At 30.4% G+C, this 59,599-nt stretch overlaps 3 protein-coding genes across 4 annotated transcripts; all 3 read right to left on the reverse strand.

Moving 5' to 3' along the window:
• Nucleotides 1-9,564: 9,564 nt before the first annotated feature.
• On the reverse strand, nt 9,565-10,715 carry LOC111307209 (peroxidase RIP1-like). Its single transcript, XM_022905223.1, has 3 exons — nt 10,516-10,715; nt 10,225-10,419; nt 9,565-10,116 (listed from the first exon to the last, which is right to left on the reverse strand). The coding sequence occupies exons 1-3, from the start codon at nt 10,561-10,563 to the stop codon at nt 9,565-9,567; spliced, it is 795 nt and encodes a 264-aa protein (XP_022760958.1). The 5' UTR covers nt 10,564-10,715.
• A 10,012-nt stretch (nt 10,716-20,727) lies between these two features.
• LOC111291551 (peroxidase RIP1-like) lies at nt 20,728-24,657 on the reverse strand. Of its 2 annotated transcripts, none has more exons than XM_089751695.1 (3): nt 24,386-24,657; nt 21,647-21,841; nt 20,728-21,537 (listed from the first exon to the last, which is right to left on the reverse strand). In XM_089751695.1, exons 1-3 carry the CDS (start codon nt 24,590-24,592, stop codon nt 20,986-20,988), a joined length of 954 nt encoding a protein of 317 aa, XP_089607821.1. In that variant the 5' UTR covers nt 24,593-24,657; the 3' UTR covers nt 20,728-20,985. The 2 variants fall into 2 exon arrangements, with proteins under 2 accessions (XP_089607821.1, XP_022760959.1); XM_022905224.2 differs by lacking the exon at nt 24,386-24,657 and adding an exon at nt 21,940-22,256.
• A 16,179-nt stretch (nt 24,658-40,836) lies between these two features.
• LOC111307212 (peroxidase RIP1-like) lies at nt 40,837-42,287 on the reverse strand. Its single transcript, XM_022905226.2, has 3 exons — nt 41,980-42,287; nt 41,687-41,881; nt 40,837-41,577 (listed from the first exon to the last, which is right to left on the reverse strand). Exons 1-3 carry the CDS (start codon nt 42,184-42,186, stop codon nt 41,026-41,028), a joined length of 954 nt encoding a protein of 317 aa, XP_022760961.1. The 5' UTR covers nt 42,187-42,287; the 3' UTR covers nt 40,837-41,025.
• Between the last annotated feature and the right edge of the window lie 17,312 nt (nt 42,288-59,599).

Below are 59,599 nucleotides of genomic sequence, written 5' to 3' on the forward strand. Positions count from 1 at the left end.
TATTCATCCATATATCGATCAATTTTTAGCCTTCAAGATCTTACATATAGCCTTAACATTCAAGCTCCTGCAAGAGCCCAAATTTGCCCTACCAACCCAGTAAGTGGTTCACGAGAGCAACAGATTACTCGAGAGAAACCTGTATTTGATCCAATTCCCATGACTTATATGGAGTTATATCGAGAAGTCTATAATAGCCATTTGATTGCTCCCAACCATGTGGAGTCGCTTAAGCCATCCAATCCTAAGTGATATGATTTTACAGCCCACTACGACTACCACTATGGAATTACTGGCCATTCTACTGAAAATTGCCCTGCTTTAAAGCATAGGGTGCAATGATTGATCAATGATGGAATGGTAAGTTTTGATCAAGAAAAAGCAACAACACCTAATGTTAGCGCTCTAAGTGAAAGTCAAGAACACATTGATCAAAAAGGGTTCAAGAAGTCATAATGAATTGAGGGGCAAGATGTCAATATAGATTCTTCACTTGATCATATAGGGGGATAATTTTGAAGAATGGAGATAAGGCTGGTTGAAGGTTTTTTTTTTTTTGTCATTTTAAGATTTCTTTTTGAGTAATGTTAGATTTCTTTTTGCAATATGTCTTCACTTGTTGCATTTCATTACATTTTTCTCTTTTACTTGATCATTACTCCATGCTTTGTTACCTTTCATAACTTTATACTCCCATTCTTAAATTTCAAATGATGAATATTTAGACAATGATAACAATAATTCTGAGATTTAATTTTAAGAACTCATCCACATTAATATGAAAAGATGATTTGAGCAAAAAAAAAAAAAAGGTAAGCCATTACCAGAGGTGAAAGAGATATGTCTTGAAGATATGTAATCTTTTATACAGGTTCATGAGCTATGTTCAATAGATGATATTCAAGAAAAGTATTTACAATTGAGATGAAAAATGACCATCTTTCTTTTACCATTCGAAAAACCATTTATTGCTACCCCTTTAAGCCTATCATGATTTTTTTTTTCTGAAGAACCCTAACCAATGATCACCCTCTACACTGGGGTAATTTTTGAAAAAATATCACAAAGGGTCTCAAAGATGGAAAGAGAAAGAAAAGCAAAAGAAAAAAATAAATGCCACACATGATTTGGGACAAAATAATGAAAATCTTTTGTGTGAGGAAAGAAAAAGTAGTGAAATGATATGAGGGCAAAATGCCAAGTTGCATCAAATTATCCTTTGGTCTTGAACCTTTTTAATACATGTTTTGAGCCTATTATATCCATTTTTTTTTGACCTCTCACCTTGACCTACATTACAACCCTGAAAAATTTATTTGGATCAAGTGTAAATGCTCAAATTGAATGATCATATATTGGGCAAAGACATGGTCATGATGAAACAATAGAATCATGCCACATTGCTCTAAAGTTTGATGTATGGAAGATATCAACAATGCATGAAAAATGAAAAAAAAAGAAGATGATGAAAAAAAATAAAAAATGAAAAAAATGAAAAAAAATGAAAAAATGAAAAAAAAAAGATATTCAAATTGAAAACCTGAAAGGGTGATTTTGATAGAAAAAGATCCAGGTCAAATGGTTCATATGGATGGAAGATCAAAGACATCTGAAGACTCCTCAAAGATTGGGGCAAAGTTCGCCAAGTTCAAAATGACTCCAACAATAAATGGAATGAGTTTTTGAAAAAGAATACTAGATTAATGTTGAGAATTATCTGAATATTCATCATTTGGACATACCATTCATCCCTATGACATGTATCCAATTTATTTCCTTTCCCATTTGTTTTGTACCCAAATAGTTCTTCATTGATTATCTTTATCGTAATTCACCTTGTGTTCTCTTATTGTTACACCCCTAGAATGAATTGAGAAAATGCTTGATTGCATTGTATTTGTCAAGATTTGAAATGATAATGAATGAATGAATATGTGCTTAAAAAAGTCTTGCATTCATTTGAAAAGAAATCTAAGATGATGGTGGTGACAAAATGAAGAAATGGTAGAAACCTAAAAGAGATGATTTGGAAAGACATATGATGTGACCAAATGAAGAATATGATGATGGATTAGACAATAAAATGAAGATGGGATAATTCTTGAAAAGTGGTATAATCAAGTGATGAACATGGAGATGTATTGGTTATGGTTAAGTGATGAAAATGATATGGAACAATAGATGAAACTGGTGCTAAGAAGCTTATGAATGATGACCAAGTGATGAGTTTACAAGGATGAATTGGTCGACATGACTTGCAAGTTATGATTGAATGATAAAAATAATCAGTGGACAAAGTTTGTTTTGGAATGGTTAGGGTTAAGAAACCTATAAGTGTGACCTAGTTCGGAATGGTTAATGCTGAGACGCCTATAAGTAATGACTCAGTGATGGTGGATGAAACTTGTTTTGAAATTTTTTTTAGTGCTGAGAAGTCCATGAATGGTGGTCAAGTGATGATTGATTGATGAAACTTGTTTCGAAGTATTGAGAAACTAAACAAGGAAGACATGCGAAATGGTGAAGTTTTGAGAGCCATATCACCATAATTATTTAGAATTTTGTTACATAGACATCTGCATTACATGCATCATGGTGACATCGTCACTTGAATAGTACATGCACATAATTTGATGAATTAAACTTTGTTTAAACATGCAAGGCACTATGAGAATATAGGTTGTCACATTTGCATCATTAAGAAGCCATTTGCATATTTGGTCATAACATTCATTCATGCAAAATTTTGAGTTGAAAAAGAAATTGTGAATATTTTGATGAGAATTTTTGAGAACTCAAATGAGAATCTTTGAATTTCAAAATGAAAATCTTTTAGGAGTGAAATCCTAAAGTTTGTCGAATGTGAATCTTCGAACAAATGAAAAGTTTTAAACTTTTGGATGTGAATCTCCCAAATACAAAGCTTCAACCTTTTGGATATGAATTTCTAATGTTTTAAATGAGAACCTTTGAACTTAGACATGAAACTCTAAGTTTTATTGCATGTGAGCCTTTGAACTCAAATGAAAAGCTTTGAATTTTTGGATGTGAATTTCCAAAATTCAAATGAAAAGCTTTAGATTTTTGGATATGAATTCCAAGTTTGCCAAATAAGAACCTTTGAAAAGCCTTGAACTTTTGGATGTGAGCCTCTAAAATTCCAATAAGGATCTTTGATACCAATCTTGCAAGTTGCAAATGAAAATCTTGAGATCTTGTAAATTTGAACAAAATTGAAATTTTAAGAATCAAATTTCAATAAATTCTTACGAAGTTGAAAGGTTCTTGCGAATCTGAACCTATGAATGTTGAACTCAAATTGTGAATCTTTGAGTTTCCATTACAAAATTTCTTCAATCACGATCTATAACTCATTTGGACATGATTGCCAAAGAGCAATTTATTTTTTAAAGTTGTGGTGCCTCTATTTATAGGAGCAATTTACTTTCCAAAAGTTGAGGTGCCTCTGTTTAGAGGAGCAATTTACTTTACAAAGTTTCGTTGCCTCTGTTTAGAGGAGCAATTTACTTTTCAAAGTCGTGGTACCTCTGTTTAGAGGAGCAATTTACTTTCCAAAGTTGTGGTGCCTCTGTTTAGAGGAGATATTTACTTTACAAAGTTTCGTTGCCTCTGTTTAGAGGAGCAATTTACTTTTCAAAGTCGTGGTGCCTCTGTTTAGAGGAGCAATTTACTTTCCAAAGTCATGGTGCCTCTGTTTAGAGGAGCAATTTACTTTTCAAAAGTCGTGGTGCCTCTGTTTAGACGAGCAATTTACTTTTCAAAGTCGTGGTGCCTCTGTTTAGAGGAGTAATTTACTTTTCAAAAGTTGAGGTGCCTCTGATTAGAGGAGCCATTTATTTTTTCAAAGTCGTTGAGCCTCTGCTTAGAGGAATTTTGATCAAATCTTAAAAAAAAAATGTTGAGTTGAGTCTTGATTGAGTGTCTACGTCTTTGCGCAATTTTTGTTTCACAGAAAATGTGCAAAGAGGGACAGTTGTAAACACCCAATTTGGTCCAGGCCCGGATCAATTGGGCCTAGTCCAAATAGGTAAGTCTATTTTCTTTATTTTTTTATTTTACATTTTTATTTTATTTTTATTTTTATTATTGTTTTTATATATATTCTTCTTTTATTTTTATCTTATGTATTTATTAATATATATATATATCCTTATTATTATTTTTTTCTGTTAATATTTATATGTATATTTATTAGATTATATGTTATAATTTATCTGTTATTTAATTTTAATTTATCTGTTAATTTTTTGATTTATCTGATTTATTTTTATTAATATTTTTATTTTATTTATTTTATTTTTTGATTTATTCAGCTGAAGATTGGATTGGGATTCAATCAGAAGAGTCCATGTTGGATTCAATGATTGAATCCCGATCCAAAGAGGAGTTAGGATTGATCATAAACTCTTCTGATTAATCTCTATAAAAGGACCATCAGGATCAAAGGAAAAATAGATAGAAAAATAGAAGGAACAAGCTACTGGCTAAAAGAAAAAGACAGACAGAAGAGATTTGAAAGCTAGAAAAGGGTTTAGAGGCGTTAGAATAGCTTTAAGAATCGTTGGAAAATTTTTGAAGATTTTTCTGCGAATTTTTTCTGAAAATTTCTGAAAAATTTTCAGATTTCGATTGAATTTTTTGGTGAAAGTTGAATTTTTCAGCAATAATTTTCGGTCAAGATTGAAGTTTTCGGCCAACTGCCCAATTTTCGATGAAGATTCCTAGAAATCGACTAATTTTTCGATGAACTTCCAGTGAAAAACCTAGATTCCGATGAATTTTTCAGAATCTGGTGAATATTCAACCGGAGTTCTTCAAAAATTTTAGAGAGAAAGAGGAGAAGAGAAAGGAAGAGAGAGAGGGAGGAGGCTTGGTCTGCTAAAAAAAATGAAAGAATTAGCCTTATATACCCTCCCAAAACGATATCGTTTTTGCGTTAAGTAACTAAGAGGATCCGCGTGTTTTGTCAAAATTCGAACCGATTCGAATGTCGACCTGCTTTCGACCCACGCGTGTCTCGCTTCTTCGAGCCGTTAGCCGAGCTGAGCCGACACCCCTGAGCCGCTTCTCCGATCCAAAGAAGAGTTAAGATTGATAAAAAAACTCTTCTGATTAACCTCTATAAAAGGACCCTTAGGATCAAAGAAAAAATAGACAGAAAAACAGAAGGAAAAAGCTACTGGTTGAAAGAAAAAGACAGACAGAAGAGATTTGAAAGCTGAAAAAGGGTTTAGAGGCGTTAGAATAACTTTAGGAATCATTGGGAAAATTTTGAAGATTTTTTTGTGAATTTTTTCTGAAAATTTTTGGAAAATTTCCAGATTTCGGTTGAATTTTTTCGTAAAAGTTAAATTTTTCGACGACAATTCCGGTCAAGATTAAAGTTTTCGGCCAGCTGCACAGTTTTCGATGAAGATTCCCAGAAACCAACTAACTTTTCGGTGAACTTTCGGTGAAAAACTCAGATTTCGGTGAATATTCAACCAGATTTTTTCAAAAATTTTAGAGAGAAAGAAGAGAAGAGAAAGGAAGAGGGAGAGGGAGGAGGCTTAGTCTGCTGAAAAAACGAAGAAATCAGCCTTATATACCCTCCCAAAACGACGCTGTTTTTACGTTAAGTAACCTAGAGGATCTGCGCGTTTTGCCGAGATTCGATCCGACCCGAGCGTCGACCTGTTTTCGACCCGCGCATGTCTTGCTTCTCCGAGTCGTTAGCCGAGCGGAGCCGACACCCCTGACCGCTTCTCCGAGCTATTTTTCTTCCTTAAGTCGAGCCGTTCCAGTTTCTTTTATATATTTTATATATTTTATATATTTTTTTTATTATTAGATTATGTTTATTTAATATTCTTTTATTTTTATCTTTATTTTTATTTTTATTTTTTTTATTTTTACTTTTCTTTATTTTTTTATTTTTTATTTTCACTTTTATTTTGTTTTATTATTTTATTTTCTTTAAATAAAATCCAAAAAAAATATTTTTGAGGAAAAGTTGAAAGTATCGATTTTTCTTAAAAATAAATTTTCAAAAAAAAAATTTTGAGAAAAAATTGAAAGTATCAATTTTCCTTAAAAATAAATTTTCAAAAAAAAAGTTTTTGAAGAAAAATTTAAAGTATTAATTTTTCTTAAAAATAAATTTTCAAAAAAAGTTTTTGGGAAAAAATTGAAAGTATCAATTTTCCTTAAAAATAAATTTTTAAAACGGTTTTTGAGGAAAAGTTGAAAGTATAAATTTTCCTCGAAATTAAGGTTTTCAAAAAATATTTTTGGAGAAAAGTTGAAAGTATCGATTTTTTCTGCACAAAAAAAATCATTCTTTTCTTTTTTTTATTTTTTAATGTTAAATAATCCGATGATGGAGCCTCTGTAAGTGAAACAATAGTTTTCTTGCATACTCTTGAGGTGAGAGAATTTTCTCAATTTTTTGCTAAAAGTATTAGAGTCAATTGAGAATAATTTCCAATAATTAATTACTTGATAAAATTTTAAGGCTCATTAGATAATACAAATTTAAGCTGGTACCATCTTTTGATGGGTGTTGTGAGGGTGCTATAACCTTCCTCACACGTAATCGAACTCCCGAACCTTGTTTTGGTTAGTAGACCCGAACCTATTTTTTTAGGAACCCTTAAATTTAGGTGTTCCTTGAAAGGATAGATTCCTTAGGTGGCCAATTGCACCTAGATAAAAAAGATTGGTGGTGACTCCTTTAAGTCAATATCTAGCGATGGATCCCCGGATCTAGAGTTATGACAATCATTGATTTGTCTTTGCTTCAAATTCTTTTTAGCAATTATGGTATAAAGCAGATGAAAGACCATGCAACTTAGTTTAACAAAATAATTTAGATCTATGATAATTATCATCACTAAAATTAAAAGACTAAAGGTATAAAAAACTCTTAAATTATAATTAAAAGTCATCTAAGTTTTTTTTTTTTATTTATTTCAATCAATTAATCCTTTCAATATTTACTTATATTCAATTAAACCTTTATTTAAATAAAAAAATTAATACTATTAATTTTTTTCCAACAAGATAAAATTTAATGTGACATTAATAAAATAAATAAAAGTTTACCACGTTACACAATTAATATATGTAAAAGTTAAATAAAATAATTTTTTAATTTTCTTTTATCTTCTCTATTTTTTTTGTTCTCTCTCTAAAATTCCTTTAAAATTCAATTAACTGTAATCCAAGATTGATTTATTAAATTGTGTTATGTGACTAGATTTTGTCCATTTAATTGAGTTGAAATAGAAGATTAAAAGCTTAATTGATTGTAATAAAATATTAAAAATTTAAATGATTATTAAATTATAATTCAAAAATATTCTTGATATTTTAGTTAATTAAAAATTAACAGTCATATGATATGTTAATAGAAAATCGAACTTTTAGTTCCCAATAATTAAAGTTCAATTTCTAATAATCTCAATAACTTAAAAAACAACTAAAATTAAAGATGTATAGCAAAGGTTTTTTTTATTCTCTTACATTTTTCCCACCTTCGTTTCAACTTAATATCTTCAGTTTCAACTGCCTTGAAATTTTGAGAGTTCAAAAACAAAGTAACGGTGGAATAAGGGGATACAAAAATTTTTTTTTGAATAAGTATTTATTTATTATCTAAGAAGTAATAATCACTGCTACAAGTACCAAGTACAACAATGTCTTACTTTCTGTAAAACTATATCTCTACTTAATTTCTTATTATTTCTTTACTGTACAACCATATCTCAACTTAATTCCCATCTCTTTCTCATACTTTGGTTTATTCAATTATTAGCAATATTGATTATTCCTACTAATCTTAGCTCTACTACATCTCTTATCTGTTTCACTATTTGCTCTCTTACCATTTCCTTGAAATTGTTGAGCCTCCTACTCCTTTCCATCCAGATCATATGTATGTAAAGCTCCCCAAGCCAGCCTCAATAGTACTAAATCAATGGTCTTTCCTTTCAGCTGTCGAATTGCTCGCTGAAACTCGTCCCAACCTGTCACCTCCCTTTGCAACTTACAAAGCTGCAGAATTTGTTTCCGAATTTCCTTTGAATATGTGCGACTAAAGAAAATATGATTCATACTCTCCCTTTTCCGTTTACAAGGCACACAGCCTTCGTTCATAGATATCCCTGATACAAAAAGTTTTCGTGATAGTTATATACTATATATATATATGAGGGATCAACTTATATAGTGTTTGTGCCGAGCTACGATATGAAGATATTCCAAAAAAGATAAAAAAAAAAAGGATAGTTAGAGGCAAATACAAGGAATGTTTCCTGGGTTTGCACTCCAATGCTTAAATTAGAATGAGTGAGGTTAGTAGTAGAATAACAAAAAGAATTAATAGTAGATTGGACTTACTTTAATAATGCCTGGACATTCGTATTTATAGGTAAGAGATAGAGGATCATCGGGGGGACAATAAGAACATGACCGAGTTGATGTGACATTGAATATGTTAGGTCGACTTAATACATCAGGTCAACACAAATATCAAAATTATCCCTGATTATTTATTGAAAGCTTCTAGTGAGGAAAAAAACTACTATATCATTTTGACTATCAAATGTCTCCAATAGATAATGTAAAATTTTTTTAATTTTACACGTTTTTTATTCATTCATTTCAATATATACATAAAATGAGATTAAACCATGTTTTTTTATTTTTAATCGTCTTTTTCATGTTTTAGATTTATTCAAATCAAAAGCAAAAAAAAGTATAAAACTTTTTTAATTCTATATTGTATAAATGGATCCATATATATTAGGAGTAAAGGAGTTGGAGAGAGCAGCAGTACTCATGTTAAATGGAATTCGAGGATATTGAGATGCTTTGGCTTTTTCTGTTGTCAATCTCATTCCCAAACAATATTTTGGATGTGTTTGACAATTTTCATGTCTATTTAGTGGGTTTTTGAATAAATAGTTTGTTTATTTTCAAGGTCATATAATTGAGAAGTGTACAAGAAATCCATTTAGACAACTAGATTAATTAGGAGTTTATATTAAAATATTATCAGTATATATAAATATATATATATATATATATATGCTATGTATATACAAGTAATGAATCACATAATTATATTTTATAAAAAAAATAATTTAAAAATTTAAAAATACTAAAAACAAATGCACTTAATTTTAAAAATATATTTAAAATTAATTTTTTTAAGAGCTGACATTTTAAAGTTTTCTAACAGTTTATAACCATATATAGACATATGTCATGCGGCACTCTTGTTGATGCCTTGGAAGATTTACCACATTTATTCAAGGCCTCTAATTGCAAAAGGTAAATATATAAATAAATAATCAAGAATGTGAGATTATTTGGTGAAAACAAAGTTTCTATACACTTGAAACAAACAAATCTTAATTGACTACAACGAATCAAACAATATTAATATGATGATCTTCCATGTGGCTTTTCTTATGGAAAACTTAATTATGAAAATGATTTCTTGAAGTAATAAAAAATATTTCTGAAAAAAGAAATTGTCCCTAAAAGGTTCAATTTGTTTTACCAGTTCACCTTCCTACAGTTGACACGAATTTGTCCTTGTTTGCCAGTCAAAGGCTTAATATTTCCCATCTTAATCATTGACTTAGAAAAATCATTCCAGAAAACTTCAGGGTTGGAGCTGTAAGTCATTACAAGATCATCAGTTGAGCCACCATTGAAAAGTGCTTGATCTGAGATGAGCAGTCCTCTCTTCTTCACCAAGTTTTTGAAGTATGAAGTGTCAAAACGTGCAGCCGTGGGATCTAGAGGAGCGAAGTTAGTGTTGCCCCCATCACGTGGGCAAGTTGCGCTACGCTCTTTTGCAAAGGCAGGTTCGATATTTGTTGCATTATAAGTTCTGTTCCTAAAGCTAAAACATTGTGCTAACCCAATGGTGTGGCTACCGGAGAGAGCTACAAGATCTCTCTGGTTGAGACCTTGGTTCTTGAAGTTGTTGATTAATGCAGGAAGGTCCATGAATGGAGATGGAAGGATACTGTTTGCAAGAGTCTTGCTAGCTGTGGTTGAATCTCTCCTCCCTAGCCTCACCTTCCACGATGGTCCTCCTTGCTGCAGCAACAATGACAGTTATCATTAGAAAATGATTGTTCACAAAATTTCTGACAATGGAAATGACAGATTGAGTTTTCAATTCAATCGGATAACTTATGTCAATACCGCCACTACGGAGTCTCGAGCAGCTACAGCCAAGATATCGGCACAAGACACTACGGGGCGTCCACAAACTTTGTCCACTTCAGCCTTAATTTGGTCGATCACGTCAAATCCTTTGGTAGAATTTACATTGGCACATGCATTCTTTTCACAATCAATGGTAGCTGTGGAATCCAGCAGAAGTGAACCATCACAACCCTGCATTGCAATGGCAAACAATTCAAGCTTGCAACTTAAAAAAAGGCTAAATATCAATGATAATAATGAAGAAATGTTGTGAAGTAAATGTAGTACATTAACGAAGCAGTCATGGAAGTGCAGTCGAAGTAGAGAAGCTCCCATGAGCCGCTCTTGGAGGACAGCAGCCTGGACTATTTTCTTGATGGCAGGCAAAGCTTGGGGACAAACTTGGTCATAAAATTTGGGAGATAAGGAAAATGCTGTGGCTGCAAGAGCTAGCCAGACAAAGGTATGAAGAAGAAAATTGGTGGGTGAAGCCGTCGATTAGAAAGTTGAATTTGCTCTGAATTAATTTCTTGCTTTTCAAGTTTGCTAGTTTTCGGAATGGTTGGGGTGCAGATGGGTATTTATAGCGAGCAATTTGTATTAGGACTTAGCCAATCGTAAGACTGGTTGTCGATGCTTTTATTTTGATGGCCAATCATTGGACTGGTTCTTAAGGCTTTTATGTTACTTTTAATTCAGACCTATCACCGTAGGTCCGTTCCTAATAGATTTTTTAGCCTCGAAATTGAAATGGTCAAGTTCAAAAAGGATTATTTTTAAATTGTAGAAATAAAAAATCTGATCAAAATAAGGAAAGAAATAAAAGAACTTAAAATGAAATGGATAAGGAAAATAATATAGATTGAATTGAAGGTTAGATTTGAGTTCTCTTCATAAAATACAAGATAAAAGACTAACCAAGTTTATCAAATATTCAAAACTATTGGGGAAAATTATATTGATCAAGATATATTAAAGAAAGGATGTCGTCGTTTAATAAGAATAAAAACTTTTTTAAGTAATGGAATTTAAAATTTAAAGTTACTGAATCGATTAATATCATTTTTTATAATCAATTATATCAATTAGCAGAACTAAAATTTAGGTTTTATATTAAAGAATTTAAGAGAAATTATATATATATATATACCTGTTCCACTTTGACACACTCAAAGAATGGGTTATTAATTAAGAAAAGAAAAACCACCGTCAAAAATTAACTTAATTGTGCTGCCCAGCTAAATAATAATACAAAAGTAAACCTTTGGTTTTTTGGTTTCAGCCAAGAAGTAAAAGTTAACTGTGAAGTCAGCTTATTACAAAGCAAGGGAAGAGTTAGACGAGTTTTTTCTTAAACTAGTATATTTCTAAATCTTAATTCCTTAACAAGAGTAGTTTTAAATTTTATTACAAAATAAAGATATTTTCACTCTAATAAAATTCTACATCAGCTTTTTATTCCACGTCATTATTTTCTTCCTTCGATATTCCTCCTTCATAACCAGAGGAATGGTTAGATGTCGATGCCGGAATATAGCTTGCGTCATCTTACTATTCCTCGTATGGGTCAGGGCAACTCCAGCAACCAGTTCCCTTAGAGATAAAATGAAATGGAAGGTCCATGGAGTCCTGCTTACTATTTTCTTAGGCACCATGGACATCATGATCCCAAAATAATATCACTACCAGAGTTTCCACCTTTCACCGTCTTCTGCTCGTCACCGAATACTGTTTCTAGAATTACCAAACAAATGCTTGGATAAAATGCATGAAGAATATTTGTTGCAGTAATTAAATCATCATCCCCAATATGAACACCAGCCACGGTTTTGAGATAATGTAGTATGGATGCCAATTGGAGCTATTTCTGGTGATAAGGTTGGTGTTCCTTAGGTTAATAATCCATGTGCTAAATGCCCCCAAAACCAGGAAGCTTTCATACTGAATGCGGATGGAAAATTGTATTTTGGGTTTTATTCCAAAGATCAAACTGATCCCTCTTCTACTTACGGTGAAACACACGGTCATGGAAGAGGATGGATTTTACCGCACCAATTGAACCGTCGTGTTGAGGAGGCGAGAAATCATACATGAGCTGGAAGATTGAATGGCCGGTATGTTCTAGATGACGCTGGCATGAATTTTCCTCGTGGGCATGCTAGTTTAGCTGATGGCCATCATCTTCCTCAAATTATGCTTATCACCGAACTGGATATGAATTGGGGAATGAAGTGTTTCATTATCAAATTGTGGTTGCTTCACACCACATCCACATTCCTCATAAAGAACATGAAGTCCGTTATGGGAATTATTCTTACACTTATGGAGGAGATAATGTTTACCAAGTGTCACATGGACATGTATATGTGCAATCTTTATGGAGAAACGTTCAGAATCCAACTTATGGTACAGTCGTACAGATAATCAACTCAACACTCTGTCATTATGGAACCAGTTCGATCCCCTCGAGACATACTAAATTTTGCCATTTCCATAGAACTTGTTTGGTTGCCCGATCAACCTTCAACTTTAATTTGTGATAAATCTGTTTGCAGTAACAATCCCAAATCACGAGATGATTGTAATGCCACCAGAGCATTGAGGACAAAATTGTTCCCATGGAATATAACGAAGCAAATCATGTAGTGAAGATGGAAAAGTCTGATGTTTCAAGTATTTGCTGTCCAAAACAACAAAAAAAGAAAGAAAGAAAGATGGCTGATGGGTTGCACAGGAGAAAGAGAATGCAGAGGATAGAAGAAAAGAGGCGCTGACGTGAAAATAAAATCTGATACGGAAGTCCACTGAGTCAAAGTATATCTATTTTAGAATAAAGTTTAACACTATTCTAATTAGGGAATTAAGATTATTAGAAAAATGGAGTCCTTCAATTTCATATAATTGGTTTTGGATCAATCAAAGGGCATGAGCCTTGGTTTTTTTTTTTTTTTTTTTTTTTACAGTGTCCTAGCTATTTAATAAAAAGAGATGGAGTTGTTTTAAAGTGATGTTACAAACCAAGAAGAGAAAGAAGAAAAGCCAGGAAAATAGAGTGAAAAGGGAAAAGGGAGAGTTAGTTTAAGGAAAGTTAATTCGTGATCCGGTTGAGCTAAAATTTCATCAACAGTGTTATAATTCAGAGTTCTACATTTTGAACGGTGAAGATTAGGTTTGAAGCTTTCTAGGAACAAATCCAAGATGTATTTGGTGAGATTTCTCTAATTGTCTCATCTAGTTGTTGATTAGCTTTAATTTTAGCTAGAAAAAAACTTTGTATATCCATTATTTGATAGTGAAGATTTTTCTGGTGGTTTGTAGTTTTTTCCTCTACACTAGAGGGTTTTTTATGTAAATCTTGGTGTACTTTATTTTATTTTATTTTTTGTTATTGATTGTTATCAATTGCTATGGGTTTATTACGATATATTGCTTATGCATTATTATGTTTATTGCTTCAAGCCCAACAAGTGGTATCAGAATAAGGGTTATTTTGAGACAACGATACAAAAGCAGCTCAAGATAAAAGTAAATTCTATTTAAAATCATGCAGGGTGATACAGGTTCTATGATAAAATTAACAGCATCAAATTATTCAATTTGGAAGCCTGTAATGAAATATCATTTATATTGTAAAGATTTGTATGAGCCGATATTGAGTGATTTGGCTAAGCTAACAATATAAAAGATGAAAGCTAGAAGAAATTAGGCAGAAAGACGCTGGCTACAATAAAAAAATGAGTTGATATCAGCGTATTCCATCATATAGTGCAAGAGGCAGATGCCTACATTGTTTGAGAAAAATTAACAACATTGTATGAAAAAAAAAACAGGTATGAATAAAGTTATGCTTGTTAAAAAGCTTGTAACTTTATAGTATAGGGATAAACAATCTATTACAAAGCACTTGAGTGATTTTCAAGATATATTTAATCGGATGACTACTATGGAGCTTAAGATAGATGATGAAATGAATGCATTATTTCTTTTAGGTTTATTGTCAAACAGTTGAAATACTCTAGTTGTGATTGTTCTTAATTTAGCTCCTGATTATAAGATAACATTGGAGATGGTAAAAGCTAGTATGCTTAATGAAGAAATAAGGTAAAAAGATGTAGACCCTGGGAATCAAGCTCTGATCACAAAGAATAAGGGTAGAAACATCGACAGAGGTCAAAACTCAAAAGGCTATAGTAAGTCTAAATATAGATCCAAGTCCAGAGATAAAGTAAAGTGTTTCCATTATGGTAAAGCAGGTCATATAAAATGACACTATAAAATCTTGAAGTAATAGAGAAAAGATGAGAAAGGCAAGAGTTTAGCTAATGACAAATTTACAGTAGTGAATTTAGATAGTGATTTTGATTTATACACATGGTGATTGTAATCACGTTGGTGATCCCGGCATTGAATGGATAGTTGACACATGAGCGACATATCATTGTGTTCTTAAGAGAGAGTTGTTTATAACTTACAAAATATGAGACTTTGGTTACACCAAGATGAGAAGTAAAAGTGTGTCACAGATTATTGGGATTGGTGATATTGTTGTATAAACTAGTACAAGCTACATGTTGACTTTGAGGGATATTAGACACATTTCGGATATGAGAATGAACTTGCTTGCTATTAATGCCCTTGATAAGGAAGGATATGATAGTCGACAAAAGAATGGGCAGTGAAGTTCTCAAAGGATATATGGTAGTTACAAGTGAAAAACTATGCTGCATAATGTATAAGACATGGATGCAATTGAATGACAACCAGGTAAATACTGTTGAGGATAATGTTTCAGCAAACTTGTGGCACAAGAAGCTAGCACATATGAGTGAGAAGGGATTACAGATTTTGGCAAGACAGTTTCTCATTCCCTTGACCAAAGGTATGTCTCTCAATTCATGTGATTATTGTTTGTTTGGTAAGCATCGTAAGTTTTTTTTTGTAAGAGTTCTTAGAGAAAAAATAGATTGAAATTGATTTATTTTAACATAAGTGATCTCATTGAGGTTGAGTCATCAGGTGGTAGCAGGTATTTTGTTACTTTTATTGATGATGCTTCATGTAAGATTTGAGTGTATATGTTGAAAAACAAAAGTCAAGTATTGCAGTATTTTTAAAAATTTCATGCCATGGTGGAAAGGATGATAAGGTTGTCTTTGAAATGTATTCGAACTAATAATGGTAGGGAATACACATCAAAAGACTTTGAAAAGTACTGTTCAAAGCATGAGATCATGCATGAGATGACAGAACTTGGAACACCGTAGCATAATGGTGTAGCTGAAAGAATGAAACGCACCATTATGAAAAAAGTCAAATGTATATTGAGGATGGTAAAATTATCAAAGCCATTATGGGGTCAAGTAGTTAACACAGTTTGTTATTTGCTTAACAGATCACCATCAGTTCTTTTAAACTTTGACATTTCAGAAAGAGTGTGGGCAAGAAAAAATGCTTCATACTTTCACTTGAGAGTTTTCAGATATAAAGCATTCATGCATGTGCTTAAAAATAGAGGTCAAAACTTGATAGTAAAGTTACACAGTGTGTTTATAGGATATGGTGATGAAGAATTTGACTACAGGTTATGGGATCCAGTGAAGAGAAAGACAGTTAGAAGCATAAATATGGTTTTCCATGAAAAAAAATCATATTAGACCTTGAAAAAAATGAGAAGACTACACAAGGTACTACTGAGTATGATATTTCAACACCGATAGGGGTTCCACAAGAAAGAGCCATAGATGGTGAAAATAGCAAGAAATAAAACTTGAGGATATGAATGAGCCAGCTATAGTTAGTAATGAGCCAGATGCAATCAATTTTGAGTAGTAGGAACAATCATCTCTACCGAGAATGTTAAGTAGAGAGAGCTACCTTCAACATCAGGTGAGGTAAAGTTTCAACCTAGGAGATCTACTAGAGAGTGCAGGCCATCTATCAGGTATCCAAGTTCATATTTTATTTTAGTTACCAGTGAGAGAGAGCTAGAGAACTTTCAAGATGTGTAAGCTATTTTGAATAGAGAACATTAGTTAAAAGCAATGAAAGAAGAGATGAAGTCATTGCAAAAAAATGATACTTATGATCTTGTTAAACTTTTGAAAATGAAGTGGCCATTGAAAAATAAATGGGTGTTCAGGTTAAAAAAAAATGGTGACAAGCTAGTGAGGTATAAAGCTCGATTGATGGTGAAAGGTTTTTATCAGAAATTAGGTATCGATTTTGAAGAGATTTTTGCTCCATTTGTGAAGATAAGTTCCATTTGAGTGGTATTGAGATTAGCAGCTAGTTTGAATCTTGAGCTTGCGTAACTTGATATTAAAACTGCATTCTTGCATAGTGACTTACAGAAGAACATTTATATGAATCGGCCTGAAGGTTTTAAAGTGAAAGAAAAATAGCACTTAGTTTGCGAATTAAAGAAAAACTTGTATGATTTGCAATAAGCTCCGTAACAATGGTACAAGAAGTTTGATTCTTTAATGGTGAGTCATAGCTTTAAAAGAACGGCAGCAGATCCTTGTGTGTATGTCAAAAAATTTTCTGATGATAACTTCATTATTTTCTTATTATATGTTGATGATATATTGATTGTGGGATAAGATATTAATATGATTTACAGGTTGAAAGAATAATTGTCTAAGTCCTTTGACATTAAAGATTTAAGTCCAACAAAGCAGATTCTTGGTATGAACATTATCTGAGATAGGAGAGTTGAAAAGTTGTGATTGTCACAAGAAAAGTATGTTAAATGGGTACTTAGTAGATTTAACATGTAACATGCTAAATCAGTTAGCAGTCCACTTGCTAACTATTTTCATTTGAGTAAAAAATCTTATTAAGTATCTAAGGAAGAACAACTAGCTATGTCTAGTATTCCTTATTCTTTTGTAGTTGGTTCTTTAATGTATCTTATGATTTGTACACGGCATGACATTTCTCATGCAGTTGGTGTAGTGAGCAAATTTCTTTCTAATTCGAGAAAAGTTCACTAGGAAGCAGTGAAATGGATTTTCAGATATTTGAAGGGCATCTCAAAAATGTGTTTAAGTTATGAAGTTTTACAACCAGTTTTAGAAGGGTTTACTAATGCTAACATGGTAGGTGATCTTGATGATAGAAAATCTACTTCAGGGTATTTGTTCACTTTTGCAGGAGGAACTGTATCTTAGCAATCTAAGTTGCAAAAGTGTATTGCTTTGCCAACTACAAAGACTGAGTATATTGCAATAATCGAAGCAGGTAAAGAAATGCTTTGGATGAAATATTTTCTTTTTGAATTAGGGTTGAATAAAAAAGAGTATGTGATGTTTTGTGATAGCTAGAGTGCTTTAGATTTGAGTCAGAATGCCATTTACCATGCTAAAACAAAATACATTAATGTTAGATATAATTGGTTATATTCAGTGATTGAGGAACAACAGATGTTGTTGAAGAAAATCCATACTAATAAGAATGTAATAGATATGTTAACTAAGATACTTTTCAAGAAAAAGCTTGAGCTCTGCAGTAACTTGGCCAGAATGAAATCCTTGGCCAAGGTAAGTTTCAAATGAAATTGCTATGGTGATGAATCTCCTTCTAATGGGGCTAAAGGGGGAGATTGTTAGAAAAATGAGGTCCAACCCCATGTAATTGGTTTTAGACCAATCGAAGGCCATGGGCCTTAGTCTTTTTTTCTTTTTTTTTACATAGTGTCCTAGCTATTTAATAAAAAAAGATGGGGCTATTTTAAGGTGATGTCACAAACCAAGAAGAGAAAGAAAAAAAGCTAGGAAATTAGAGAGAAAATGGAGAAGGGACAGTTGGTTGAGGTTGAATGGAAGTTGATCCATGGTTCGATTGAGCTAAAATTTCGTCAGCACGGTTATGATTTAGAGTTCTACATTCTGAAAGGTGAAGATCGGGTTTGAAGCTCTCTAGGAACAAATCCAATGTGTATTTATTGAGTCACTTATTTGATGAGATTTTTTCAATTGTCTCTCTCTAGTTGTTGAGTAGCTCTAGTTTTAGCTAGTGGAGAATTTTCTGGTGGTCCATGGTTTTTCTCTTTACACTAAAGGATTTTTCACGTAAATCTTGATGTATTTTATTTTTCCTATATTTTTTTTTATTATTGATCGTTGTCAATTGCTATAGGTTTATTACGATATATTGCTTTTGTATTATTGTGTTTATTGCTTCAGGCCTAACAAAGATTTGAAAGAACCTTAGTGTGAGAAAAAACTCAGAGTTGGACAGAGAAGGTCCAAACAGAGAACATAGACATCTTGCGTGGAAGCTTGTCTGGACAGCAAAGGTGGCACCGAAGGAGAAGTATTTCTTCTGGAGGTTGATTCAAGGATATCTCCCAACAAAAGACAAACTCATTGGGAGGGGAGTGCAAGTGGGGGAGTGAATGTCTAGTTTTTGGGACTGGGGAGTTACGGCAACATTCGTTTTTTGAATGCCACATAAGCATGCATATCTGGGCTGAGATTGATCTCTCCGATGGCTATGATTCTCATTCTCGTATTTCTACAGATGTTCGGCATAGTTTCCTGTACCTAGCAGACCAGAAGGTGGCCTTACATTTGGCTATGAACTGTATATGGCTTTTATGAATGAACAGAAATAAGTATCTACATCACAGGGTTTGTTTGCTGCATAAAACCTTGCATGGAAAGGCCCACTGCATGTTGAGTGATAGACATGCATAGGAACCACAGCACCTATCCTCAAAACAACACAGCCAACAGGTGGACTGGTTGCCTCTTGTGGGCCTTTTTAAGCTTAACGTGGATGCATCTTATGCGGCCCAAAAGAACGAGGTAGGGTTGGGGGCCGTTCTTAGGGACTGCGATAGAAATACCCGCTTCTCAGCTTGTTATGGGGGAGCAAAGGCAAATAGTGCTTTAATGGCAGAAGTGCAAGCAATTAAATAGGGTTTGCAGATAAGTGGAGAAAGTTGTGGTAGAAAGTGACTGTCTTTTAGCTATAAAAGAGATACATGAAGTGGGAAATTCGTTTTTCACTAGAAGCAATATAATCCAGGATATGTATCAAGGTATTAGCTTCTGGTTTGCAGACATGTGCTTTTCACCATATTGATAGAACTGCTAATAGGTTAGCTTATTGTCTTGAAAAAGTGTCCTTTACTTTACGGGTACAAAGGTATGGATGTACTCTCTTCCTCGACTTTTGTGTAATAAGCCTTTGTAATGAGTGACTGAAAACTACTGCTTCTATCAAAAAAAAAGAAAAAAAGAATCATATGAATTAAATGAAAATTTGGCCAAACCAAACAGGCCAGCCTCCTGCTGATTACATGGATTAATGTATTTGTTGATTAGTTCCCTTAATTATGTTTCAAGAGAAATTTTCTTTTTTTCTTTTCTTCCTCTATCATAGGCATCCAGTGTTGAACTTATCAACAGTGTAGTCACTCTCTTTAATATGTAGAAAATAAATAATTAGAAGAGGTCAGGTTGCTGGTCGTACTTTTTTTTTAAAGTTCTCTATGATCACTGATTCGTCTTTGCTTCAAATTCTTTTTGGCAATTATGGTATAAAGCAGAGATGAATGACCATGCAATTTGGTTTAACAAAATAATTTAGATATGATAATTATTTATACTAATATTAAAAGATTAAAGATATAAAAAGCTCTTGAATTATAATTAAAAAATCATTCAAAATTCTTTTATTGCAATAAATTAATCTGTCTAATATTTATTTATATCTAGTTAAAGTCATATTTAGATGAAAAAATTAACACCGTTAATTTTTTGTTTGCTACAATAAATTTTCATATGACACTAATACAATAAATTAAAATTTAGTATATTACGTAATTAATATATGTGAAAATTAAATAAAATAAACTTTTTTTTTATCTCTTTTTTTGTTTTTGTTTAAGGGGAGGGTATAACCCTTATAAGGGTGAAAAAAGGAAGAGATCTTAACTCGAAATCAAAACTTCTATGTCTTTGTAAAACCTCCTTAGCCAATAGACCAAGAGGTGAATGACTTATCTTTTTTTAAGATCCCTTTAAAGATTTAGTTGACTATAGTTGGTGTATTGATGGATTAAATTTTGTCATGTGGTTATATTTCATCCATTTATCAAAACAAAAAATTAAGGGTTGGATTGATCGTAATAAAATATTAAGCCCTTAAAAAATTATTGAATTATAATTCAAAATTATTTGTGACGTCTTAATCAAATTAAAAGCTAACAGTTGCGTGACATGTTAATAAAAAAACAAACTTTTAGTTCCACTAATAAAAGTTCAATTTGTAATAATCTCAATTACCAAAATCAAAAACAACAACTAATGTTAAAGATGTATAGCAAATTTTCTTTATTCTCTTACATTTTTCCCTCATTCTTCTCAACTTCATATCTTTATTTTCAGTTTCCTTTGAAAGTTTTAAGAATTCAAAAACAAGGTAATGATAGAATAAGAGGATACTAAGAAGATTTACCACAATTATTCATGGCCTCCAATAGCAAAAAAATAAATAAATAATCAAGAATGTAAGATTATTTGGTGAAAACAGAGTTTTATACATTTGAAACAAACAATTCTTAATTGAGTTCAACGAAATCAAACAATTAAGGTTAATCTGATGATCTTCCGTGTGGCTTTTCGTATGGAAGACTTTCAACGCCTTATTTAACATAAAAAAAAATGAATACTATTAATGAAAATGATTTCTTGAAATAATAAAAAAAGATATCTGAAAAAAAACTTTCCCCAAAAGCATCAATTTGCTTCACCAGTTCACCTTCCTACAGTTGACACGAATTTGTCCTTGTTTGCCAGTCAAAGGCTTAATATTTCCCATCTTAATCATTGACTTAGAAAAATCGTTCCAAAAAACTTCAGGGTTGGAGCTGTAAGTCTTTACAAGATCATCGGTTGAGCCACCATTGAAAAGTGCTTGATCTGAGATGAGTAGTCCTCTCTTCTTCACCAAGTTTTTAAAGTATGAAGTGTCAAAACGTGCAGGTGTGGGATCTAGAGGAGCGAGGTTAGTGTTGCCTCCATCACGTGGGCAAGTTGCTCTACGCTCTTTTGCAAAGGCAGGGTCGATATTTGTTGCATTGTAAGTTCTGTTCCTAAAGGTAAAACATTGTGCTAACCCAATGGTATGGCCACCGGAGAGGGCTACAAGATCTCTCTGGTTCAGACCTTGGTTCTTGAAGTTGTTGATTAATGCAGGAAGGTCCATGAATGGAGATGGAAGGACACTGTTTGCAAGATTCTTGCTAGCTGTGGTGGAATCTCTCCTCCCTAGCCTCACCTTCCATGATGGTCCTCCCAGCTGCAGCAACCATGACAGTTTTCATTAGAAAATGATTGTTTACAAAATTGCTGACATTGGAAATGATAGATTGAGTTTTCAATTTCAATCGGATAACATAAATCCATACCGCAACTACAGAATCTCGAGCTGCAACAGCCAAGATATCGGCACAAGACACTACGGGGCGTCCACAAACTTTGTCTACTTCAGCCTTAATTTGGTCGATTACTTCAAATCCTCTGGTAGAGTTGACATTGGGACGTGCATTCTTTTCACTATCAATGGTAGATGTAGAATCCAGCAGAAGGGAACCATCACAACCCTGCATTACAATGGCAAACAATTCAAGCTTGCAACTTAAAAAGAAAGGCTAAATATTACCGATAATAATGAAGAAATGTTGTGAAGTTAATGTAGTACATTAACGAAGCAGTCATGGAAGTGCAACCGAAGTAGAGAAGCTCCCATGCGCCGCTCTCGATGGACAGCAGCATGGACTATTTTCTTTATGGCAGGCAAAGCTTGGGGACAAACTTGGTCATAAAATTTGGGGGATAAGGAAAAAGCAGTGGTTGCAAGAACTAGCCAGACAAAGGTATGAAGAAGAAAATTGGTGGGTGAAGCCATTGGTTAGAAAGTTGAATTTGCTCTGAATTAATTTTCTTTCTTTTTGTGAGTTTTGGGAATGATTAGAGTGCTGCTGGGTATTTATAGCGAGCAATTTCGATTATGACTTAGCCAATCGTTAGACTGGTTCTCAAGGCTTTTATTTTATCTTGTATTGACTGTAGGCCCGTTTCTAATAGATTTTTTATTCTCGAAATTGACATGGTCATGTTCAAAAAGGATATTTTTTAATTGTAGACATAAAAAAATCTGATAAAAATAAGGAAAGAAATAAGAGGAGAACTTAAAATGAAATGGATAAGGAAAATAATAAAGATTGAATTGAAGGTTAGATTTGAGTTCCCTTCATAAAATACAAGATAAAAAACTAAGCAAGTTTATTAAATATTCAAAATTATTGGGAAAAATTATATAGATTTTTTCCTTACCATGGTATTTCAGATCAAGGAGGTTGTAGTCTAATTAAAAAAAAAATTATAAGTGTTGGAATTTAAATTTTAAATTTGTTGGATAAGTCAATTTCATATTTTATAAGTAATTACATGAACCAACAGAATTAAGATTTAAGTTTTATATTAGAGGATTTAATAACAATTACATATATATGAAAATGGATTAATTTATGCATTGTAAAATTTTAAAAGTTTTATATATTTTTTAATCATTAATTTTGATAGATTCAAGAGATGAGAAAATTAAATAAAAAAATAATTTACTTTCATCCCTTTAATATATTAATCAATAATTAAAATATATATATATATATAATTTCTTTAATATTATATATCTAAATTGATCTCTCCTCTATTTATATATATGAAAAACCAAGTCAATTAACGTGATATAAACTTAAAAAGTTTATATAATTTTCTAACCATTGATACATTGAAAGAAAGGAAAATTAATTAACAGACGAAAAACCACAGTCAAATATTAATTAAGTAGCATTAATTGTATAGCCCAGCTCAACCATAATAATACAAAGCTTTTTGTTGGATAATAAATCTTAAAGTCAAATAATATCATATGAATTAAATCAAAATTTGGTCAAACAGAAAAGGCCAGCCTCCTGCTGATTACGTTGGTTAATGTATTTGTTGATTAATTCCCTTAATTATGTCCTTTTTTCTTTTCTTCCTCTATCATTGGCATACAGTGTTGAACTTATCAACATTCTAGCCACTCTCTTTAATATGTAAAAATTAAATAATTAAGAATAGGTCAGGTTGCTGGTCGTACTTTTTTTTTTAGTTCTCTATGATCACTGATTCGTCTTTGCTTCAAATTCTTTTTGGCAATTGTGGCATAAAGCAGAGATGAATGACCATGCAATTTGGTTTAACAAAATAATTTAAATATGATAATTATGTTCACTAAAATTAAAAGCTTAAAGGTTTTAAAAAACCCCTAAATTATAATTAAAAAATCATCCAACATTTATTTGCATCCAATTATACTTTTATGTGGATGAAAAAGTTAAACATTATTAATTTTTTTCCTAATTAAGATAAAATTTTGTATAATATCAATAAAATAAATAAAATTTTATCCCGTAATTCAACTAATATATGTAAAAATCTAAAATATAATTTTTTTTTTCTTCCCGACATTCTCTGTCTCTCTCTCAAATTTCTTTAAGAATTCAATTAATTATAGTTCGAAGATTGATTCATTAAAATTTATCATATAATTAGATTTCGTTCATTTATGAATTTAATTGAGTTGAAATAAAAGATTAAGAACTTAAGTTATTGCAATAAAATATTAAATACTTAAATGATTATCCAATTATAATTTAAGGATTTTTTTATCTTTTAGCAAAATTAAAAACCAATAGTCGTGTGAAATGTTAATAGAAAAACGAACTTTTAGTTCCCCATAATTGAAGTTCAATTTCTAATAATCTCAATTACTACAAAACCAACGACTAAAATTAAAGATGTATAGCAAGTTTTTTTTATTCTCTTATATTTTTCTCACCTTATTTTATATGTCACCACAGGGCGTCCACAAATTTTGTCCACTTCAGCCTTAATTTGGTCGATTACTTCAAATCCTCTGGTAGAATTTACATTGGCACGTGCATTCTTTTCACTGTCAATGGTAGCTGTAGAATCCAGCAGAAGGGAACCATCACAACCCTGCATTACAATGGCAAACAATTCAAGATTGCAACTTAAAAAGAAACGCTAAATATTACCGATAATAATGAAGAAATGTTGTGAAGTAAATGTAGTACATTAACAAAGCAGTCGTGGAAGTGCAGACGAAGTAGAGAAGCTCCCATGCGTCGCTCACGATGGACAGCAGCGTGGACTATTTTCTTGATGGCAGGCAAAGCTTGGGGACAAACTTGGTCATAAAATTTGGGAGATAAGGAAAAAGCTGTGGTTGCAAGTGCTAGCCAGACAAAGGTATGAAGAAGAAAATTGGTGGGTGAAGCCATTGATTAGAAAGTTGAATTTGCTCTGAATTAATTTGCTTTCTTTTCAAGTTTGTGAGTTTTGGGAATGGTTGGGGTGCTGCTGGGTATTTATAGCGAGCAATTTCGATTAGGACTTGGCCAATCATGAGACTGGTTCTCAAGGCTTTTATTTCCTTAGCCAATCATGAGACTGGCTCTCAAGGCTTTTATTTTCTTAGCTAATCACGAGACTGGTTCTCAAGGCTTTTATTCTACTATTAAATCAGACTTTTCATCGTAGAGCCGATCCTACTATTAAATCATTGAAAAAGGATTACTTTTTAATTGTAGACAAAGAAATAAAAGAACTTAAAATGAAATTTATAAGGAAGATAATAAACATTGAATTGAGGTTAGATTTGAGTTTCTTCGTAAAATACAGGATAAAAAATAATCAAGTTCGTCAAATATACAAAATTATTGGGGAAAATTTTATTTATTTTTTTTCTTATCAAGGTATATTAGAGAAAGGAGATTGTAGTTTAATTAGGAATAGAAGATAAGATTGTAGGTGTTGTGATTTAAATTTTAAATTTATTAAATTCATCAATATCATTTCTTAAAATTAAACCAATTACATGAATCAAAAACTAAATTTTAAATTTATATTAGACAATTTAAGAACAATTACACATATAGCTGTTCCACTTTGACACACTCAAAGAATGGGTTATTCATTAAGACAAGAAAGACCACGGTCAAATAATAATACATAGTAGTAGCTTTTTGTTTTTGGCCAAGAAGTAAAAGTTTTTTGTTGGATAATAAATCTTAAAGTCAAATAATATCATATGAATTAAATCAAAATTTGGCCAAACAAAACAGGGCAGCCTCCTGCTGATTTTGATTAATGTATCTGTTGATTAATTCCCTTAATTATGTTTCAAGAGGAATTGTCTTTTTTCTTTTCTTCCTCTATCAAAGGCATCCAGTGTTGAACTTATCAACAGTGTATCCACTCTCTTTAATATTTACAAATTAAATAATTAAGAATAGGTCAGGCTGCTGGTCGTACTTCTTTTTTAGTTCTCTATGATCACTGATTCGTCTTTGCTTCAAATTCTTTTTGGCAATTATGGTACAAAGCAGAGATGAATGACCATGCAACTTGTTTTAACAAAATAATTTAAAGATGATAATTATCAACACTAAAATTAAAAGGCTAAAGGTATAACAAATATCTGAACTATAATTAAAAATATCCAAGCCCATATTTTTTTATTATAATTAATTAATCTCTTAGATAATTATTTGCATATAATTAATCTTTATTTAGATAAAAAAAAGTTAAATTATTAATGTTTTTGCCAATTAAAAGATTTTTTATGTGACATTAATAAAATGAATTAAAGTTTACCACGTGAAATAATTAATATATATAAAAATAAAATAAACTAAATTAATCTTCTTTTTTCTTCTTTAATTTTTCTATCTCTCTCTAAGATTCGTTAAGAATTTAATTGATTGTAATATGAGAACTGATTAATTAACTTTTATCACATGATTAGATTTTATCTATTTAAAATGTTCAATTAAATCAAAATAGAAGAGTAAAACTTTGATTACGATAAAATATTAAGAATTTAAATAATTATTGAATTAAAATTCAAGAATATTTTTAATCTTTTAACGAAATTAAAAGCCAAAGGTCATACGATATGTTATTAGAAAAACAAATTTTTAGTTCAAAATAACTAAAGTTCAATTTCTAATAATCTCAATTTCTATAAAAACAATGACTAAAATTAAAGATGTATAGCAATTTTTCTATTCTCTTACATTTTTACCACCTTAGTCTGAGCTTAATATCTTCAGTTTCAGCTTGAAGTTTTAAGAATTCAAAAACTTGGTAATGGTGGAATAAGGGGATACAAAAAATTTTGGTGGTAGTCATCTATATATATATATATATATATATATATATATATATATAGGGGTATAAACGAGTCGAGCCGAGCCGAATAGTGAGAAGCTCGAGCTCGAGCTCGACTCACAATTCGGGGCTCGATACTCGGCTCGAGCTCAATCGAGTTTTATTTTTCAAGCTCGAGCTCGATTCGTGATCGAATTCGAGCTACTCGAGCTTGCTCAATTAAGCTCAATTAATATGTAAAAATAAGCTCGATTCATATATTCGATAAGAGTTCGATTATTCATACTCGAATTCGAACTCAAACTCGGACTCGAAATATTTTATTAATTAAAATAATAAAAAAATATTTAAATATAAAAGCTCGATTAGGCTCGCGAGCTACTCGAGTCAGATATAAGAATACTTGAGTTTTTTTCGAATCGAACCCGAGTAGCTTGCGAGTACTAATGTATAATTTACACCCCTATATATATGTGTATGTATATGTGTGTGTGTGAGCGCATGGAAGGATCAAGTTAAACAAAAAAAATTTTACATCTTTTTTTAATAATTTATTTCAATAGATTTAAGAGATGAGATTAAACCTTTTTTTTTTACTTGTCTCTCTAATACATTGGACCTATTAAAATAAAAAATTAGAAAAATATGTAAAAAAATTTTTAGTTTAATATCATGTAAATTGATCTTTCCTTTTATATATATATATATATATACATACATACACACACACATACATACATACATACTAGTTTTTGGCACATGCATGATGCATGTGTAATTTTTATTTCTAAAATTTCATTTCGATAAATAATTTTTTTGATATTATGATAATAATGATAAACACTAATAATTTAATTTTGATTTTGGTATAATATAAGTAAAATTTGATAGTTTTTGATATATTTTAATTTTGATAACCTTTGATAAAATTTTGGAAACCTTCAATATATTTTGGTAACTTATGATATAAGTTTGGTAACTATTGATGCAATTTTAATAATTTTTGATAAAATTTTAATACTCTCTTGATGTAATTTTAATAAGCTTTAGATAACTTGTAATATACTTTTGGTAATTATTGATAATATTTGTGTAATCATATAGTTAATAATGGATTCTTGCAAGAAGGCACGGGTTCAGTTCTAATATAAAATAATTTTTATTTTATATAATAACATTATTATTTTATTCAAATTTAGAAAATTTTCACTAAATCTTTTTATTGAATAAGTTTATGGTATTGACAATTTAGTTATCATTGATTTATTATTATGTTATTAATGATTTGTTACTAAACTATCAATGATATATTAATAAATTATTAATAATTTACTACTAAATTACTATTGATTTAATACTAATTTGTAAATGATTTACTACTAAATTATTACTGATTTACTACTAAATTGTTGATGATTTACTACTAAGTTACTAATGGTTGATTATAAGTTATAACTAATTTACTATTAATTTATCGGTAATTTACTATAAAGTTATTAATAATTAACTAATTAGCTACTAAATTATCACTTATTTATCACTAAATTATTAGTAATTTACTACTAAGTTATTAATAATTTACATCTAAATTATCATTAATTTACTGTTATGTTATTATACATTTACTACTATATTATCATTGATTTACTACATAGCTTTTGATTATTTACTACAAAATCATAACAAATTTATTACAAAATTAACCATAATTCGTTATCAAGTTATCATTGATTTATATTAAATTATCCATGATTTACTCTTAAATTATCATTGATTAACTATTAAGTTTTTGATGATTAACTACTATTAAGTCATGTTGATTTACTTTTAAGTTTTCAATGATTAACTACTAAATTATCATTGATTTACTATTAAGCTATTTATGAGTAACTACTAAATTAATTAATTAATTACTATTAAATTGAAACTAATTTACTATTAAATTATCATTAATTTACTATTAAATTATCAGTTATTACCTAAAAAGTTATCACTTATTTTTTATTAACGTATCATTGATTTACTAATATGTTGTTATGTATTTACAACTATGAAACATGAAATTTAAAAATTCATTAATAATATATGAGATAAATTTTTTTATATAATAACATTATTGTTTTGTTTAAATTTATAATTTTTTCACTAATTTTTTATTAAATCTGTTCATGGTAGGTTTATCCTAATTCCTAAGATAAAAGTTTTGAGTTCTTTTCTATTAGTACCTAGGGTTCAATTCTTGGCAACTTAGTATAATAAAAGTTATCAGTAATTGATAATTAAGTTATCAATTATTCACTACTAAGCTATCAATGATATATTACTAATTTATGAATGATTAGGGTAGACACCCAATTTGGTCCAGGCCCAGATCAATTGGGCTTGGTCCAAATGGGTAATATGGGCTCATTTTTCTTTTTAATTTTAATTTAATTTAATTATTTTTCATTATTATTATGATTATTATGATTATTATTTATCTATTAATATTTTTTATTTACCTATTAATTTTTTTTTTAGTTATCTATTAATATATTTTATTATTTATCAATTATTTTTTATTTTTATCTTTTTTTCTTGATCAATTTTCAACTGGGATTAGGATTAGGATCAGAAAAAATTGGAATGAATTTGGCTGTGAATTTGGGGACTAGCAGAGTTGGGATTGGATTAAAAGTTTGAATCCTAGTCCCAGAAGGAATTGGGATTGATTAGAAACTCTTCTGATCAATCCTTATAAATAGATGTTGAAATAGAACCCAAGGACACGGAAAGACCACACAGGAAGAAAAGAAAAGTATAAAGGCATTTAGAAAGGTCCGAAGCAATCTTAAGGATTTTAGGAATTTTTTCGGGGAATTTTTGGTGATTTTTTTTGGGAATTTTTTGAAATTCCAAATTTCGGTTGATTTTTTCGACGATATTTGAATTTTTCGACCAATTATCTAATTTTTGGCATACTATTTCCAGAAATCGACCAACCTTTCAACGAATAACCCAGATTTCGATGAGAATTTCTAGAATCTGATTAAATTTCAACTGGTGTTCTTGATGGGAATAGAGAGAGAGAGAGAGAGAGAAAAGGGGAGTAAAGAGAGAAGGAGGAAGAGAATTCTACTGAAAAAAGGCTGAAATTTACCTTTTATAGTATCGAAAAACGATGCCATTTTAAGTTTAAAGAAAACTTGGGATCCGCGTGTTTTCCATTCGGGTGACCCGATCCGCAACATAACCTCTTTCAACCCGCACCTCAGCCATCAAATCGAGCCGAGCTGATTCTGCTAAAGTCGCATTCTTGAGCCTTTTTCTTCCTTTCGTCGAGCCGATTCAAGGTTTATTTTATTTATTTATTTATTATTATTATTTTAATTTAGAATTATTTGGTATTCCTTAATTTTAATTTTAATTTTTTCTTTCTTTTCAATAATTTTTTTCTAAAAAAATAAAAATTTCCAAAAAAAAATATTTTGAGAAAAAGTTGAAAGTATCAATTTTCTTTGAAAACAAAAAATATTTTTTTAAGAGAAAATTGAAAGTATCAATTTCTCTGAAAAGTAAAAGGTTTTAAATATATATATATATTTTTAGGAAAAAGTTGAAAGTATCAATTTTTCTCAAAATTAGAATTTCAAAATTTAAAGAAAAAACATTTTTGGGGAAAATTGGAAGTACGAATTTTCCTTAAAAATAAAAATTATCAAGAAAAACATTTTAAAGAAAAGTTGAAAGTATTAATTTTTCTTAAAATAAAAACTCTAAATGCTTTAAGAAAAAGTTGAAAGTATCAATTTTCCTTGTACAAAAGCAATGAATTTTTAAAAAAAATAAAAAAAAGAAAAGGATTTGTATCAAAAAGTGAATCGTTATTCCTTTTTTGTTTTTTTTATTTTATTTCTTTTTCTTCTTTTCTTTGTTGAATTTTTTTTTAATGTTAAATAATCCGACGGAGTCTTTGTAAGTAAAACAGTAGTTTTCTTGCATACTCTTGAGGTGAGGGGATTTTTTTAGTTATATTGATTTTTTTTTCTTATCAAGATATATTAAAGAAAGGATGTCGTCGTTTAATAAGAATAAAAACTTTTTTAAGTAATGGAATTTAAAATTTAAAGTTAATGAATCGATTAATGTCATGTTTTATAATCAATTATATGAATTAGCAGAACTAAAATTTAGGTTTTATATTAAAGAATTTAAGAGAAATTATATATATATATATATATATGACACACTCAAAGAATGGGTTATTAATTAAGACAAGAAAAACCACCGTCAAATATTAACTTAATTGTGCTGCCCAGCTAAATAATAATACAAAAGTAAAGCTTTGGTTTTTTGGTTTCAGCCAAGAAGTAAAAGTTAACTGTGAAGTCAGCTTATTACAAAGCAAGGGAAGAGTTAGACGAGTTTTTTCTTAAACTAGTATATTTCTAAATCTTAATTCCCTAACAAGAGTAGTTTTAAATTTTATTACAAAATAAAGATATTTTCACTCTAATAAAATTCTACATCAGCTTTTTATTCCACGTCGTTATTTTCTTCCTTCGATATTCCTCCTTCATAACCAGAGGAATGGTTAGATGTCGATGCCGGAATATAGCTTGCGTCATCTTAATATTCCTCGTATGGATCAGGGCAACTCCAGCAACCAGTTCCCTTAGAGATAAAATGAAATGGAAGGTCCATGGAGTCCCGCTTACTATTTTCTTAGGCACCATGGACATCATGATCCCAAAATAATATCACTATCAGAGTTTCCACCTTTCACCGTCTTCTGCTCGTTACCGAGTACTGTTTCTAGAATTACCAAACAAATGCTTTGATAAAATGCATGAAGAATATTTGTTGCAGTAATTAAATCATCATCCCCAATATGAACACCAGCCACGGTTTTGAGATAATGTAGTATGGATGCCAATTGGAGCTATTTCTGGTAATAAGGTTGGTGTTCCTTAGGTTAATAATCCATGTGCTAAATGCCCCCCAAACCAGGAAGCTTTCATACTGAATGCGGATGGAAAATTGCATTTTGGGTTTTATTCCAAAGATCAAAATGATCCCTCTTCTACTTACGGTGAAACACACGGTCATGAAAGAGGATGGATTTTACCGCACCAATTGAACCGTCGTGTTGAGGAGGCGAGAAATCATACATGAGCTGGAAGATTGAATGGCCTGTATGTTCTAGATGATGCTGGCATGAATTTACCTCGTGGGCATGCTAGTTTAGCTGATGGCATCATCTCCCTCAAATTATGCTTATCACCGAACTGGATATGAATTGGGGAATGAAGTGTTTCATGATCAAATTGTGGTTGCTTCACACCACATCCACATTCCTCGTAAAGAACATGAAGTCCGTTATGGGAATTATTCTTACACTTATGGAGGAGATAATGTTTACCAAGTGTCACATGGACATGTATATGTGCAATCTTTATGGAGAAACGTTCAGAATCCAACTTATGGTACAGTCGTACAGATAATCAGCTCAACACTCTGTCATTATGGAACCAGTTCGATCCCCTCGAGACATACTAAATTTTGCCATTTCCATAGAACTTGTTTGGTTGCCCGATCAACCTTCAATTTTAATTTGTGATAAATCTGTTTCCAGTAACAATCCCAAATCACGAGATGATTGTAATGCTACCAGAGCATTGAGGACAAAATTGTTCCCATGGAATATAACGAAGCAAATCATGTAGTGAAGATGGAAAAGTCTGATGTTTCAAGTATTTGCTGTCCAAAGCAACAAAAAAATAAGAAAGAAAGATGGCTGATGGGTTGCACAGGAGAAAGAGAATGCAGAGGATGGAAGAAAAGAGGCGCTGACGTGAAAAAAAAAATCTGATACGGAAGTCCACTGAGTCAAAGTATATCTATTTGAGAATAAAGTTTAACACTATTCTAATTAGGGAATTAAGATTATTAGAAAAATGAAGTCCTCTAGTTTCATATAATTGTTTTTGGATCAATCAAAGGCCATGAGCCTTGATTTTTTTTTTTTACACAGTGTCTTAGCTATTTAATAAAAAGAGATGGAGCTATTTTAAAGTGGTGTTGCAAACCAAGAAGAGAAAAAAGAAAAGCCAGAAAAATAGAGTGAAAAGAGAAAAGGGAGAGTTAGTTGAACGGAAGTTAATTCGTGATCCGATTGAACTAAAATTTTATCAGCAGGGTTATAATTCAAAGTTCTACATTTTGAACGGTGAAGATCATGTTTGAAGCTCTTTAGGAACAAATCCAAGGTGTTTTTGTTAAGTCACCTATTTGGTGAGATTTCTCTAATTGTCTCTCTATAGTTGATGATTAGCTCTAGTTTTAGCTAGAGAAGAACTTTGTATATCTATTATTTGATAGTGGAGATTTTTCTGGTGGTCCGTAATTTTTCTCTCTACACTAGAGGATTTTTTATGTAAATCTTGGTGTATTTTATTTTTCCTGTGTTTTTTTTTATTATTGATTGTTATCAATTGCTATGGGTTTATTACGATATATTACTTCTGCATTATTGTGTTTATTGCTTCAAGCCTAACAAGTGGTATCGGAGTAAGGGTTATTTTGAGACAACGATACATAAGCAGCCCAAGACAAAAGTAAATTTTATTTAAAATCATGGAGGGTGATACAGGTTCTATGATAAAATTAACAGCATCAAATTATTCAATTTGGAAGCCTGTGATGAAATATCATTTATACTGTAAAGATTTTTATGTGCCGATATTAGGTGATTTGGCTAAGCCAACAGATATGAAAGATGAAAGCTAGAAGAAATTAGGCAGAAAGACGCTAGCTACAATAAAAAAAAATGGGTTGATATCAGCGTATTCCATCATGTAGTGCAGAAGGTAGATGCCCACATTGTTTGAAAAAAATTAACAACATTGTATGAAAGAAAAACATGTATGAATAAAGTTATGCTTGTTAAAAGCTTACAACTTTATAGTATAGGGATGAACGATCTATTACAAAGCACTTGAGTGATTTTCAAGATATATTTAATCAGATGACTACTATGGAGCTTAAGATAGATGATGAAATGAAGGCATTATTTCTTTTAGATTCATTGTTAGACAGTTGAAATACTCTAGTTGTGACTGTTCTTAATTCAACTCCTAATTATAAGGTAACATTGGAGATGGTAAAAGCTAGTATGCTTAATGAAAAAATAAGGCAAAAAGATGTAGACTCTGAGAATCAAGCTTTGGTCGCAGAGAATAGGGGAAAAAATATTTACAAAGGTCAAAACTCAAAAGGCCATAATAAGTCTAAATATAGGTACAAGTCCAGAGATAAAGTGAAGTATTTCCATTATGGTAAAACAGGTCATATAAAATAACACTGTAAAATCTTGAAGAGAGAAAAGATGAGAAAGACAATAGTTTAGCTAATGAAAAAGTTACAGTAGTGAATTCATATGGTGATTTAGTTACTTTGATTTATACACATGGTGATTGTAATCACGTTGGTGATCCTGACATTGAATGGATAATTAACACATGAGCGACATATCATTGTGTTCCTAAGAGAGAGTTGTTTATAACTTACAAAATGAGAGACTTTGGTTGTACCAAGATGAGAAATAAAAGTGTGTCACAGATTATTGGGATTGGTGATATTGTTGTATAAACTAGTACAAGCTACATGTTGACTTTGAGGGATGTTAGACACATTTTCGATATGAGAATGAACTTGCTTCCTATTAATGCCCTCGATAAGGAGGAATATGAGAGTCGATAAAAGAATGGGTAGTGAAAGCTTCTCAAAGGATCTATAGTAGTTACAAGAAAAAAATTATGTTGCATAATGTATAAGACATGGATGCAATTGAATGACAACCAGGTAAATACCATTGAGGATAATGTTTCAGTAAACTTGAGGCATAAAAAGCTAGCACATATGAGTGAAAAGGGGTTGCAGGTTTTGGCAAGGCAGTTTCTCATTCTTTTGACCAAAGGTATGTCTCTCAATTCATGTGATTATTGTTTGTTTGGCAAGCATCGTAGAGTTTTTTTTGTAAGAGTTCTCAGAGAAAAGAAAATAGATTGGAATTGATTTATTCTGACATATGTGGTCCCATTGAGGTTGAGTCATTGATGGTAGCAGGTATTTTGTTACTTTTATTAATGATGCTTCACATAAGACTTGAGTGTATATGTTGAAAAATAAAAGCTAAGTATTGCAGTATTTTTAAAAAGTTCATGCCATGGTGGAAAGGATGACAGGGTTATCTTTGAAATGTATTCAGACTGATAATGGTAAGGAATACACATCAAAACTTTGAAAAGTACTGTTCAAAGCATGTGATCATGCATGAGATGACAGAACTTGAAACACCACAGCATAATGGTGTAGCTAAAAGAATGAACCGCACCATTATGAAAAAAGTCTTGTATGTTGATGATGACAAAATTACCAAAGCCATTCTGGGTTGAAGCAGTTAACACAGTTTGTTATTTGCTTAACAAATCACCATCAGTTCCTTTGAACTTTGACATTCTAGAAAGAGTGTGGACAGGGAAATATGCTTCATACTTTCACTTGAAAATTTTTGGATGTAAAGCATTCATGCATGTGCTTAAAAAGCAGAGATCAAAGCTTGATAGTAAAGTTGCACAATATGTTTGTAGGATATGGTGATGAAGAATTTGACTAAAGGTTATGGGATCCAGTGAAAAAAAAGACAGTTAGAAGCAGAAATGTGGTCTTTCATGAATAAAAAACCATATTAGACCTTGAAAAAAAATGAAAAGACTACACAAGATACTATTGAGTGTAATGTTTCAACACCGATAGAGGTTCCACAAGAAAGAGCCATAGATGGTGAAAATGAACAAGAAACAAAACTTAGGGATATGAATAAGCTAGTCATAGTTAGTGATGAGCCAGATGCAATCAATTTTGAACAGAGAGAACAATCATTTCTAACAAGAGTGTTGAGTAGGGGGAGCTACCTTAAGCATCAGATGATGTAGAGTTTCAGTCTAGGAGATCTACTAGAGAGTGCAGGCCATCTATCAGGTATCCAAGTTTATATTTTATTTTAGTTACCAGTAAATAGAGCTAAAGAGCTTTCAAGATGTGTAGGCTACTTCGAATAGAGAACATTGGTTAAAAGCAATGAAAAAAGATATAAGTCATTACTAAAAAATGGTAATTATGATCTTATTAAACTTTTGAAAAGAAAGAGGCCATTGAAAAATAAATGGGTGTTCAAATTAAAAAAGGATGGTGACAAACTAGTGAGGTATAAAGCTCGATTAATGGTGAAAGGTTTTTATCAGAAATCAGGTATCGATTTTGATGAGATATTTGCTCCAATTGTGAAGATAAGTTTCATTCAAGTGATATTGGGATTAGTAGCTAGTTTGAATCTTGAGCTTGCCCAACTTGATATTAAAACTGCATTCTTGCATGGTGACTTGCAGGAAAACACTTATATGAATCGGCCTGAGAGCTTTAAAGTGAAAGAGAAAGAGCACTTAGTTTGCAAATTGAAGAAAAGCTTGTATGATTTGAAATAAGCTCTGCAACAGTGGTACAAGAAGTTTGATTCTTTTATGGTGAGTGATAGCTATAAAAGAATGGCAGCGGATCCTTATGTGTATGTCAAAAAATTTTCTGATGATAACTTCATTATTTTCTTATTATATGTTGCTGATATAGTAGTTGTGGGACAAGATATTGGTATGGTTTGCAGGTTGAAAGAATAACTATCTAAGTCCTTTAACATAAAGGATTTAAGTCCGACAAAGTAGATTCTTGGTATGGACATTATCCGAGATATAAGAGCTGAAAAGTTGTGATTATCACAAGAAAAGTATGTTAAACGGGTACTTAGTAGATTCAACATGCAACATGCTAAATCAGTTAGTAGTCTATTTGCTAACTATTTTCATCTGAGTAAAAAATCTTGTTCAGTATCTAAGGAAGAGCAACTAGTTATGTCTAGTATTCATTATTCTTTTGCAGTCGGTTCTTTAATATATCTTATAATTTGTACACGGCCTGATATTGCCCATGCAGTTGGTGTAGTGAGCAAATTTTTTTCTAATTCGAGAAAAGTTCACTAGTAAGTAGTAAAATGGATTTTCAAATATTTTAAGGACATCTCAAAAATGTATTTGAGTTATGGAGTTTCACAACCAGTTTTAGAAGGGTTTACTGATGCTAACATGACGAGTGATCTTGATGGTAGAAAATCTACTTCAAGATATTTATTCACTTTTGTAGGAAAAGCTGTATCTTGGCAGTCTAAGTTGCAAAAGTGTATTGCTTTGTCAACTACAGAGGCTAAGTATATTGCAATAATCGAAGCAGGTAAAGAAATGCTTTGGATGAAACATATTCTTTTTGAATTAGGGTTGAATCAAAAAGAGTATGTGATGTTTTGTGATAGCTAGAATGCTTTAAATTTGAATAAGAATACCATGTACCATGCTAGAATAAAATACATTGATGTTAGATATAATTGGTTATGTTCAGTGATTGAGGAACAACAGATGTTATTGAAGAAAATCCATACTGATGAGAATGTAACAGATATGCTGACTAAGATACTTCTCAGAAAAAAGCTTGAGCTCTATAGTAACTTGGCCGGAATGAGTTTCTTGGCCAAGGTAAGTTTCAAATGAAACTGCTATGACGATGAATCTTCTTCTAATAGGGCTGAAGGGGGAGATTGTTAGGAAAATGAAGTCTAGCCATGTAATTGGTTTTGGACCAATCAAAGGCCATGGACCTTAGTCTTTTTTTTTTTTTTACACAGTGTCCTAGCTGTTTAATAAAAAAAGGTGGGACTGTTTTAAAGTGATGTCACAAACCAAGAAGAGAAGGAAAAAAAGCTAGGAAATTAGAGAGAAAAGGGAGAAAGGAGAGTTGGTTGAACGGAAGTTGATCCATCGTTCGATTGAGCTGAAATTTTGTCAGTAGGGTTATGATTCAGAGTTCTACATTATGAACGGTGAAGATCGGGTTTGAAGCTCTCTAGGAACAAATCCAATGTGTATTTGTTGAGTCACTTATTTGGTGAGAATTTTTTCAATTATCTCTCTCTAGTTGTTGAGTAGCTCTAGTTTTAGCTAGAAAAGAACTTTGTATATCCATTATTTGATAGTGAAGATTTTTCTGGTGGTCCATGGTTTTTCTCTCTACACTGGAGGGTTTTTCACGTACATCTTGGTGTGTTTTATTTTTCCTATATTTTTTTTATTATTGATTGTTGTCAATTGCTATGGGTTTATTGCGATATATTGCTTTTGCATTATTGTGTTTATTGCTTCAGGCCTAACAAAGATTTGAAAGAACCTTAGTGTGAGAAAAAACATAGACATCTTGCGTGGAAGCTTGTCTGGACAGCAAAGGTGGCACCGAAGGAGAAGTATTTCTTCTGGAGGTTGATTCAAGGATATCTCCCAACAAAAGACAAACTCATTGGGAGGGGAGTGCAAGTGGGGAGTGAATGTCTAGTTTTTGGGACTGGGGAGTCATGGCAACATTCGTTTTTTGAATGCCACATAAGCATGCATATCTGGGCTGAGATTGATCTCTCCGGTGGCTATGATTCTCATTCTCGTATTTCTACAGATGTTCGGCATAGTTTCCTGTACCTAGCAGACCAGAAGGTGGCCTTACATTTGGCTATGAACTGTATATGGCTTTTATGGATGAACAGAAATAAGTATCTACATCACAGGGTTTGTTTGCTGCATAAAAACTTGCAGGGAAAGGCCCACTGCATGTTGAGTGATAGACATGCATAGGAACCACAGCACCTATCCTCACAACAACACAGCCAACAGGTGGACTGGTTGCCTCTTGAGGGCATATTTAAGCTTAACGTGGATGCATCTTATGTGGCCCAAAAGAACGAGGTAGGGTTGGGGGCCGTTCTTAGCGGCTGCGATAGAAATATCCGCTTCTCAGCTTGTTATGGGGGAGCAAAGGCAAATAGTGCTTTAATGGCAGAAGTGCAAGCAATTAAATAGGGTTTGCAGATAAGTGGAGAAAGTTGTGGTAGAAAGTGACTGTCTTTTAGCTATAAAAGAGATACATGAAGTGGGAAATTCGTTTTTCACTAGAAGTAATATAATCCAGGATATTAGCTTCTGGTTTGCAGACATGTGCTTTTCACCATATTGATAGAACTGCTAATAGGTTAGCTTATTGTCTTGCAAAAGTGTCCTTTACTTTACGGGTACAAAGGTATGGATGTACTCTCTTCCTCAACTTTTGTGTAATAAGCCTTTGTAATGAGTGACTGAAAACTACTGCTTCTATCAAAAAAAAAAAAAAAAAACAATGATATGAATTAATGAAAATTTGGCCAAACCAAACAGGCCAGCCTCCTGCTGATTACATTGTTTAATGTATTTGTTGATTAATTCCCTTAATTATGTTTCAAGAGAAATTTTCTTTTTTTCTTTTCTTCCTCTATCATAGGCATCCAGTGTTGAACTTATCAACAGTGTAGCCACTCTCTTTAATATGTAGAAAATAAATAATTAGAAGAGGTCAGGTTGCTGGTCGTACTTTTTTTAAAAGTTCTCTATGATCACTGATTCGTCTTTGCTTCAAATTCTTTTTGGCAATTATGGTATAAAGCAGAGATGAATGGCCATGCAATTTGGTTTAACAAAATAATTTAGATATGATAATTATTTATACTAATATTAAAAGATTAAAGATATAAAAAGCTCTTGAATTATAATTAAAAAATCATTCAAAATTCTTTTATTGCAATAAATTAATCTGTCTAATATTTATTTATATCTAGTTAAGGTCTTATTTAGATGAAAAAATTAACACTGTTAATTTTTTGTTTGTTAAAATAAATTTTCATATGACACTAATACAATAAATTAAAATTTAGTATATTACGTAATTAATATATGTGAAAATTAAATAAAATAAACTTTTTTTTATCTCTCTTTTTTTGTTTTTGACTAAGGGGAGGGTATAACCCTTATAAGGGCGAAAAAAGGAAGAGATCTTGACTCGAAATCAGAACTTCTATCTCTTCGTAAAACCTCCTTAGCCAATAGACCAAGAGGTGAATGACTTATATTTTTTTAAGATCCCTTTAAAGATTTAGTTGACTATAATTGGTGTATTGATGGATTAAATTTTGTCATGTGGTTATATTTCATCTATTTAAATGTTTAATTAAATCAAAACAAAAAATTAAAGGTTAGATTGATCGTAATAAAATATTAAGTCCTTAAATAATTATTGAATTATAATTCAAAATTATTTGTGACGTCTTAATCAAATTAAAAGCTAACAGTTGTGTGACATGGTAATAAAAAAAACAAACTTTTAGTTCCACTAATAAAAGTTCAATTTGTAATAATCTCAATTGCCAAAGCCAAAAAAACAACAACTAATGTTAAAGATGTATAGCAAATTTTCTTTATTCTCTTACATTTTTCCCTCATTCTTCTCAACTTCATATCTTTATTTTCAGTTTCCTTTGAAAGTTTTAAGAATTCAAAAACAAGGTAATGATAGAATAAGAGGATACTAAAAAATTGTGGTGATAGTCATATATATATATATATAATATGTAGGAAGAATCAATTTATACTGCAAGATTGTTTTAGTTTTACATTTTTTAAATTAATTCCAATATATTCAAAAAATGAAATTAAACCATTTTTTATTTTTACTTCGCTCTCTTTTTTTTTTTTTGGATTTATTAAAATTAAAGATCATAAAAATATGTAAATTTTTTTAAATTTTGTACCATGTAAATTGATTTTTTTTTAATATATGCATAAAAAGAGTTGGAAAGAGTGACAGTACTTATGTTAAATGGATCTTTTTTCTTTTTTCCTTTTGTAAGGATTATGCTCTCCCCTTAACAAAATAAATAAATAAATAAAATTCAAGGATATTGAGATGCTTTGCCTTTTTCTGTTGTCAATCTCGTTCCCAAACAATATTTTGGATGTGTTTCATGTCTATTGAGAGGGCTTTTCAATAAATAGTCTCCTTATTTTCAAGGTCATATAGTTGAGATCCGTACATAAATTTTATTTTAATAATTAGATTAATTTGGAGTTTATTTTTAAAATATTATCGGTATATATATATATATATACACAGACAAGCAGTAAATCACAAAATCACATTTTATAAAAAAAATTAACTTTAAAATTTAAAAATGCTAAAAACAAATACACTTAATTTTAAAAATATATTTAAATTTATTTTTAAATTTACCACTTTTGTTGATGTCTTGGAAGATTTACCACAATTATTCATGGCCTCCAATAGCAAAAAATAAATAAATAATCAAGAATGTGAGATTATTTGGTGAAAACAGAGTTTTATACACTTGAAACAAACAATTCTTAATTGAGTACAACGAAATCAAACAATTAAGGTTAATCTCATGATCTTCCATGTGGCTTTTTGTATGGAAGACTTCAACGCCTTATTTAACATTAAAAAAAATGAATACTATTAATGAAAATGATTTCTTGAAATAATAAAAAAAGATATCTGAAAAAAAAATTTCCCCAAAAAGCATCAATTTGCTTCACCAGTTCACCTTCCTACAGTTGACACGAATTTGTCCTTGTTTGCCAGTCAAAGGCTTAATATTTCCCATCTTAATCATTGACTTAGAAAAATCGTTCCAAAAAACTTCAGGGTTGGAGCTGTAAGTCTTTACAAGATCATCGGTTGAGCCACCATTGAAAAGCGCTTGATCTGAGATGAGTAGTCCTCTCTTCTTCACCAAGTTTTTGAAGTATGAAGTGTCAAAACGTGCAGGTGTGGGATCTAGAGGAGCGAGGTTAGTGTTGCCTCCATCACGTGGGCAAGTTGCTCTACGCTCTTTGGCAAAGGCAGGGTCGATATTTGTTGCATTGTAAGTTCTGTTCCTAAAGGTAAAACATTGTGCTAACCCAATGGTATGGCCTCCGGAGAGGGCTACAAGATCTCTCTGGTTCAGACCTTGGTTCTTGAAGTTGTTGATTAATGCAGGAAGGTTCATGAATGGAGATGGAAGGACACTGTTTGCAAGATTCTTGCTAGCTGTGGTGGAATCTCTCCTCCCTAGCCTCACCTTCCATGATGGTCCTCCCAGCTGCAGCAACCATGACAGTTTTCATTAGAAAATGATTGTTTACAGAATTGCTGACAATGGAAATGATAGATTGAGTTTTCAATTTCAATCGGATAACATAAGTCCATACCGCAACTACAGAATCTCGAGCTGCAACAGCCAAGATATCGGCACAAGACACTACGGGGCGTCCACAAACTTTGTCTACTTCAGCCTTAATTTGGTCGATTACTTCAAATCCTCTGGTAGAATTGACATTGGGACGTGCATTCTTTTCACTATCAATGGTAGATGTAGAATCCAGCAGAAGGGAACCATCACAACCCTGCATTACAATGGCAAACAATTCAAGCTTGCAACTTAAAAAGAAAGGCTAAATATTACCGATAATAATGAAGGAATGTTGTGAAGTTAATGTAGTACATTAACGAAGCAGTCATGGAAGTGCAGCCGAAGTAGAGAAGCTCCCATGCGCCGCTCTCGATGGACAGCAGCATGGACTATTTTCTTGATGGCAGGCAAAGCTTGGGGACAAACTTGGTCATAAAATTTGGGGGATAAGGAAAAAGCAGTGGTTGCAAGAACTAGGCAGACAAAGGTATGAAGAAGAAAATTGGTGGGTGAAGCCATTGGTTAGAAAGTTGAATTTGCTCTGAATTAATTTTCTTTCTTTTTGTGAGTTTTGGGAATGGTTGGAGTGCTGCTGGGTATTTATAGCGAGCAATTTCGATTATGACTTAGCCAATCGTTAGACTGGTTCTCAAGGCTTTTATTTTATCTTGTATTGACTGTAGGCCGGTTTCTAATAGATTTTTTATTCTCGAAATTGACATGGTCATGTTCAAAACGGATTTTTTTTAATTGTAGACATAAAAAAATCTGATAAAAATAAGGAAAGAAACAAGAAGAGAACTTAAAATGAAATGGATAAGGAAAATAATAAAGATTGAATTGAAGGTTAGATTTGAGTTCCCTTCATAAAATACAAGATAAAAAAGTAATCAAGTTTATTAAATATTCAAAATTATCGGGAAAAATTATATCGATTTTTTCCTTACCATGGTATTTCAGATAAAGGAGGTTGTAGTCTAATTAAAAAAATAAAAAAAAATTATAAGGGTTGGAATTTAAATTTTAAATTTGTTGGATAAGTCAATTTCATATTTTATAAGCAATTACATGAATCAATAGAATTAAGATTTAAGTTTTATATTAGAGAATTTAATAACAATTACATATATATGAAAAGGGGTTAATTTATGCAATGTAAAATTTTAAAAGTTTTATATATTTTTTAGTCATTAATTTCGATAGATTCAAGAGATGAGAAAATTAAATAAAAAAATAATTTACTTTCATCCCTTTAATATATTAATCAATAATTAAAAAATATATATATAAAATTTCTTTAATATTATATATCTAAATTGATCTCTCCTCTATTTATATATATGAAAAACCAAGTCAATTAACGTGATATAAACTTAAAAAGTTTATATAATTTTCTAACCATTGATACATTGAAAGAAAGGAAAATTAATTAACAGACGAAAAACCACAGTCAAATATTAATTAAGTAGCATTAATTGTATAGCCCAGCTCAACCATAATAATACAAAGCTTTTTGTTGGATAATAAATCTTAAAGTCAAATAATATCATATGAATTAAATCAAAATTTGGTCAAACAGAAAAGGCCAGCCTCCTGCTGATTACGTTGGTTAATGTATTTGTTGATTAATTCCCTTAATTATGTTTCAAGAGAAATTTTCCTTTTTTCTTTTCTTCCTCTATCATTGGCATACAGTGTTGAACTTATCAACATTCTAGCCACTCTCTTTAATATGTAAAAATTAAATAATTAAGAATAGGTCAGGCTGCTGGTCGTACTTCTTTTTTAGTTCTCTATGATCACTGATTCGTCTTTGCTTCAAATTCTTTTTGGCAATTATAGTATAAAGCAGAGATGAATGACCATGCAACTTGGTTTAACAAAATAATTTAAAGATGATAATTATCAACACTAAAATTAAAAAGCTAAAGGTATAACAAAATATCTGAACTATAATTAAAAATGTCCAAGCCCTTAATTTTTTTATAATTAATTAATCTGTTCGATAATTATTTGCATATAATTAAATCTTTATTTAGATAAAAAAGTTAAAATTATTAATGTTTTTGCCAATGAAAATTTTTTTTATGTGACATTAATAAAATGAATCAAAGTTTACCACGTGAAATAATTAATATATGTGAAAATAAAATAAAATAAAATAATCTTTTTTTTATTTTTCTTGTTTCTTCTATATTTTTGTATTTCTCTCCAAGATTCTTTAAGAATTTAATTGACTGTAATATGAGAATTGATTAATTAAATTTTGTCACGTGATTAGATTTTGTCTATTTAAATGTTCAATTAAATCAAAATAAAAAATTAAAACTTTGATTGCGATAAAATATTAAGAATTTAAATAATTATTAAATTAAAATTCAAGAATATTTTTAACCTTTTAATGAAATTAAAAGCCAACCGTTGTACGATATGTGATTAGAAAAACAAATTTTTAGTTTGAATAATTCAAGTTCAATTTCTAACAATCTCAATTTCTACAAAAACAATGACTAAAATTAAAGATGTATAGCAATTTTTCTATTCTCTTACATTTTTACCACCTTATTCTAAGTTTAATATCTTCAGTTTCAGCTTCCTTGAAGTTTTAAGAATTCAAAAACTTGGTAATGGTGGAATAATGGGATACAAAAAATTTTGGTGATAGCCATATATATATATATATATATATGTGTGTGTGTGTGTGTGTGTGAGTGTGTGCATGCGCGTGAAAGGGTCAAGTTACACAAAAAAAGTTTTACATCTTTTTCTAAATATTTATTTCAATAGATTTAAGAGATGAGATTAAACTTTTTTTTTTACTTGTCTCTCAATACAGTGGACCTATTAAAATAAAACATTAGAAAATTATGTAAAATTTTTTAAATTTAATATCATATAAATTGATCCATCCTTACACACACACACACACACTAGTTTTTGGCACATGCGTGATGCATGTATAATTCTTATCTCTAAAATTTCATTTCAATAAATAATTTTTTTGATATTATGATAATAACGATAAATACCAATAATTTAATTTTGATTTTGGTATAATATAAGTAAACTTTGATAGTTTTTTTTATATAATTTTGATTTTTATAACCTTTGATAAAATTTTGGAAACCTTCAATATATTTTGGTAACTTATGATATAAGTTTGGTAACTATTGATATAATTTAAATAATTTTTTATGTAATTTTAATAATCTCTTGATGTAATTTTAATAATTTTTAGATAACTTATAATATACTTTTAGTAATTATTGATAATATTTGTGTAATCATATATTTAATAATGGATTCTTGCTAGAAGGCATAGGTTCAGTTCTAATCTAAAATAATTTTCATTTTATATAATAACATTATTGTTTCATTCAAATTTAGAAAATTTTCACTAAATCTTTTTATTGAATAAGTTTATGGTATTGACAGTTTAGTTATCATTGATTTATTACTAAGCTATCAATGATATATTTATAAATTATCAATAATTTACTACTAAATTTCTATTGATTTACTACTAATTTGTGAATGATTTGCTACTAAATTATGACTAATTTACTATTAAATTATTGATGATTTACTACTAAGTTATTAATTATTTATTGTAAAGTTATAACTAATTTACTATTAATTTATCGGTAATTTACTATAAAGTTATTAATAATTAACTAATTTGCTACTAAATTATCACTTATTTATCACTAAATTATTAGTAATTTACTACTAAGTTATTAATAATTTACATCTAAATTATCATTGATTTATTATTATGTTATTATACATTTACTACTATATTATCATTGATTTACTACATAGCTTTTGATTATTTACTACAAAATCATCACAAATTTATTACAAAATTAACCATAATTCATTATCAAGTGATCATTGATTTATATTAAATTATCCATGATTTACTCTTAAATTATCATTGATTAACTATTAAGTTATTGATGATTAACTACTATTAAGTCATGTTGATTTACTTTTTAGTTTTCAATTATTAACTAATAAATTATCATTGATTTACTATTAAGTTATTTATGATTTACTACTAAATTAATTAATTAATTACTATTAAATTGAAACTAATTTATTATTAAATTATCACTAATTCACTATTAAATTATTATTGATTTATTATTAAGTTATCAATTATTAACTACAAAGTTATCACTTATTTTTTATTAACCTATCATTGATTTACTAATATGTTGTTATGTATTTACAACTATGAAATTTAAAAATCCATTAATAATATATGAGATAAACTTTTTTTTTTATATAATAACATTATTGTTTTATTTAAATTTATAATTTTTTCACTAATTTTTAATTAAATATGTTCATGGTAGGTTTATCCCAATTTCTAAAATAAAAGTTTTGACTTCTTTTCTATTAGTACCCAGGGTTCAATTCTTGGCAATTTAATATAATAAAAGTTATCAATAATTGGCAATTAAGTTATCAATTATTTACTACTAAGTATATTACTAATTTATGAATGATTTGCCATTATATTATGAATGATTTATCAATCATTGTTAGTAATTTATCACTAAATTATTGATAATTTATTATAAAGTTATAATTGATTTACTACTAATTTACCAATGATTTACTAAAAAGTTATCAATGATTAACTAATTTATTAGTAAATTATCACCGATTTACAACTAATTATGTTATTAGTATTTTATTACTAAATTATCAATGATTTACTATTATATTTTTAATATTATGTTATCAATGATTTAGTATTTAATTTTTTAATTATTTATCACAAAATTATCACTAATTTACAACTAAATTATCTATAATTCACTACCAAGTTATAACTATTTTATATTAAATTATGCATGATTTACTATTAAGATATGAATGATTAACTATTATGTTGTCAATTATTTACTACTAAGTTATAAATTATTTACTACTAAGTTATACTAATTTACTCTTAAGCTTTAAATGAATAACTACTAAAATATCAATTTTTTACTAGTAATTTATAATTGATTTACTAATAAATTATTTAATATTTATTACTATCAATTAATTACTATTAAACTAAAATTGATTTACTATTAAATTATCACTAATTTACTATTAAGTTATCATTGATTTATTACTAAGTGATTAATAATTAACTATCAAGTTATCGCCCTTAATTTAGTACTATGTTATTATGCATTTATAATTATATTATGAGTGATTTCCCATTAAAGTAATGCATTTATTATTGTATTATTATAAATTTACTAAAAAGTTATCAACTATTAACTATTAAATTATTATTCATTTACTATTAAGTTATAAATAATTTATTATTAAATTATCTATGATTACTACTAAGTTATATTGATTATGTTTGAGTTTTTAATGATTAATTATTAAGTTATTAATTATCCATTACTATATTATCTTTGATTTATGTATATCCAAAAAGAAAATAATCACAATATATGCTAGATGATGTAATTCTCCATAAAAAAAATTTTCTACTAAACAAAAGGATGGTATATTTTTAATTATTGCTTTATTGTTATTACCATATTCAAAATAATTTTTTAATATTTTGATGCCGATCAACTTCTTCATTTGGAAAAAGTAAAAAATTTTAGAAAAGATCATAACAGCTCAAATAATATTTAACTCCATGTTATCTTCGTAAATGAGTATGAACTATGGTATCTCTTTGAAATGAAATATTTGAATTATTTTCCTCAACTTATATAACAGCAACTTGATCAACAAATGAATGATTATAAAACTCGTTAATCTAGATTAGTATTTCTATGATACAAATTTCAAAATCTTCAAAAAGAGATATATTCTTTATAATAGCAACTTGATCAACAAATGAATGATTATAAACTCGTTAATCTAGATTAGTATTTCTATTATACAAATTTCAAAATCCTCAAAAGGAGATATATTTTTTAATCTCTGCAAGACTTGAACATAAGGATTTTTTTTTTTAAATTATATAACAGCAACTTAATTTCAAAATCCTCATCTTATATAACAGCAACTTGATCAACAAATGAATGATTATAAACTCGTTAATTTAGATTAATATTTCTATGATACAAATTTCAAAATCCTCAAAAGGAGATATATTCTTTAATCTCTACAAAACTTGAACATAAGGATTTTTTTCTAAAATTATTATTAGTATCTCAATCACTTTTGTACTAAAATTTTCATTGTGTTATGTTCTCATTCTATTTTAAAATTTATTACCTATGTCATAAAGGTATAGTTAAAATAATATCGATTAATCAATTCAAACTTGAAATAATTCAAAACTCAAATTGAGTATAGATAAATTTTTTACTTATTTTAAATTTTAATTTAATTAAAAATAATATAATACACATAATTATAAAAATGAACTAACTTGATTCAATTTCATTTGATTTTAAAAGTCAAAAACTTAGTAATTATTTAAAACCTAAAATGATTGAATATAACCAAAATCCAAATTGAAATAGTAACTTAATCAAAATCTAATATTTCTTATTTATCTTCCATAATAATTTAAAAGTTTCTTATTTTAGATTTTTTCCCTTTCTCTTCAATGTCTTATTTTTATTGTTTTTGTGATTGAATTAGTTAATTAATTTTAAAAGTATTTCTAAAATAAAATTGCAATTATAAGTAATTAAGTATATTTTATTTATTTGAATTTAGGATTGTTTAAATCTAGATTTTTAAATGTAGAGAAACATGCATCAATTATTGACTCAAATTTGCTCAGTTACATAAGTAAATAATTGAGTATACTATAAATAAAAGTAGATGATAAACTTGATTTAACCTAATTCGTCGCTGATCTTAAGTCTAAAATCTAACACAAAATAATGAAAAGTCAAAATTCAAAATGATTGAAATACTAAATACACAATTAAATAAGGATTTATCAAATAAACTTTGCTACTAAATGCCTTTAAATCACTTTTAAGTTTAGTTAAATTATAATTTATAATAATATTTTTATATTAAATGTAATAGTGATAATTAATTCGATAAATTTCAATTTTTTTGAACAAATATTACCTTATATAGTAACCTTAAAAATTTTGATACAATTGTGAATATTCTTAAACTGATATAAAAGAGAAAATGAAGGAGTATACAATGTTTTTCTAAATAAAAGAGTTCTATATTAATCCTAAAGAAATTTGAAACCAATACATTTGTATAATTTTCATTGAATATCATATAACATTAACATTTTTTGTCATATGGAAAAGATGTTATACATAACCAACAATTTTTCGTCTAATTTTTTAGCTTAGGATAATTTTCTATTAATGCTTTCATCAATTACATATAATTGTACGTTTTATCAACTAAAAGTTTAATTTTTCTTTTATTTAAAAAATTTTATTATACATAAATTCTTATTATATAAAAATATTAAAATATATAATTTTAAAAAAATAAAATAAATTCTTAACTTTGGTACTTATCATGTTTTATTAAGAAAATTTCAATTTTAAGAATAACAAACTTGTTATGTAATACCTATATAATTTACAATAATTTCATTTTCAACATTAACAATATAAATTTTCATGAATGAATGTACTTTTGGTATAAACACATTCAAAAAATAGTTTTAATGAATTTTGTTACACCTTAAAAGAATTCATCAAAAATAATTAATTTTACTTAACTTGATAATTTTTATTTAAAATAATTCATGTTAGATCATTCAATCACATGGATCATAAAAAAGTAAGCAATTTAATATAATTAAGAAAAATTAAATAATCTTGAGATATAAATTAATTATATATAAACATATTAAAATAAGAAGTCGAGAGAAAATTAAAATAATTATTATTCTAATTAAGGTGAACAATCTTTATAGCAATTTGACAGTACATAATCTTAAGCTACTGGTAACTATCATAACGTCTAGATCCAGGGATCTATCGCTAGACATTGACTTTTAGGAGTCGTCACCAATCTTTTTATCTAGGTGCGATTGGCCACCTATGGAATCTGTCCTTTCAGGGAACACCTAAGCTTAAGGGTCCCTAAAAGAATAGGTTCAGGTCTGCTAACCAGAACAGGGCTCGAGAGTTCGGTTATGTGTGAGGAAGGTTATAGCACCCTCACAACGCCCATCAAAAGATGGTACCAGCTTAAATTTGTGTTATCCAATGAGCCTTAAAATTTTACCAAGTAATTAATTATTGAAAATTATTCTCAATTGACTCTAATACTTTTAGCAGAAAATTGAAAAAATTCCCTCACCTCAAAAGTATGCAAGAAAAACTACTGTTTCACTTGCAGAAGCTTCGTCGTCGGATTAGTTAAAGAAAAATCAAAATCAAAATCAAAATAGAAAGGAAGGAAAGAGTGATTGTTCTTGTGTAGGAAAAATTGATACTTTCAACTTTTCCCCAAAAATACTTTTTTGGAAATTTAATTTTTAGAAAAATTGATACTTCCAACTTTTCCTCAAAATTTTTTTTTTGAAACTTTGATTTTCAAGGAAAATTGATACTTTCAACTTTTCCTCAAAAATCTTTTTTTTTAAAATTTATTTTTAAGGAAAATTGATACTTTTAACTTTTCCCCAAAAATAATTTTCGAAAATTTATTTTTAAGGAAAATTGATACTTCCAACTTTTCCTCAAAAATATTTTTTTTAAAATTTATTTTTAAGGAAAATTGATACTTTCAACTTTTCCCCAAAAATATTTTTTGAAAATTTATTTTTAAGGAAAATTGATACTTTTAACTTTTCCCCAAAAATATTTTTTGGAAATTTATTTCTAAGGAAAATTGATACTTTCAACTTTTCCTCAAAAATATTTTTTGAAAATTCATTTTTAAGGAAAATTGATACTTTCAACTTTTCCCCAAAAATATTTTTTGGAAATTTATTTCTAAGGAAAATTGATACTTTCAACTTGTCCTCAAAAAAATTTTTTTTGAAACTTTGATTTCCGAGGAAAATTGATACTTTCAACTTTTCCTCAAAAATCTTTTTTTTGAAAATTTATTTTTAAGGAAAATTGATACTTTCAACTTTTCCCCAAAAATATTTTTTGATTTTTATTTAAAGAAAATAGAACAAAATAAAAGTGAAAATAAATAAAGATAAAAAAAATAAAGAAAAGTAAAACAAAAATAAAAATTAGATAAAGATAAAAAATATTAAATAAATCTAATCTAATATAATAAATAAATAAATAAAACAAATAAATAAAAAAATTCCAAAAAAAAAAAAACCTGGAGTGGCTCGGCTATCGGCTCGGCTCGGCTCGACTCAAGGAAGAGAAACGGCTCGGGGGGCGGCTTGGGAAGCTCGGCTCGGCTCGGCTTGGCTCGGAGGGGGCAGCACGCGCGGGTCAGGAAGCGGGTCGACGCTCGGGTCGGGTCGAGTCTCGACAAAGCGCGCGGATCCTCTGGGCCACTTAAGGCCAAAACGACGTCATTTTGGAAGGGTATATAAGGTCCTTCCCTCTGTTTTTCAGTAGAAAGCTCCTCCCCTCTCTCTCTCTTCTTTCCTTTTTCTCTCCCTTCTCTCTAAAGGCTGAAGAACTCCGGTTGAATTTCGTCAGATTCTGGAAAATGTCACCGGAATCTGAAAAATTTCACCGAAAGTTGGTCGGAAGGTTGTCGGTTTCTGGAATTCTTCGTTGGAAACTGGGCAGCTCATCGAAAACTTCAAATTTGGCTGGAATCTTCGTCGAAAAATTTAAATTTCACCGAAAAATTCAACCAAAATCTGGAATTTTCCAAAAATTCCCAAAAAAAAATCGCCAAAAATTTTTAAAAAATTTTTGCTAACTCCCAAAACACTCCTAAACCTTTTCTTAGCTTCCTATACGCCTCATTTTCTCTCAAATCTGTAGCTTTGCTCACTGTTTTTTTTCTGTGTCCTGAATCTGTTCCAAGAGGTCCCTTTTATAGGGATTGATCAGGAGTTCCTGATCAATTCCAATTCCTCCTTGAACAGGGATTCAATCTTTGAATCCAATCTGGACTCTTCTGATTGAATTCCCATTCACAATGGGATTCTTCAACTTTCAATCACAGCCATCAAAAAAGAAAAGAAAAAATAATAATAATAATCAGATAATCGAAAAAAATCAGATAAATGAATAAAAATAAAATTAACAGATAATTAAAAATAAAATAAGATAAACCTAAAAAATATTACAAAAAATAATAATAATAATATAATAAATATATAACTATATAAATAAAATACATGTAAATATTAACAAAATAAAATAAATAAATAAAGACATACATATAATAATAATAAAATACATAAAATACAAAAGAAAAAAAATAAAAATAAAAATAATACAAAATAAAGATTGAATTGGGCTTATCCATTTGGGTCAGGCCCAATTGATCTGGGCCTGGACCAAATTGGGTGTCTGCAGTTGCCCCTCTTTGCACATTTTCTGTGAAACAGAAATTACGCAAAGACGTAGACACCCAATCAAGACTCAACTCAACATTGTCATTTTTTGTTTTTTGTGTTTTTTGTGTTTTTTTTGTTTTTTTTTTTTGACCAAAGCTCCTCTAAACAGAGGCTCAACAACTTTGAGAAACATAAATTGCTCCTCTAAACAAAGGTAGCACGATTTTGAAAAATAAATTGCTCCTCTAAGCAGAGGTACCACGACTTTGAAAGGTAAATTGCTCCTCTAAACAGAGGCACCACGACTTTGAAAAGTAAATTGCTCATCTAAACAGAGGCAACAGAACTTTGGAAAATAAATTGCTCCTTGACAATCATGTCCAAAGGAGTTAAAAGTTGTGTTTGAAAGAATTTCAGGAGATTATGCCTAAAGGTCTTATAAATCAATCCTGATACCACAAGACATCCTATTTCAAAGATTAGGAACTTACCTGATCAGTTTCTTCTCAAATTTGCAAGATCTCAAGATTTGCATTTGCAACTTGTAAGACTCGCATCAAAGATCCTCATTTGAATTTTGGAGGCTCACATCCAAAAGTTCAAAGCTTTTTTAAAGGTTCTTATTTGGCAAACTTGGAATTCATATCCAAAAGTCTAAAGCTTTTCATTTGAATTTTGGAAATTCACATCCAAAAGTTCAAAGCTTTTTTAAAGGTTCTTATTTGGCAAACTTGGAATTCATATCCAAAAGTCTAAAGCTTTTCATTTGAATTTTGGAAATTCATATCCAAAAAATTCAAAGCTTTTCATTTGAGTTCAAAGGCTCACATGCAATAAAACTTAGAGTTTCACATCTAAGTCCAAAGGCCCTCATTTAAAACATTGGAAATTCATATCCAAAAGGTTGAAGTTTTGTATTTTGGAGATCCACATCCAAAAGTTCAAAACTTTTCATTTGTTCAAAGATTCACATTCGATGAACTTTAGGGTTTCACTCCTCAAAGATTCCCATTTTGAAATTCAAAGATTCTCATTTGAGTTCTTAAAAATTCTCATCAAAACATTCATAATTTCTTTTTCAAGTGACTCAAAATTTTGCATGAATGAATGTTATGACCAAAGATGCAAATGCTTTCTTAATGACGCAAATGTGGCAACCTATATTCTCATAGTGCCATGCATGTCCAAACAAAGTTTAATTCATCAAATCATGTGCATGTACTATTCAAGCGACGATGCCACCATGATGCATGTAATACAAATGTCTATGCAACAAAATTCTAAATAATTATGGTGATATGGCTCTCAAAACTCCACCATTTCGCATGTCTTCCTTGTTCAATTTCTCTATATTTTGAAACAAGTTTCATCAATCAATCATCACTTGACCACTGTTCATAGACTTCTCAGCACTAAAAATTTCAGAACAAGTTTCATCCACCATCACTGAGTCATTACTCATAAGTGTCTCAGCATTAACCATTCCAAAACAAACTTTGTCCACTGATTGCTTTCATCATCCAATCATAACTTGCAAGTCATCTCGACCAATTCATCCTTGTATTCATCACTTGGTTATACCATTTTTCAAGATTTGCCCCATTATATCCTCCATTTGATCATATCACATATCCTTCCAAATCATCTCTTTTGAGTTTCTACCATTTCTTTATCATCTTAGATTTCTTTTCAAATGAATGCAAGACTCTTTTAAGCACATATTCATTCATTCATTATCATTTCAAATCTTGACAAATATAATGCAATCAAGCATTTTTTGAATTCATTCTAGGGGTGTAACAATAAGAGAACACATGGTGAATTATGGTAAAGATAATCAACGAAGATCTATTTTGATGCAAAACAAATGGGAAAAGAAATGAATTGGATACATGTCATTGGGATGGATGGTATGTCCAAATGATGAATATTCAAACAATTCTTAACATTAATCTAGGATTCTTTTTCAAAAACTCATTCCATTTACAGTTGAAGTCATCTTGAACTTGGCAAACTTTACCCCAGTCCTTGAGGGATCTTCAAATGTCTTTGATCTTCCATTCATGTGAGCCATTTGACCTAGACCTTTCTCTATCAAAATCACCCTTTCAGGTTTTCAATTTGGATCTCTTTTTTCCATTTTCTCATTCTTTTTTTTTCATCATCTTTTTTCTTTTTTCTCATTTTTCATCTATTGTTGATATCTTTCATACATCAAACTTTAGAGCAATGTAGCATGACTCCATTGCTTCATCATAAGCATACCTTTGCTCAACATGTGATCATTCGAGTTGAGTATTTACACTTGATCCAAATGGACTTTTCAAGGTTGTAGTGAAGGGTCATAAAAAAATGGATATAATAGGCTCAAAACATGTATTAAAAAGGTTCAAAACCAAAGGATCATTTAATGCAGCTTGGCATTTTGCCCCCACATCATTTTTTCTTTCCTCACACAAAGGATTCTCATTACTTTGCCCCAAGTCATGTGTGGCATTTATTTTTTTCTTTTTCTTTTCTTTTTTTTTTCATTTTTGAGACCTTTTGTAAAATTTTTTTCAAAAATTACCCCCTAGTGTAGAGGGTGATCCTTGGTTGGGGTTCCTTCGAAAAAGAAATCATAATAGGCTCAAAGGGATAGCAATAAATGGTTTTTCGAATGGTAAAAGAAAGATGGCCATTTTTCATCTCAATTGTGAATACCTTTCTTAAACATTATCTATTGAACAAAGCTCATGATCCTGTATAAAAGATTACATATCTTTAAGACATATCTCTTTCACCTCTAGTAATGGCTTACCCTTCTTTTTTTTTCTTTTTTTTTGCTCAAATCATCTCCTCATATTAATGTGGATGAGTTTTCAAAATTAAATCCCAGAATTACTGTTATCATTGTCTAAATATTCATCGTTTGAAATTTAAAAATGAGAGTATAAAGTTATGAAAGATAACAGAGCATGGAGTAATGGTTAAGTGAAAGAGAGAAATGTAATGAAATGCATTAACTTGCCTTCATTAAGATGATAACAAGTGAAATCATATTGCAAAAAAAAAAAATCTAACCTTACTTGAAAAGAAATCGTAAAATGACAAAAAAACCTTCAATCAGCCTTATTTCCATTAAAAATTATTCCCATATATGATCAGGTGAAGAATCTCTATTAACATCTTGCCCCTCAATTCATTGTGACTCTTCGACCCCTTTCTGTTTTTGACCATCACTCAGAATGCTAACATTAGGTGTTGTTGCTTTCCCTTGATCAAAACTTACCATTCCATCATTGATCAATCGTTGCACCTTATGCTTTAAAGCAGTGCAATTTTCAGTAGAATGGCCAGTAATTCCATAGTGGTAGTCGCAGTGAGCTGTAGGATCATACCACTTTGGGTAGGGTGGTTTAAGTGGCTCCACATGACTGGGGGCAATTAAATGGCTATTATAAAGCTCTCGATATAACTCTGTATAAGTCATAGAGATTGGATCAAATACAAGTTTTTCTCGAGTAGTTCGTTGTTCTCGTGAACCACTTACTGGGTTAATAGGGCGAATTTGGGTTCTTACAGGAGCTTGAATGTTAAGGCTATATGTAAGATCTTGAGGGCTAAAAATTGATCGGTATGTGGATGAATAAGGTGGTTGTGGAACTAGCTGGTATGGGTAGGATGAGGCATTATTCACAGCAGGATAGTATGGAGAGTAACCTTGAGATGGATAGGGTTGATAACCCCTGAATTGTTGTCTATCAAAGCTTATAGCTTGAGCTTTAGCTTCTTTCTTTTCTGATGCCTTCTTGGTTTTTTTTCCTTTCAACTTACCATTTTTTATGGCACTTTTAATAATTTCTCCAGAGATCACCATGTCGGTAAAATTCTTTGTTGCATTCCTTATCATCTTTTCATAATAAAGAGGTTTTAAAGTGCTAACAAACAGCACTATAGTTTTTTTTGGTCAATGTAGGTTGTACCTGTGAAGCTATATCTCTCAATCTCTGGGCGTATTCTTTAAAAGACTCGTTTACTTTTTTCTCCATATTTTGTAAAGACAAACGATCAGGGGTCAAATCGATAACATGTCGATATTGACTAATGAAGTCATGTGCCATATCGCTCTAGGAGCGAATGTGGGTTTTATCCAACTGAACATACCACCTGGCAGTAGAACCAGTAAGGCTATCTTGAAAGACATGCATCAAGAGTTTTTCATCATGTGCATGAGCTACCATCTTCCTGCAATACATGGTAATGTGGGTTTTGGGGCACTTTGTATCGTCATATTTTTTAAATTTCGATACTTTAAATTTATGGGAAATAACCACATCAGGAACTAGACAGAGCCCTGCAGCATTAACTGACCATATAAACTAAATCCTTCCACAACCCGTAGCATCTGCTCTAGCATGCTAATCTTGGAGCTTTCCTGAACTTTCACTCTCATCTTTTCTTTCTCATTCTCTTTTAAATCATCTAGATCAAGAATTGGTTCTACTACTTTTTCAGTGAATACAGGATTTATATAGCTATTATACTGCCCTGGGTTGAAAGCTGATGGCATTCCAGGATATGTGAAATGTTGTGGCGGGACCTCTTGAGCAGACTGAGCTTGAGGTGGGCCAAAATCTGGAGGGTACAAAGGGTCAGCCACATCTTGCTGGCTTGTATTTCCTTCAACTCTTTTTTCTTTATTCATGTTATTAAAAGCCTCTAGAATCTTGCTTAGTTCACTTTCAATCTTCTCCTGAGCTTTTTCTAGCTTTTCAAATCTATGAGAACTTTTCTCCTTCATTTGCCTTGCTCTGGATCTTATGTTGTATCGATGGGCAGGGTTCTCATAAGATGGAGCTATCCTGGAACCTTGAGTACCATACTTATGATTAGAAATGTTATGCTATGCTTTATGTATGATGTTCGAATGAAATGTACATTTTCTTGAATGAAATCTAATATGAAATGGATGCAAATGATTATGTTAAAATATGATCATGAAAATAATGCATATGCATACAATCAGACAAACAACATAGTTAGTTCCCTGGATGAAATGAAAATGATGCTGATGCATAATGTTACATATGATAATGAAAATGATACACAAAGTTAAACAATCAAAGTGATTAGATAAATGCCCTTTTTGTGTCTTAATTTTAGGGTATATCTATCATTGGGTAGAAAGGGCTCTATCCTAGGCTTAGGCACTCTTAAGGTACACTATATGCGGTTTTAAGGTCAAAGTCTAAAGGTCCTCAAGTTGTTCCTTACATCCTTGTCCCTCATAGACTAGTGAGGCACCCTAATCCTCACCCATTACAGGCTACAAGCGAAAAAGGTTCAATTTGAGTGGGAGTATTTTGCTAGCCACTGCGGAGGCATTAGACCTCACGAAAGTAATAGGTACTTTACTCCTTCCTAGAGGGACGGAACTCGGGTGTAGAGCTCATGTTATGCATATGAATGACATAATTAACAAGGTAAATAAACGTGAATGAATAATAACACATATATACAAAAAGGTTCAATTTTATTAGGCTTTTGGATAACACAAATTATTTGCTGGCCTGACTCTCAAAGTCCCCAGCGGAGTCGCCAAGCTGTCATAACGTCTAGATCCGGGGATCTATCGCTAGACATTAACTTTTAGGAGTCGCCACCAATCTTTTTTATCTAGGTGCGATTGGCCACCTATGGAATCTGTCCTTTCAGGGAACACCTAAGTTTAAGGGTCCCTAAAAGAATAGGTTCAGGTCTGCTAACCAGAACAGGGTTCGAGAGTTCAGTTACGTGTGAGGAAGGTTATAGCACCCTCACAACGCCCATCAAAAGATGGTACCAGCTTAAATTTGTGTTATCCAATGAGCCTTAAAATTTTACCAAGTAATTAATTATTAAAAATTATTCTCAATTGACTCTAATACTTTTAGCAAAAAATTGAGAAAATTCCCTCACCTCAAGAGTATGCAAGAAAAACTACTGTTTCACTTGCAGAGGCTTTGTCGTCGGATTAGTTAAAGAAAAATCAAAATCAAAATCAAAATAGAAAGGAAGGAAAGAATGATTGTTCTTGTGTAGGGAAAATTGATACTTTCAACTTTTCCCCAAAAATACTTTTTTGGAAATTTAATTTTTAGAAAAATTGATACTTCCAACTTTTCCTCAAAAATATTTTTTTTTGAAACTTCGATTTTCAAGGAAAATTGATACTTTCAACTTTTCCTCAAAAATCTTTTTTTTGAAAATTTATTTTTAAGGAAAATTGATACTTTCAACTTTTTCCTAAAAATATTTTTCAGAAATTTTGATTTTCAAGGAAAATTGATACTTTCAACTTTTCCCCAAAAATATTTTTTGGAAATTTATTTCTAAGGAAAATTGATACTTTCAACTTTTCCTCAAAAATCTTTTTTTTGAAAATTTATTTTTAAGGAAAATTAATACTTTCAACTTTTCTCAAAAAATATTTTTTGATTTTTATTTAAAGAAAATAGAACAAAATAAAAGTGAAAATAAATAAAGATAAAAAAAATTAAATAAATCTAATCTAATAAAATAAATAAATAAATAAAACAAATAAATAAAAAAAATTCCAAAAAAAAAAAAACCTGGAACGGCTCGGCTATCGGCTCGGCTCGGCTCAAGGAAGAGAAACTGCTCGAGGGGCAGCTTGGGAAGCTCGGCTCGGAGGGGGGCAGCACGCGCGGGTCAGGAAGCGGGTCGACGCTCGGGTCGGGTCTCGACAAAACGCGCGGCTCCTCTAGGTCACTTAAGGCCAAAACGACATCGTTTTGGAAGGGTATATAAGGTCCTTCCCTCTGTTTTTTGGCAGAAAACTTCTCCTCTCTCTCTTTCTTCTTCCCTTTTTCTCTCCCTTCTCTCTAAAGGCTGAAGAACTCCGATTGAATTTCGCCGGATTCTGGAAAATGTCACCAGAATCTGGAAAATTTCACCGGAAGTTCACCAGAAGTTGGTCGGAAGGTTGTCGGTTTCTGGAATTCTTCGTCGGAAACTGGGCAGCTCACCGAAAACTTCAAATTTGGTCAGAATCTTCACCGAAAAATTCAAATTTCACCGAAAAATTCAACCGAAATCTGGAATTTTCCAAAAATTCCCAGAAAAAAATCGCCAAAAATTCTCAAAAAATTTCTGCTAACTCCCAGAACACTTCTAAACCTTTTCTTAGCTTCCTATATGCCTCTTTTTCTCTCAAATTAGTAGCTTTGCTCACTGTTTTTTTTTGTGTCCTGCATCTGTTCCAAGAGGTCCCTTTTATAGGGATTGATCAGGAGCTCCTCATCAATCTCAATTTCTCTTTGAACGGGGATTCAATCTTTGAATCCAATCTGGACTCTTCTGATTGAATTCCCATTCACAATGGGATTCTTCAACTTTCAATCACAGCCATCAAAAAAGAAAAGAAAAAATAATAATAATAATCAGATAATCGAAAAAAATCAGATAAATGAATAAAAATAAAATTAACAGATAATTAAAAATAAAATAAGATAAACCTAAAAAATATTGCAAAAAAAAATAATA

The sequence above is a fragment of the Durio zibethinus genome, chromosome 22 (assembly GCF_047325235.1).
Source record: "Durio zibethinus cultivar Kanyao isolate XHJ-2024 chromosome 22, ASM4732523v1, whole genome shotgun sequence".
NCBI lineage: Eukaryota > Viridiplantae > Streptophyta > Magnoliopsida > Malvales > Malvaceae > Durio > Durio zibethinus.

What these genes read in the sequence shown, in the direction of transcription:
- LOC111307209 (XM_022905223.1), bottom strand. Translation starts at nt 10,563, where the DNA reads ATGGGAGCTTCTCTACTTCGACTGCACTTCCATGACTGCTTCGTTAAT. An exon ending in TCCATGACTGCTTCGTTAAT is followed by an intron (nt 10,420 to 10,515) that starts GTACTACATTTA and finishes ATTGCAATGCAG; the next exon opens with GGTTGTGATGGTTCACTTCT. An exon ending in CTCGAGACTCCGTAGTGGCG is followed by an intron (nt 10,117 to 10,224) that starts GTATTGACATAA and finishes TTGTTGCTGCAG; the next exon opens with CAAGGAGGACCATCGTGGAA.
- LOC111307212 (XM_022905226.2), bottom strand. Translation starts at nt 42,186, where the DNA reads ATGGCTTCACCCACCAATTTTCTTCTTCATACCTTTGTCTGCCTAGTT. An exon ending in TCCATGACTGCTTCGTTAAT is followed by an intron (nt 41,882 to 41,979) that starts GTACTACATTAA and finishes ATTGTAATGCAG; the next exon opens with GGTTGTGATGGTTCCCTTCT. An exon ending in CTCGAGATTCTGTAGTTGCG is followed by an intron (nt 41,578 to 41,686) that starts GTATGGACTTAT and finishes TGGTTGCTGCAG; the next exon opens with CTGGGAGGACCATCATGGAA.
- LOC111291551 (XM_089751695.1), bottom strand. Translation starts at nt 24,592, where the DNA reads ATGGCTTCACCCACCAATTTTCTTCTTCATACCTTTGTCTGGCTAGCA. An exon ending in TCCACGACTGCTTTGTTAAT is followed by an intron (nt 21,842 to 24,385) that starts GTACTACATTTA and finishes ATTGTAATGCAG; the next exon opens with GGTTGTGATGGTTCCCTTCT. An exon ending in CTCGAGATTCTGTAGTTGCG is followed by an intron (nt 21,538 to 21,646) that starts GTATGGATTTAT and finishes TGGTTGCTGCAG; the next exon opens with CTGGGAGGACCATCATGGAA.